The sequence below is a fragment of the Saccopteryx leptura genome, chromosome 2 (genome assembly GCF_036850995.1).
Source record: "Saccopteryx leptura isolate mSacLep1 chromosome 2, mSacLep1_pri_phased_curated, whole genome shotgun sequence".
In the NCBI taxonomy this organism is placed as follows: domain Eukaryota; kingdom Metazoa; phylum Chordata; class Mammalia; order Chiroptera; family Emballonuridae; genus Saccopteryx; species Saccopteryx leptura.
The window spans coordinates 280,563,439-280,634,506 of record NC_089504.1 but is presented as its reverse complement, the minus strand read 5'-3'; the positions used below and the strand labels follow the sequence as shown (position 1 = coordinate 280,634,506).

Here is a 71,068-nt window from a genome sequence, read left to right as displayed (position 1 = left end):
AAAAGAAGAATTTAGAGGCCATTGGGTTTGATTCATTTAACATATATGTAAGCCAGCCACTGAGATGTTGGTTAGAAGTTACCCCAGACATCTAGGAGTGCCAGGCCCTGAGAACAGTCTTGCATGCAGAAGAGGAAGATTCTGAGACTTCATTCTGTCCTCTGACGAGTCCGTGTTTATAAAAGCTTCAGTCCACAATAAGGAAGCACCAGGAGTGGGAAAGGAAGGGAGGACCAGAAAGAGGGAGTGGATGGGAAAGTGTGCAGTTGAGAACAGACCACTTATTCAAAACTTTTGGTATTTAAAGGAAAGCCAGGACTAAAGAAATAACAGAGGGGACAGAAAAGCCTTGCAAACTCCCTCCACACCACCCACCCACCCACCCACCGAATAGGTGAGACTCGGATATATCTAGGGAGACTCGGATATATCTAGGTGAGAGAAGGCATCGCTGTAGAAGAGCAGAACTTGTTGAGGGAAGGGAGATTATTGTGGAAGGAAACAGAGGCAGTTCCCATTTCCGAAGAGCCAAGAGGAACCCATTCTCACTAGTTAAGAAACATGGCAAAGTAGTAGAATGGTGACATTCTACCCAGCAGTTTAGGTGAGTGGTTTTGACAGTGTTTGTAAAATGTGGAACTCAGAAAAGGGGACCGCTTAGGAGAGATGGTATCAGCGAAGGCTTCTTGGAAGAGGTGGCTTTAACTTAAGTCTTGAAGAATGGGAGTAGATAAACGGTGAGTCCATTCCCAGCTTGGAGCGAAATGGGAGTCGTACTCCTTTGTTGCTCTCCTCCGGCCCCTGCAGGGCTCCCCTTTCTCCTCCCGCCTCCCACGGCCAGCCCGTCAGGATCAGGTTCCCAGCACTGCCGTCAGCGGGCAATGACCTCAGCACAGAGGAGGCGGCGGGGGTGGCGGGGAAAGCGCACAGGGAAGGGCGGGGCGGGCTCCGGCCCCTCCCCAAACCGCTGGAGACGACCAATGGGCGATGCCACCGGCTTCCCCCGCCTCTCCGCAGGGTATGAAAGGCGCATCCCCGGTGCACTCCCGGTAGAGCCCCAGCCGCGGCTGAGCGCGAGTACTCTGCGTGAGTGGTACGACCTCCAGACACCTCTCACTGCTCCCGGCTGCGTACCCTGAGCCGCGCACAGTATGAGCCAGGTCAGCTGGACCGGGAAGAGGACAAACATGCTCCCGGAGATCGCCGCCGCCGTAGGCTTCCTCTCCAGCCTCCTGAGGACCCGGGGCTGCGTGAGCGAGCAGAGACTGAAGGTGTTCAGCGGGGCTCTCCAGGAGGCACTAACAGGTGAGCCTACACCAGAGGTGGTTCCAGGCCCATCGCACCCGCCACCGGGGCTCAGCTCTACCTCCCTACCTGGGGCGACCTTCCTCTCCTCGGGCAGGGCTCCTCACTCGAGCAGCACTGGGACTCGGGTTTCCCTCCAGGCTGGAGGCGGCCCGCAGGTCCCCATCCCCTACCGGCCTGGCGCTGAGGTCTGGGTCCGTGGTGATTCTTGTAGTACGCAGAAGGCACAGACCCTTGTCCTGGAGTGAGATTACGACTCCCCTTTTGCCCTGAAAGAGGGGATACCTGCGGGTTTGAGTGCGGGCTCATTTCCCTCACTGGACTCTGAGACGCTCCGGAATGCTGCGGGTGACAAATCCCGATCCGGGAGAGGAGCTCTTCTGGAAGAGAAAGGCGCACTCGAGCCTTCTCAACGACTTGAGTCCCAGCTTAGTTCTTCCGGCTGTGCTCGTGGCGCTGTTCCTGGGCGGATTGTTGACTCGGCCCAAGTTGGAATCCGGCTCCGTTTATATTTTCTAATCTCCTTAGCCATCTGCCCCCTATTACGGTGCCGAGAGAGCCTTATAGATAGTAACTGCGTTCTGCAGGAGTGTGTGTTGGGGTCGGAGTTCCGTGCGAGACAGGGAGGTGAACAAGCTGGGGAGAGTCCTGTCTCTCAACTGTTTCTAGTCTCTTGGCCGGCGGTATTGGGCAACGACAGCCATCTCTGAATGTACCCACACAGGACCTGCCTTATGATGGAACAACATATGTTTCATTAAAGCTACCCGTTTTGACTCCATAGCCAGCCAGTTACTAAAGAGTCTTTGGCTTTTGAAGGAGGTAAACAGAACCTCTAGGGCACAGAATGGGATCCAACTGTGATAATTGCCTTCCTGGCTTTGAAACTGGAAGTCCTGACAAACACCTTGTTGACTTAAAAATCACTGGGTCCCTTCCTTTCTTTTGTCCTTCACCTCCCCCACCCCTTGCAGTAGTAGCACCCCTGATCCAGCTGCTCTAACCAAGATGTCTCCCCCTTATCCTGTCCGCACAGAGCACTACAAACACCACTGGTTTCCCGAGAAACCGTCCAAAGGCTCTGGCTACCGCTGCATCCGCATCAACCACAAGATGGACCCCATTATCAGCAAGGTAGCCAGCCAGATTGGACTCAGCCAGCCCCAGCTGCACCGGCTGCTGCCCCGAGAGCTCACCCTGTGGGTGGACCCCTACGAGGTATCCTACCGAATAGGTGAAGATGGCTCCATCTGTGTCCTGTATGAAGAGACCCCACTGGCCGCCTCCTATGGGCTCCTCACCTGCAAGAACCAAATGATGTTGGGCCGGAGCAGCCCTTCCAAGAACTATGTGATGGCCGTTTCCAGTTAGCTCCCCTGCCACCCCCCGCTGGCACTCTACTGTACTTTTATCCTGCCCGGACAGGCCACACCATACCTCAACCTGGGGGACTGTATTTTAAATGAAGAGCTATTTATATATATTATTTTTTTAAGAAAAGGGGAGAAAAAAGACCTAAAGATTTTTTTAAGAAAAATATCCTTGAAGGGTGCTGCTTGGAAGCAGCCTCCCCAGGTGCCTTTGGAGAGATCTGTTGGGCGCTTCAGTCTGGGAGCCAATGTCTGCTTATGGGAGGGAGGAGCAGTTAGGGGTGGGCCTGAGGAGCAGTTAGGGGTGGGCCTGAACAGGGTGAGCTGGAGAAGGTTGGCCAGCACCTCAAGAAGATGTAAGAGAGAAGGCATGGTTAGCAGCTGTGGATGAGACAGATCGTGATCTACCCTGGGGCTGGAGGGGAGGCTGATTCACACCTCTCACTGTCCCAACCAGGACACCTGCATCCCTGACCTCAGGGGCATTCAAACCTGGACTTAACTGTGTTGCCTAATCTTCACTTTTTTTTTAATTTTATTTCTGAAGATATCCTGGACAGAGAATGATTCCTTCTGTCCTAAGCAACTTTTCTTAAAAGTACCAGTTGTTTTCAATTCTATCCTCAGGGGCCTACAGATGTTGCTTCCCAACCAGGAGTCTTGAGCTTTTTGTTTCGTGGGGGTCAGGGGAGTAAAGCATGGGTTGGAAGTCACTGAGGCTGGGATAGAAGGGTGCTCTGCACATAACCTTTGCTTTGCGATGTGCTGCTGTGTTTTTAAGTGTGGTGAAAAACGGGGATGATTTGCAATGGAATTTTAGGACCCAAAGAGTATCCACTGAGGTTTTTAAAGGCTGAAGCCCTTCTTTTTGGAACCACATGAAAGTCTCACTGCTGCGGCCATTACCCCTTTGAGATGCGGCACAAAGGCTACAGGGAACTCCGGTCCTTTATCACTGCCTTCTTTCTGAAAGCACAACATCCTCTCTAACTTTTCCCAATTCCCTTCCCCTCAGTTTGGGGCATAGAGCTACCCAACTTTCTAGGATAAGAGTTCTCAGTCACTGTGCAATATGTCCTCCTAGTCCCAGGAAGTTGTGGAGAACTGGCCTTTAAGACCTCCTGGCTCTGGCAGGCTGAGAGAACCTCTTCTCCTTCCGTCCTTGGAACTGTGGCTGGCTGCTTAGCCTTGCAGGAATCCCTTGGCTAAAAGGGAGAAAGCCCCAATTTCTGTAGGATTACTTAGTATTCTTGTAGGGCTGACACTAAAAAAAATATTGAGCATTTTCTTTTCCTCCCTGATGCTTAGAGCACCTCTGGGAGAGGTTGCCGTCTCAGTGCATTCCAAATCTGTCTGTAGACTTGTGCAATATTTACTGTTCTAGGTTGGAGAAAAATGGAAAACTACCTTTAATTTCTCAGTGACATTAGTGAGGGGTCCTCAGAAGGCCTTGAGTTTCCCAAACCTGAATCACCTTAAAAAAGACATAGCTAGTACATCTGGTCAATCTAGCTGCCTTTCTGCTATTGCCCCTTGCTAAGGAACCTTCCCCCCCACCATCCCTAAACTCCTCTCCCCACTGCATCCCCCTTTCCTTGGTTTCTGACTCAGAGGTGCTATTTACCAAACACTCTCCCAACCCATTCCTGCCAATCTGCCTCCTTTCTCTCCAGATCCAAGCAGTTTTCCCAGACTGCTTCCCATCTTTATTGCTTTAAAGGTAACTTCTGGCCCCCGAACCCAAAAGCTTATTTTCTGGCCTGTGGGTTGAAACAAAGCTGTGAATCACTGGAGGTTGCGTTGTTGCATGTTGTCTGCAAACAGGTCCCGGCCTTTTTAGAAGCAGCCTCATGGTCTCGTGCTTAATCTTTTATCTTTTCTCTTCATTTTGATGTTCACTTTAAAAACAAAATGCCCAAAGCTGAACTGTTGAGCAGGTCTGTCTCTCCTATTAAGTAAAATAAATAGTCGTGCATTTGTAAGCTATTCTGAAAGAAAAGACAAAGGTTACTAATTGTATAATAGTGTTTTTATATGGATGAATGTAAAGCTTTATGGACAAATGTACACTTTTTTGTTACTTTAATAAAACTGTAGCAGATGCAGTTGTGTGGTGCAGAGAAGGTAAAATTTCCACATCACTAATTTGAGTGTCTTTCAGAGCCACATCCTTTCTCTGTCTCTTCAGTTGATTTCAGAAGACCTACAGCATGTGGCAAGATAAAATTCCAAGTTGTGTGGTGAGGGCATTCCCAAGCATCTCCTGTCCTAGGAACTAGCTCCTTATTTACTTCCTTTAATGCAGGGGTCCCCAAACTTTTTACACAGGGGGCCAGTTCACTGTCCCTCAGACTGTTGGAGGGCCGGACTATAAAGAAAACTATGAACAAATCCCTATGCACACTGCACATACCTTATTTTAAAGTAAAAATAACAGAACGGGAACAAATACAATATTTTAAATAAAGAAAAAGTAAATTTAAATCAACAAACTGACCAGTATTTCAATGGGAACTATGCTCCTCTCACTGACCACCAATGAAAGAGGTGCCCCTTCCGGAAGTGCAGTGGGGCCGGATAAATGGCCTCAGGGGGCCGCATGCGGCCCGCAGGCTGGGATGTAGTTTGGGGACCCCTGCTTTAATGCATAGTCTAACAGTTCCCTGTGAAAATGCTAGACATGACAGGATTCTTGTAGCTGAGCACTTCATTTAATAAGGACCCATTTTATGCATCCTGTCCTTGCTAGGCCTTAATTGTATTCACTTCTTTCATTCAGCAAGAATGTATTGTCAGTAAGTTCTGGGCACCGGAAATATTAAAGTTAATTAAGACACACAGCCTGTCTTCTCACAGAATGGGATAGTGAGCAGGGGACACCAGGCCCCTTCTCAGGTTGGGGCAGAATTATTAGAAATTCCTGGTAAAGGCTCACCTGTCCTCTCTGGAGCTACTGGCTGCTGCCTGCCATTCTTGTCTTGTTAGACCTCAGTAGTTTCCATTGAGGTCTCAAGTATATTTTTTGACGTAAGCCAGTTTTGTTTCTTGGCCGTAGGTGCTGTCTTTAAATTTTAAACATGTTGAACAATGGGATTCCCCACCACCACCCACCCACCCCCACACACACACACACGCTTCATTTCACACCTCCATGACCCTCATCAGCAACCATGTAGTTTGACCTAGGTATCCCAGAGGGCAGGTGGGCCCTGGAGGCCCCATGTGATGTGCTGCTGGGAAGATAGGTGCACCGGGATATGGGGATGGGGGAAGTTGCTCATCTGCATCTTAAATACCTTATGAGAAGAAACTTGTCAAGGAGCTGTTATTTAAAGGAATGGTCCCATTTTCATTTGTAGCTCCTAATACAAATATCTTAAGCACTCATTTATAAGGACCCACTCTTTTGGATGTAAGGACCCGGTGGTGGCTCAGCAGGTAGAGCCTCAACCTGGGACACTGAGGTCCCAGGTTCGAACCTCAAGGTTACTGGCTTGAGTGCAGGCTCACCAGTTTGTGTGTGGGGTCACCAGCTTGAGCATGGGATTACAGACATGATCCCATGGTCGCTGGCTTAAGCTCCACTCATGAAAGATATTTTATTTAGTAGAAAGCCTGAAATTCATAGAAACTTGTCTAGAGGTTAAGGAGACATCATCACGTACCCCTGTCTCCAAGCCAGGAAAACTACAGAATAGCAGATCCATCCTGGTGTTGCTCTTGGCTCTTGGCAGACTGATAGTTTCTCATTTTACATGAAGGGGTTCTGTGATCAAGTAATGTAGTCTTTGCTTTAGATCTGACCAAGTTCAGTAGGGGTGGAGAGTGCCACCCAACCAGCTGAGTATAGGGCTGTCGATGAGAACTGCCTACAGAGTTGCAGGTGATAGCTTTATATATCAGGGACTGAGCATTAATTAATTGATCACTCCACTCCTCCCAGCTGCCCCAGTTGGTAAACAGAGCCAGCCTGACTGAGCATGGGGAGAGCTGTGCTCAGTCAGCTGTTTCTAGATGATAATGTGCCTCCCCGAGAGTGTAGACAAGGCCCTGGGAGCTGCAGATTAAGAGCCCATCCTGGTTCCTGATAAGGAGGTTTAGGTGGGGGAGTCCATGATGCTGCAACAAGCAAGCCTCAGGAAGAAGAAACCCACTTCTCTGAGTCTGCTATCTGATCCTGTAGCAACCTTTGGTAAGGAAAGATAGGCCTCCTGGCTTCCAAGCTAGTGCCAGCACCCCCACCCAACAAAGCATGGTGCACTAGAGAGTTCTGAACTGGGAAGGAGACTATCTGAGTAGTAGTCAGGATTCTTCCTCCTAACCAGCTGTGTGAGTTTGGACAAGCCCCTCAATTTTCCTGTCTCAGAAATTAGGAGGTTGGATTCAACAACTTCTGTTCCTTTCTTCAGCTTTTGATTCTAAATCATCTCCACTGTCCTGGCAATCACTGAAGGGAAAATGAACACAATGATTATCATCATTTTCAATTAATTAAACTAAAGGGGTTTTGGGGCTGGGAATTGCAATATGTAATCATCTTCTCTTGTTTACATCACAAGCCTGCCTGATAAGGTTTCAGTTTCCAAGGTTAGTGAGGCAGCTGCCAAGAGGTGAGGTGCTCTGGCTCTGGCCAGAGGCTGCCTGAGGGGATCTCATCAGCTCTGCCACCTACCTACTGGCTGTGCAGCCTGGGCCAAGTACTTCACCAACCAGGCCTCCATTTCCCCATTTGCAAAAGCAGATTAAGAATAGAATTTGGCCCTGGCCGGTTGGCTCAGTGGTAGAGCGTTGGCCTGGCGTGCGGGAGTCCTGGGTTCGATTCCCGGCCAGGGCACACAGGAGAAGCGCCCATCTGCTTCTCCACCCCTCCCCCCTCCTTCCTCTCTGTCTCTCTCTTCCCCTCCCGCAGCCAAGGCTCCATTGGAGCAAAGATGGCCCAGGTGCTGAGGATGGCTCTGTGGCCTCTGCCTCAGGTGCTAGAATGGCTCTGGTTGCAACAGAGCGACGCCCCAGATGGGCAGAGCATCGCCCCCTGGTGGGTGTGCCGGGTGGATCCGGGTCGGGCACATGCGGGAGTCTGTCTGACTGTCTCTCCCCATTTCCAACTTCAGAAAAATACACACACAAAAAAAATAAATAAATAAAAACTAAAAAAAAAAAAAAAAAAGACTAAAATTTATCTCACAATCTTATTACTAGCATTAAATGAAATCTGTAAACTACTTAGAATTAGTACTTTTCATATTTAAATACTCAATAAATAAGAATTGTAGTTTTAAGTAGAAGTTAATCTCATCTCTGCAAGGGGCTCCGAATTGGTCCTGAGATGAATAAGAACACTCTGGCATTCTGATAACCTAAAGAAAACCGTTATTAAAGTAATAGTTTCTATTAGTGCTTCCAAAAATGGCTGTAGTTAGCAGCATCCAAGCAAGTCTATGTCCTCTCCCATAGAAAGATGACTTTCAATCCTTGGCTTAAAAATCTTCACAGTCCCAAAGCCCATCCCAGTGTCATACATAGCCCCCAATAGGCAGTAAAAGAATCTGCTGAATGAATGAATGAACTAACTCATGTCTGGCCTCTGTCATTCTTGCTAAAACGTGCAGTGTCCTTGCCAGACAGCCGATCTCATCGGCCACAGAGCAGCTTCAACCTGCTGGCTCCCTAGTTGGCCTGTAGGTTAATACCAAACTGGGATACGTGCTCATTCACACACAAAGGCAGAAAGGGGATTCTCCAAAACACCTTTGCTTACCTCCACTCTGCCCACTCTGGTGGAATGACACCCAAGTGCTTTCCCTTCCCAGAAGAGAGAGAAATGAGGAAGCTGAGAAGGGCAAGCCTGGTGAGTTTTGGAGAGTTCTGGCTTTCTCTCTACATCATTTTCTTCACAGAACTAGCAAGAAAAACATTTGAGATCAGTTTGAGAGGCTACCAGGGCCCTGGATAACAATATTATGCAAACAAGTGTACCCCAGATGTGCAGCCAGTGCTATCCCATGCTTAGATAGGAGCCTGGTTCTCTGACCCCATCAGCTCCAGGTCATTTTGTTCCCGGCTAACGCCTGGTTCTACCACTCCCCACCCCCAATCCCATAGACAAGGACAGGCCTTAATTCAACCCTTGTCCAGTAAACCTGACAGTCTGCCCAGAGCTTATCAGATAAGAGGGGTGTAGCTGGGTTGAAGTAAGAGTGACATTATTTACCACCAGCAGCAGGGAGGGGCTATTTAAAGTTCAGTGGGCACCTGGGGATAGAGGGTGGGGCCAAGAAATAAATGAGTGAGGATGGCTGGGCATAGGCTATGCTAAACTTGCAGAGCAAGCTCAAGCTGTATCTGCACCCCCATTCCACTCCTTAGCTCTAGTCCACCGTCATCCTGGGAAACTGGTGATACCAGATACTGTGATTTTTTTTTTCAAGAGAAACAAGAAATGCATTTTATTTGACATCTCCCTAAATTCTAATGATGGCAACCAATTTTTTGAAAAGTAAACACTTGTTTTTTAAAGTACAGATCGTCATAGGCCCCCCCATTTTGTGACCTATGCTGCACCTGGGGCCACCTGGGTGTGGGGATTTGAGGGTTTCCAACCTGCCCCCAACCCCTAGGAGTGAGGCTCCGTGTTAAGCGCATCAGTAGCAGGCTGTCACCATGGCCACAGTCTCAGGAAGGATCACCCAGCATGCCTCTGACAGAATCAAGGGCATACATGGGGCCTCCGCTTCCAGGGAAGGTTCCAACCCCTCCCCCGCCACCTTCACTCATCTGGTGTCCATTAACCTGTGCCTGCGACTGACTGCAGCCTCTGGGCCTTTGCTCAAGGAATGCCCGGCCTCCCTTCTGACCCCCACCCCCACCCCCACCCCCCTCCGCCCACGTTTGTCTATTTACTCAAGATTCAGACCACCTTTTCCAGGCACCTTTCCAGTGACATGTGGGCCCCCTTCCCCCATATGTGTTCCCATGATACTTACTCTTTCCTCTGTGTCCTAATAACTTTGAATCTTAGCTAGAATGTGGGCCCAGGACCTTGACAAGCAGTGTCTGGTGCTTTGTTGATGTTAGTATGAATATTGTTTAAATAAATGTCAAAGTTGCCAAGAATCAGAGGCTAATGGGTGATAGGGGATTTAGATCAGGTGGAAGAAAAAAAGAAATCAGGTCCATTCAGGATCAGTCAGGAAGGAGTCCCAGTTCAAAATACCAACTTGTGGATTGCACCTTCTTAAGAAAACAATCTTTTAAATCCTGAAGGCTCTTGGGTCTTTAAGCACCTGCTATTGAAATGTAAATATACTTTAGACATGGGTGGGCACACTTGCAATCATAATGTGGGAGAACTTTAATTATTAATAAACTTCCTAAGTAGGTTTACCTAGAAGGTAATCAAACGGAGAGGAAAAGGTTAGACTGCATCAAGAATGCAGGAAAAAGACTGCACAGCTCCCCAACGCTGATCCCGTTCACAGCAATTATCCTTTCCACTGACTACTTGGGAGGCTGCTGCAGGGTAGTGGAAACAGCTCTGGGTTTAGGAATTGGGGAATAGGGGGCCGAGCTTCAGGCCTGACAGTAACTAGTAATAGATGTCTTTGACATCCTGGACTAATAGTCCCTTTCACCGTGAGATTCTACCATTTTCTCATCTGTATAATAAGCCACTTGTGCTAAATCACTTTTCAATATTCCATTTTCAGTTCGAACAAGAAAATCTCTGATTTCTCTGTTCCATTTCTGCTCAGCTCAGAGTCCTGGTCATGCCTCTGTCACTCTCAAATAACACAACAGCCTTCTACCTGCCCCACTAGCCTGGGCAGCCAAGGACAGCCAAAACTCCATTTTCATTATGCCTTTCCCCTCCCTGATTTTTTTTCTTTGCCATCTGAAATCCCTAAGATGGGAGTACAGGCTCTTCCAATCTTTCCAACCCCAAACTAACCATGGCAGGACCCTTCACCTTGTTAATTCTCTCCTCCTTACCTTTCCTTATAGCTGTGCCCACATTTGCAAATTTCTCTACTCTGCCAATTTTCATGGCCCAAAACTACTTGTAACAGCAGTCTGACATACTTTTTTCTAGTATATGAGCACCTAGTGTGTGCTGAACACCCACTATCACCAGGCACTCTGCCTGGTGCCTTACACACAGACTCTGTCATGCACAGGAGCCCACTGTGAGGTATTGTTACCTCAAGCTCACACATGAGGAAGCAAAACACCATTAACTGGGGGGTGGGGGGGTGGACACAGGTTTACAACCTAGGTGTGTCTGTCTCCAGAGTTTATGCTTTTCCTTTTCCCTGCTGCCTCTTCAGGATGCCTTTCCTAAATAATTGAATTTGTTCTCTTTATAACCATTCTTACCTCAGAGCTCGTCAGCATGTATACTTGAGTCTGAAAACTGCTCACATGCTCACACTTTTATCATAGGTTTCTTACTCCAGTGTCTCTTAAAGATGTGTATGTATGGTTATTACTGATTACACTTTCAGAACCAATACAGTCAGCACATCTGTATGTACTGATTTCAGTTCATGTCTGGTGGTTTTGCAAGCTTGTGCCCCCTCTCCAGCTGTTACCACAGGAACCTCCAAAGTAGGAACAATGGATTCTATTTCTTTTTCTTGTCTTCTCTCTTTTTTTCTAAAAAATTTACTGATTTGAGAGAGAGAGGAAGGGAAAGAGAAAAATCAATTTGTTGTTCCACTTATTTATGCATTCATTGGTTGATTCTTGCATGTTTCCTGACTGGGGATCAAACCCGCAACCTTGGCATATCAAGACAACATTCTAACCAATTGAGCTACATGGCCAGGGAAGATTTTAGAATTTATTTATTGATTCTAGGGAGAGGAGAAAGAGAGAGAAACAGAGAGAAAAAGAAAGAGAGCAAGGCAGTGGTGTAGGGGGGAGGAGGAGCAGAAAGCATCAACTCATAGTTGCCTCTCATATGTATCTCAGCATTCCAGGTGGACGCTCTATCCACTGCGCCACAGCAGGCCAGGCAGACTCCCTTTCTTTTTATACCCCATGTTCTGTCCATGACTCAGCCCAGGGCAGCCTGGGTATACTAGCTGTTGAATGAAAAGATAAGGCTTAATTAAGTAAACTGTAGTGTGCCCACAGGTGTTCATGGGGTAAGTGTCCTCTCTCCACTGTCCCCTTCAGTCCTATGGCTACAGACAATAAAGGGAAAGTGTCCTCTTTGGAGTTTTCTAAAAAGTGTGAGGGAGACCTATGAGCTGAGCCTCCCTGCATACATCCACACTAGCAAGCATGTTCCTGCACGGATGCTGATCATAGGGCTTCCTTTGGTCTACTTGGTTAAGTCTGTTCCAATTCGAACCACAATAACCTAAAATGATAAGCAGAGTAGGCTGATATGGATGCAGATCAGGATAACTATATTGGGAAACAAATGGAGACTTATTTTTTTGAATAAGCTTTTATATAACATAGGCTTATGTATAGGCTAAGCATTCTGTCTCATGCCTGGACCATAGGTTTAAATTTACATGGTTTGAAGAAGATCACAATCTCTGGAGACAGTGAGGTAGGCCACAGAAAGAAGTCAGGGTGGGCAGAAGCAAAGTCCTCCAGGAGCCTTTCTTTTATGGGTATTCTTGTCCTGGCTCTCAGAAAGCTGGTGCTACAGGGAAATGATCACCTTACTGTGGGGGGTGGGGTGGGGGCCGTGGTAGGAGAGATGGTACATTTGAGCGACTCAGCTGTGAGTTCCCAGCAGGTGGTGGGTGCCAAGAGAAGTGCGAGTAAGTGCCTGAGCCCCTCCCCGCTCCTCACCAGCCCAACTACTCCCTGAAAACCCTTTCTTCTCAGGGGCAGAGTATCCCCTCACCAGCTGCCTGCTCCTCCAGGTGTTTCCTGTACTCTTTGTTTTCTGGCTGGGTGGTGAAGGGCAGGTAGAGGGAGTCTGTTTTGGCTTTCTGTGAGCCAATGGCAGCCAGTGTGAGGGAAGCAAGGCACTCCAGTATCTGGGGAGAACCAACCACAAACAGCAGCTGTCTCCTGACACCTGCGTTTCTGAGAGCACAGACACAGTGACCAGCCCAAGGAGGAAGACGCGTCCTCAGCAGAGCAGGACAGGGGCTTCTGCTGGGTCAGACCACAGGTGGTCATTTCACAAGTGAGATGTTCAGAAGCTTCTCACTCCAATTCCCCTTTCCAAGCAGAGAGGGATGGGGTCAGAACCTAAGGTGTGGGTCACTGCAGGGTCCTCAGGGTGAAGGCCTGGTTACCTTGGACTCTAATTTTTTTTTAAATTTATTTACTTTTTTAGATTTTATTTATTCATTTTTATTAGAGAGAGAGGGGAGAGAGAGAGAGAGAGGGAGAGAGAGCAGGAAGCATCAGCTCCCATGTGCCTTAACCAGGCAAGCCCAGGGTTTTGAACTGGCGACCTCAGCATTCCAGGTCGACGCTTTATCCACTGCGCCACCACAGGCCAGGCCTGGACTCTAATTTTTATGTGAAATGGCAGTTGCCTCTTGAGACAAAAGCCAAGAGTGGCCATCTTGGTAAAGCCTCCATGTCCTTACCTCAGACCTGACACTGCTGCCCTCCCCATCTCCTCCAAACCTCCCCAATGCTGGCCAATTGCTGCAAAGACAAACACTGTCTTAGGTTTCTCGCTAGTCATTCTTCCCAGGAGGGCAGGGAAGTCTTTCTGGTTCAAGTTTCTTCATTTCAGTTGAAACGATCCACTCATCTGTGTGATTCTTTCAGTCTCCTTGGTAGGCTGTTGGCTTGGGGGACTTGCGCTGTTTGTTTTGTTTTTGTTTTTAAAGATCTTAGTATTTTTTTAATACTTTATTGATTTTACAGAGACAGGAGAGAAAGGGGAGCATGAAATGGGAAGTAACAACTCATAGTTGCTTCATACTAGCTGTTCATTGCTTGCCTGCTGTATGTGCCTTGACCAGGGAAGCCCAGGGTTTCAAAGCGGCAACCTTGGCATTCCAGGCTGAAGATTTACCCACTGTGCCACCACAGGCCAGGTGTGGCGCTGTTTGTTTTAATGCTACATAATATCTCTGGTGCTTACATAGGGCCTGGCACAAAGTAGATTCTCAACAATATTGTGAATGAAAACATTACCTCTTTAATCCTTTTCTGTCTGTATGTTTGTGATGGGCAAAAGGAATAACAAAGTAAAACATAGTATTAGTGAGTACTCACCAAATACACAATCTCAATAAATTTTCAGAATAACTCTATGGGGTTGACAATATTACCCTTAGATGAGGATACTAAAGCCCCGGGAAGGTGATACAAATTACCTGTGGGCACACTGCTAGTAAGTGGCAGAGTCAGAGTCCAATCCAGGACTGGCCGAATAAACAGAGGAAAAAAATTAAGACAAAACTGGAACCAGGATTTCTTTAATTTCTCCTTTTCACCCTTAGCCGTTGGGTCTTCTGGATTCCAGGAACTTTCACACCAAGCCACAGTTCACATTAAATAGTCTGCAAAAGATAAGAAGTCTGGAATCTTAGTCTTACACATGTTTTATGCCCAAACTCAGATTGCCTCTCCTCTGTGAAGTCCTTGACATTTATCTAGACATAAGTGATTATATAAAAATCTTCAGAACTCATAAAAAGAAGTCACTGCTCCCATCCTCATTCATGTAGTTCATGTGTTTTGTGTGCAAATGTTTCTCATGGATTTCTTTTTTGTTTATATATCATATGTCAACTTAAAAATAAGGTTCTAGATATCACTCTGACACTCAGTGTCTGCCGTAGCATCTGAGTCTAAGACAATACTTAGGTATAGGTCTGACAGCAAAGAAAGCCTGGGTGACCTGGTGGTCCAGTCCAAGCACTTGAGTGAGCCCCTACCCCCTTGCCCTCTGCCTCTTTCCAGTTGGAGAATCCTGATCCAGTAGAGATGGAAGAGCCAGATGGATTGCTTTACCCTCAGCTGCTAATTTCCCAGCCCTGGTGCAAAACACAGGGACTCATTGTGTTCCTTGTGACCCACTTCCTTTCTTACTGCTCAGGGTGGAGGCTTCAGTCTCTGTGGCTTTTGTTTCTACAAAAGGAAAATAATCTCCCTGTCACAGTCACTGCTTAACCAATAAGCTTTCCCATGGCATCTCCCAGGTAGGAAAACAAAAAATGGAACACTAATTTTGTCCTGGGATGAGATTCAAAGATATCCTGGTGGGTGGAACAGGATGTAGAAGTACTTGTTAAGATTATAGTTTTATTTGAATATGAGGGATTGAAATGGATTAATGCTGGCCCTGGAGTCCAGGTCTGTATCTGGACTCTAGCACAGGGCCAGCTGCACGTAGCAGTGTGAAAGATACTTTGAGTTTTCAGCCTCTGCCTGCCCAGCAGACAATGGGTACCTTGGAGTAAGGGCCCTTTTAAGTCCTGAGACAGGTCCTTGTGAGATAGATATACAGGGTGGGAAGTAGGGCAGAGATAGGAAAACTAGGTTTTTGTCTTCAGGCTGTTGTCAGTCCAAAGGAGGTGATGGGGTAATTACATATGAGAGTACATAAAACACTGACAACATGGTATTAAATGCAATCTAATGGAATTACACAAATTGATACGTTATACATAAATGCTCAAAGCTGTTGCTAGACAAATGGAAATGATCTGAGATGGATGAGGTTAGCTTGAGCAAAAATTGGGAAAGAAAGATGTTTTGAGAAATGTCCATACTATGTTATGCCAGAGAGAAGAAACCTAACTCAGCTCCGAGCACCAGCACCTTGGCCAACACAAACTGGAGGCCAGTGGGTGGGAGGAAGAGCAGGGCATGAAGCCAAGTAGGAGGGAGCTGTGAGCTCTGTTTCCTGTGCTCCCTGGGCAGCCACTCCTTTTCTCTCTTCCCCCACTTTCTCACCCCAGCACCACCAGCTCAGACCTTCTGCAAAAAAAAGTAGGCTGGGGTGAGGGTGGGTCGTTTAGCCCAAACTAATATTAATGCTTACTTGTGGCCTCTGAATCAAAACTAGCATGTGGCATACCTTTTCACTGTTTTAAGACATAGGGAATGGTTCTTTCTTATTCTTAATTTATTGAGATCTCTTAGCACCTTAACCTAGAATTCCCACTAGTCCTCCTAAATTAGGCTGGGCTGATGTTGCAAGGCAGTGAGAGGAGGGAGAGAAAAATGGGAGATTCAGGAGACTGGGAGTTGGAGGGGAGAGGCAGGGAGACAAGGGGAGGGAAATCTCCACTCTTCCTCTTAAAAAAAGATCTTTGTATTTACCTAGACCTTACTGGTCTCAATTACCTCATGAAATAATAGATGTGAAGTACTTTGAAAAATGTTTAAAGTGCTATGCCCACTCTATCTCCTGGGAGGTATGGATGTTGGGAAATTGAGAGTGAGGCCATATATTTGCACAGCCTCTCCATTTATAGAGCACCAGGTCGTAGTAAGTTTACTGTCTACACGCTAAGAGTAGGTAGGTGATTTTATCCCCAATTTGCAGAAAGGAAACTGGGACTTAGCCTATGTGACTTGCCCAGAATTATACATCAAGCAGATGGTGAGCTGAAAGTGGAAGCTGGTCTTCTGATGCCCGGCCCACTCCTTTCCACCGAGCTTTTTAATGTTTGAGGACACAGGTGAATTATTTTGATGGAATCCCATTATTGAATGGCAGAGGGCCCAGATCTCACTCTTCTGCACCTGTCCCCAAGAACTGGGATTTTTCCATTTAACCCTATTTCTGAAGAGGTAAAACAATACCCAGTCAAGGGATTTTTGCCTAAGTAGAACCTCAAAGCACAAAGCCCCAAACTACGGCAGCATAGTATTATTGGTGCTCCAAATCAAGATCTCCCCTCCCAGCAGCCCTGGCTCTGAACAGAGCTGGCCACGAGCCCAGGAGGAGCATGGGGCAGAGCCTCCCCAAAGGAGGACAGATGGGCAGGCTGGCCCAAGCTCCAGGGCTTTGAACAAGCTTTTTGTTTTCCGGCCAAACATCCAGCGTCAGTTCCCCTCTCATCTCCCGCTGCTTGGCAGCCTCCCCCACCGCTTCTGTCTTCAGGCTGGCTCTGAGGAGCCAATGGGCTCTGGAGGGATGGGGCCACTCTCCTGTGTGACTGGGAAATGGATGAAAGGAGGCTTGCAACTAGTGTGGGGCAACTGTTGCCATCTGTCTGGTGGGACCTCACCAGGGAGGGTCTGGCCCATTCACTTCTTGTACCGCTGGGCTTGGGCCTTTTGTTTAGATGGCTGCGGAGGAGGGGGTGTTGCCTTAGGCAGTGGAGGGAGGCAGCGGGTGACAGAAGCAACTTCTTTGTGTCCGCACCAAACTTTCAGTGACTCACTGCCATAATTTGCATGAGGAAGCCGCCCAAGCCTGGAACCACTCAAGTGATTGACAACCTCCAGCCCTCTCCCCATTTCACACCGCACCCACCTCTTCCTTCAGCCAAACAGCTCCCAGGGTTAGCGAAAGTGGCCCCAGCTCCTCCACAGGGATGGGGACCAGGATAAGCTGCTCTGAACCTCTCTGTCCCCATCCCTTTCCCAGTTCAGGTGGGTCTAGGGTCTTCTGCCCTCCCCGCCCCCCCCCCCCCCCTCAATCCTTACAGCTCTTCTCTTTTTGTTTGGCTTCTGTGGTCTGGCAGGCACAGGGGCCAAAACAGGAGTAAAGGCCCATGAGCTGCCAGGCAGCTGTGCAGGAAAAGAAAGAAGCTAAATAGAGGTGGGGGGCTGGCAGTCCTCCAGCCCAGTTCCTGGTCTTCCACTAGCACCCCAGGCCAGGGGCTGGGGTCAGTGCGGGGGAGGCTTTGGGACATTTAATTATTTAAAGGTCTCAATAAGAGGAGCTAAGTCCCTGGGGCAGGGGGAGCAGAGGCAGATGGTGTGTCCAAGGAACTGGGAAATGGTTGCAGGGTGAGTGAAGATGGGGGTGGAGGCAATAGGGAGAGATGAACAAGAGAATGGGGGGTGGAAGTAAAACAGAGACTGCTCCCCCCCTCCCCAGATCCAAGCATGTCGTGCAGATGGCCTTTCCCTACACCAGCTGGTGACAGAGTGTCAGTTCACCACTCCCCAACTTCAACATTTGTGTCTGCCCTTTGTGAGATACATCTTGGAAAGAATAAAGCCATGATGGGGGGTGGGGGGGAATCACCCTTCACCTGTTTCTGGCACTTAGGGATGCTCTAGATTGGTCCACTGGTGATGAAGACTGGGCAGATGGGAGAATTTTCTCTGGTCTCATTTTTTTTTAATTGTGGTAAAACTACACAACATGAAATTCACCATTTTGTCTGGTTTCTTAATTGGAGGTCCTGCTCTTGGGGGCACATACTGTTTCAAAAGGTAGCCCATTCTAAGCCTTTTTCTCATACAGTATTTCAGGAAGGGTTACCTGTTGAAGAACAGATGGGATCCCTAGGTAGAAATCTACTACCTAGGTTCAAATTCAACTCTTCTACCACAGGTACCTTACTAAATTTCTCAATGCCTCAGTTTCTCATCTATCAAATGAGGATACAAATAGTTCCCACCCAGTACTGCGGAGCAGTTATGCACTCACATAAGTGAAGCACTTAAAAGAGTGCCTGGCTCTTAGTGAGTACACAATGCATGTTAATTAAATAGTATTACTATCAACATTACCAGATCTGGAGGCATTTATACAGACCACACAGTGGAAACTGAGAGAAACAGGGATTTGGAAATTGGGTATGAGGCAAAAGGAGGGTTTTACTGGGGGGAGGAGAAGAGGATAGGATTGAGGGGGTGAGTGTAGATTTGCTTCCATCCCTTCTCCCATTTGTAATGTGCTGTCACTGGAAACATGATCTTTACTGTTCCTAAAAGACTAGTCCTGTTCGGGTCACCTTTTCTACTGGCACCCGGTTCCAACCTTCATCAGGCAGACCCAACAGCTCCAGATCCTTGGGCTCAGACACCCTCAAGTCCAGACCCTTGCTCTGTGGCCCTTTGGGCGCTGTTGGTAACCGTCTTACAGATGGAATAACCAACTCAAATGGTCAAGGGGGCTTAAGATTCGATACCTCTGCTTTCTGGGCCTTTTCCCATTCTATTTAGCCCCTTCCAGGCCACAAGGTCACCCAGCATGAGGTGATCACTAGGTCACAGTGGGACACCCACTACAACACAGCATCTTCGTTAGCCTGTCTTCATTTCTTAGTCTGGTCTGCCCGATCGTGTGAGGAGAGTGGGTTTGTTTCCTTCCAAGGGAACCAGCTCTCCCCTTCTCAACAAGCCTGGGGACAACTGCGACGCCTTTCGGCCCGGGACAGCTGAGGATGAGGCCACTCCACCGCGGGCCGCCTGGAACCAGCCTTGCTCAGCGAGGGCGTGCCACCGGGTTAGGGCCGGTAGGTGCCCAGGGCCTCCCCTCCGGACGCGGTTCGGGGGAGGAGCCCTAGGCCACCGCCCACCTGCCACGTCAGTCAGTCCCAGCGGACCCCCGGGCCCGGACCTCCAAGGCCTCTTTCCTTCGCTCGGTCTCTGACAGGCGCCGAAGCTTGGCAACAAGCTGCTGATTGGCTAGTCGGGGGGCAAAGCGGACCAATGGACGGCCTCCCTGACGCTCCGGGAGCGGCGGAAGATCGAAACCCCGCGAAGGGAGGGGCGCGCGTGGTTGCGAAGCCGTGTGGCTCCGGGTTGTGGTCGGGAAGGAAGACGTTTCAGGAAGAGGGCGGGGGGCAGGTAGGGGGAGGGCCCGGGCGCGGTGGCGGCAGTAACCGCGGCCTCTCCCGCCCGCCACCTGCTGCTTGAGCGTCTCGGTCTCTAAGATTCTGTACCCTGTTTCTCAGCGCCCCTCCCCCGCCCCGCCGCCAGTGACTGACTAGAGCCCGGCCCAGCCATTCTGGAGCAATTCTGGAGGTCTGGGTTTCTGACCCTCCAACCTTACGAACTCTCTCTCCAAAATCTCTCTGAATTGGGGGTATTTATGTCTCCAAGTTTGTGACGTGGGCCCTATTCGTTTTCTTCTTGTCTTTGTGCACCCCGCCTCCGCCCAGCCCGCCGCGCCCCGTGCCAGGGTCGCATTACTGTTCACTTCACCTCTAGAAACCAGATGAACCATCTCCTCCATTATACTGACCCCTTCAGCGCCAGCCTCGCATTCTTTAATAGAGTACACATTTCCTGAGGACATAGATTTTAAGCTTTGTAAGAGAAAGTATCTTGAATAACTCCCCACCACCACCTTGCTGCACACAAACATACACATACATATAGGCTCAAAGAACCTAGCACACTGACAAAGAGAATAGGACTCTATCCACAGTGACCAAGGTTTCACTCCAGCCTCTGTCACTTACTGGCTGTGTACTCTTGAGCAGTTACTTAATCTCTCTGAACCTCAGGTTCTTCCTATGAAAAATGCTAATGATTATAGCACCTACTTCCTAGCATTACTGTGACAAAATGCCTGGCAAACAATGCTGATTGATAAATGATATTACTTTAGGTGTTAATAACAAAACAACGAATCTCCCCCCACACACACACACACATTTAATCTCAGTCCTCCATTCTTGGTTTTGTTGCTAGAAGTAACAGTTGATTCCAGGGACATTTAAAATTCCTATCAGTAAAGCTACATAGGACTCAGAATAAAATTTAGGTTTGTCTCCCAGTACCCAACCTTAGCACATGTCCTGCTTTTAGCTCTTGGTTTTTACCATGGAGAAATCTCTTGGTAAGACAGGATTCCTCTTTTCCTCAAGGACTTTTTTGCGAATTTCTTCCTCTCAAAAATTTTAGAACTGCAGCGTCTGAGAATTTATAATAAATTACATTTTAATAGGATTTAACATTCTCCTTTTTCCATGGACTTGTGGAGTGTCCAACCTAATCTCTTCATATACCTACATTAACACCATGATGGGATTGCAAGTTTTTCCCAAACTCCTGAAGTCCAGAGAGAGACTGTCTTTCTTGCTGTCCTTGCTATTCCCACTAATACTACACACTGGCACATAGATTTTCTTCTGTGAACACAGAAGCTGCCAAGTCAGTTCTCACAGACCCCTGGCGGCTACCCAGGAAGGTGACCTTAATTGATGTTTTGCATTGTTAAGAAAAAAGCAGTGATGTAGCTGAGGCCCTCCGTGGTGCCAGGGATGGGGAAAGAGAGGAGGGAAAGGAGCACAAAGCACTGGGGAATGGTTCAATGGGAAGCCAGTAGACCTGGGTTGAATCTATGCTTTTAGGGTCAAATCAGTCAAAAGTGGTAGGTCTCAGTTACCCGAACTGTAAAATGAGTGACTCATACCTGTCTCGTTACTCCTAAAAAAGATATTTTAGGAAAAGAAATGAGGTTATACAGTTGAGAGTATTTTGTATTTTTTGACAAAAAGAAAAAAGTGTGTGTGTGGTGGGGTGGATAATGAGCTATCAAATCCATTTCAGCCTGACCTGCGATAGTGCAGTGGATAAAGCATCGACCTGGAATGCTGAGGTTGCTGGTTCAAAACCTTGGGCTTGCCTGGTCAAGGCACATATGGGAGTCAATGCTTCCTGCTCCCCCCCCCCCTTCTCTCTCTCTCTCTTCTCTAAAATGAAATAAAAAAAAAATCTATTTCATGCCCGTATTTTCATTAGACCCAAAAGAATATGATCCAACAAGTGTTATTAAAAACTTATGAACCCAGCCCTGTGCTACTTGTTGCAGAGTATATGGAGGAATCATATGACATGATCTCTACCTTTAAAGAATTTACAGTTTGACCAGGTTGCTCGACTAACACATGAAACATTGATGTGTAGTACTGACTGTGGGTTTATAGCGATGGTTCACCCCATCCTACTCTATTCTACAAGGAAAGGATAATCTAGAGATGTGACACTGGGCCAATAGGCAGATGAGCCCCACTTTGACCAGTACAACTGCTGGCCTCTGACCTTTCTCTTTCCGACCTTGGAGGAGAACAGGGTCTTACAAAGTCCTCACTGCTGCCTTCACAAGCACTTGTGAGTCGTGGCCTGATGCCTTGCGCCTGGGTTTAGGGAGACGCCAGTGCATTCACTGGGGCCTCCTCTCCTGTTCACTTGGATGCTGCCTTTCACCTACAGTCATGTATGTACCTGTTCCTGACACGTTCTCACTTGCACTTGCCAACTGCCCTTGCTTACAAATGCCATCACAGCCATTGTAGCTGCAGCAACTGCTCTGGGGTGTATCCTAGTTGAGACACAGGGGCTGCTGTTGTCCCTACCATCCTGTTCTGGGCAGGAGAGGCCACCTCTCTTTCCCCCTTTCCACGAGAGGAAGAAGGGTGCTAGTGCACCCCTTCTAATTTCTGCATTTGCCCCCGCCTCAAGTAGACTAAAAATTTTGCAAGGTGTTCACCTTTTCCCACAGCACAGAGGTCTGTGCCCCATTCGGAGACTCCCCTGGCCTTTTTGATGGAGGGTCAGTTTCGTTGCTAAATCTTTGGCAGGTAGAGTCCAGACTCAGATCTCCAGTGTTGGGGTGGCAGATTTAGGTCCTCTACTTTTTGGGGGGATTGCCAAGGAAAGCTCTGCATAAATTCTGAGAAGGAATAGATCAGTACTATCTTTTAGAAAATAAGAGATGCAATGTGCCAATTAAAATGATCATCAAAACAAGTCTCACTCATCAGAACTTATTCAATTCTGAAGTAGTTGATATTGTGGGGACATGGGTATTCTCATGTACTATGAATATGAGTACATTTGTACAACTCCTTGGAGAGCAGTTTAACAGCAGCAGGTAAAGGTAAATTGTAAATTGTTCATACTTCACAACTCAGCAGCTCCCTCCTGGACATATATACCAGTGGCTCCTAACTGGTAGTGTTCTTTTTACTCCCCAGGACACACTGGCAACATTGGAGACATTTTTAATCTTGAATGAAGAGGGTGCAGATGTTACTAGCATCTAGTGGATTACAGCCAGGAATGCTGCTAAACTCAGTCTGCTCCATCTACTCCTGCTCAACAAAGAGTTATCCAGACCCAATACCAATGGTACCACTATTGAGGAATGCTGGCATATGCACTAGAAAGACTCAAATCCAAGCCCAAAGAGACAGGTAAAACAGTGTTTACTGAATTATTTATTTCTAACAGTAAAATGTGAAAATACCTATTTATTTTTTATTTATTTAATTTTTTGTGCAGGATCAACTTTAATAAAGGTTGACCTGTTATGGCCGCTGGGGAAGTTGTCTTTTTGTTTCTGTTGAGAGTGAAACCCCAGTGATACTGTGTAATTCCAGAATGAACTGTGAACGAGGGAAGTGAACTTTCTCCTCCCTGGCCTGCGCTTGGTGGGCACAGGTCCTGGGTCTCTGCAGGTTCCCAAGCCCCAGCCATAGATAAACAGGGACTCCTATCTCCAGGAACCGCAGCAGGGCCCACTGGCTGTCCTGTAGCATTCTTTTTCAGTGAGGCCCACAAATGACGAGGGGTGGTCAGGGCTCCTGGAGTCATCAACCCAGCAGGGACGCACCCCTCCCTTCCCTGTGCCTCCAAATGAAGACACAGAAGCATGGAGAGGCTTCTACCCCCAAATCTACATGGCAGCTGGGCATATGGGGAAGTCTGGACAAGGTAGTCTTAACTGAAGCCCCCACCAAGGCGTGGGAGCAACAGGAAGTGATAGGGAAGGGCAGGGCTAAGTTTGATGCCCCTTCCAGCAGAAGAGAGCAGCCTTCAGAGCCTCGTTGTGTTAGGGACAGGAAGTATGACCAGCACCAGGCATGTTAGGCTGGCTGTGATCTCATGGGAGCCACAGCCTCAGAAGCTGCATTTGGTCAAGGGTTTGAATGCTACCACTTAATCCAGAAATGAGAGCAAGACAGCAGCTCCTGACCTGGGGAAAGGCTCCATGGAGTCATCCTACCAGCCAGTCCTGTGTGCACCGCACCATCAGCACTGGTGGTCTTGCCCAGCACCAGTTCCTGGAAACTCTCATGGCCGACCACACACCGAAACTCTGTGAGCCCAAGTCCCTGGGGGCCCCTGCCAGTCCAGTGTGAAGAAGCTGAGTTAGGAGGCTGCCACCAGGCCTACCGGCCTCGGCCTAGCCTTCACAGGGACTTTCTCTGGTTTCTTTTGGGTAAGGGGCTCTGAATGAACCTCTGGGAACTTGATGTATTCCAGAGAGATGCATTCAGCTCCTCCAGGATGGATGTTCATCTTCTTGAGTGAACCTTCTTGCCAATAGCTCAGCTCCTTGCCGCTGGTGCTCCATGGCCTCTTGGGTCTTGTCCAGTATCCACTCTACCTCCTCTCTAGACATCATCTGATGCATCTTACTCAGATACTCACTTCCAAACTGCAGCCCACCGATCACCTTCATTTCAGTTTGGGTGAACTCAGGGCTCTGGACCGTGGACTCCAGGCTGGTGGTCTGGTTCTCTGTCCTGTCCAGCAGCCGCTCCTGGTATCACTTCTCCTTGAGCAGCAGCTGGGCCTGCTGCTTCCTGCCACCCTTCAGGAGCTGCTCCAGCTCGCACTCCAGCTGCTGCATGATCCTCTTCTTGTGCTACTTCAGCTTGGCCTGCTGCTGCTTCAGTTGCTGCTGAGAGCGGGTCTTGTGTGAACGCTGAGCAACGCTGTGCCTGACCCTCCGCCAGGATGCCCTAATTGCTGCTACTGGATGTGCACCCTCTGACTCCCTGGGAACACAGGTCAATTTCCGGAGGCATTCTTGGCTGTCAGAACTGGGGTGGAGGAGGCCAGCGATGCTGTTCAGCATCCTGAAATGCACACGGTGGCCCCCACCAGAGTCGGCTGGCCTTGTCCACAGTCCTACTCTGAAAGCCACCACTGCGTAGCACTGAATGCCATCTGCAAGGAGAGTAGGTGCTCTGGGGTCAGGTCAGGAGGTGCTGCAGTGCCTTGAAGGTTCAGGCAGTCACCCTCCCACCTGGGTAGCGCGCAGCCTCCAGCTTTACTCCTCTGTGGGCTCCAGCCACTTTCTTATTGTGTGTTTAACTTCCCTGCTCTTGTCACTTACCACATATCTGACTGGACAACAGACAGCACATTCAGGTGGAGTTCACGTGACCTGCGCAGCACCTTGGACCCCTGCGCACTGCCCCAGAAAGGATGCGTAGTCCCTCATGCGCTTGAGTTAATCCTTGCCTGTTTTAGGCATTCATGTTTCTTCCCAATGTTGTTGCTTCATGTGACTCTGTGAAGAGCTGATTTTGGGCATCTCACACTTGCAGAGCTGTGCTTTTCTGGTGGGTCAGGGAGATGCATGTCTTTAAGATTCAACATGGTAAGGAGTGATCCCCTGGAGTAGACACCCTCAGTTCTGTCTGCAGGAATGGGTTTCGTAGCTTCTTCTACCTGGCCTCTTCAGTGTCTGTCCCAGCACATCACACGGCCCGTGCTCGGGCTTGGAAATGGCTGCATGTCCTCTCCTTGCTACAGTGAGTGCTGCCTGTGCTTCCCAGCTTCACTGCCTTTCCTTCCTAAGATGTCGGGTGCCCACCCATTCCCTCTGGGGCATTATCCACGCTGGCAGGGTAGCCCAAGGGGGACAGGTGTGGTCGGTCTGCCTGCTTTGTAAAATAAGGGGTCTCAACAGAGGGTCACAGGACAGGTACTGGGCCTTGAAGTTTCTCAACTCTGCTTTTCATCCAGGATGGCCTTGTCCTGCTAGGTGACGCAGCTCTGCCAAACAGAGTGCCTGTGGCTCATAACCCATGCCCCAACAGCCAGCCAGCCAAGCCCTACTGCCTAAATTATTTTAGATTTTAGTCCCTCCAAAAAAGAATAGAGAAATAAATTTAGGTGTATGTGTACCGTAGTTAGAATGAATGACCTGGAACTACAAGAATCAATATGAAAAAATTAAAAAAAATTTTTTTTTATTGATTTTTAGAGAGAGAAACAGAAATATCAACCTGTTGTTCCACCCATTTATGCATTTATTGGTGCATTCATTGGTTGATTCTAGTATGTGCCCTGACTGTGGTGTAAACCCACCGTCTTGAAGCATCAGGGTGATGCTCCAAGCAACTGAGATACCTGTCTAGGGCTATATGAAAAAATCTTGAACAATAATAGGGAAAGAAGCAGAATGATCTGCATACAGTTTAGAGGCACAAACAACTCTCTACTTTGTTTATTGATACAAAAATAGGTAATAAAATTATAAAGCACACAGACCTCAGAGAGATTTTTATCTCTGGAGAGGAAGAGACAGGAATGGGAAGAAATAAAAGGTGACTTACAATGAATGCAATGTTTTATTTTCTTTAAAATTTTCCTAAAGCAAATATGACAGTGATAACACTTGTTAAAGCTGGATGGTAAATACATGGGTCTTTATTATGTTGCTTTTTAGGCTTTGTTGTAAGTTGGAAATATTTTATAATGAATTTTAAAAAGGAACAATATAGACTTTGGGATATACATAAATCATTTTCCATTTACACCTACCCAGAGAATGCCCTCCCTTCTTTCTCGCTCTTGTTTGGTTTGATGCAATGTGATACCTGTCTCCGTCTGTTTTTGCCATTGTCAGGATGTCATCCACCAGAAAGCAAGACACAAGTCTATGATGCTTGGCTGGTATTCCATACCTAAGACCCTGGAAACATCTGTCTGACATCCTAGATGAAGCTTTTTTAGTCTCCCTTAGGGAAGTACTCTTTAGATGGTATAATTGGACTAAACAGTGTCCCTCTAAATCAGTGGTTCTCAACCTTTCTAATGCCGTGACCCCGCAATACAGTTCCTCATGTTGCGGTGACCCCAAACCAAAAAATAATTTTGGTGGCTACTTCATAACTGTAATTTTGCTATAGTTATGATTCGGAATGTAAATACCTGATATGCATTATGTATTTTCCGATGGCTTTAGGCGACCCCGCTGGGGTCGCGACCCACAGGTTGAGAACCGCTGCTCTAAATTAATGTCCACTAAGACAGTTAAAATATGAGCTTATTTGGAAACAAGGGTCTTTGTACATGAAATTAGTTAAGGATCAAGATGAGATAATAATGAATTAGGATGGTTCCTAAATCCAATGACTAGTGCCCTTGTAAGGAAAGGAGAGGACATAGAGAGACAGAGAGAGAAGGCAGCCATGTGGAGATGGAGGTAGGCAGAGATTGGAGTGATGTGACCACAAGCCAAGGAATATCAGGAACCACCAGAAGCTGAGAAAAGCCAGGAAGGCTTCTTTCCTAAAGCCTTCAGAGGAATCATGGCCCTACTAGCACCTGAATTTTAGACTTCTGGCCTCCAGAACTGTGAGAGAATAGGTAAAGCTTAAAAACTGTTTTATGCCATCTACGTTGTAGTACTTTGTTAAAGCAACCCTACAAACCCTACAGATGGGTTCTGTAGACTTGGAACAAGACTCAGAGTAGTGTTAGCCAGATTGAAGTATCTATATTTCTAAATTAAGAGGAAGGAGGCATCTATATGCAGCACTCTTATTTTTTTTTTTCTTCTTTAAGCAAGAGAGAGACAGAGACAGAGACAGGAAGGGAGAGATATGAGACACATCAATTCATTGTTGCACACTTTAGTTGTTCATTGATTGCTTCTCATATATGCCTTGACTGGGAGGCTCTAACCAAGCCAGTGACCCCTTGCTCAAGCCAGTGACCTTGGGCTTCAAGCCAGTGACCGTGGGATCCTGTCAATGATTCCACACTCAAGCAGACAACTTCGGCATTTTGAACCTGGGACCGCAGCCTCCCAGGTTGATGCTCTATCGACTGCGCCACCACCGGTCAGGCAGCAGTCCAAATTTCTTTAAGGACACCCTATACTCCCAGGGATATCTGTTACTCAGCTCCACAGAGTTGCCATGGAAGCAGGTGTGGGGACCAATGCACTTCATAACCCTCCTTCTATAGATTTCTCAAAAGGAGACTCTGCCATTAGTTTGGCCACTCAGCTTCTGTGCCCTTATTTATTCTGGGTCATTCCCTACCACATGACACAGCCTGACTCCTACCACTGAAGATGACTATGTCAGTGCTCATTTTCCCAGGCTCACTTACCTCTAGAACACTAGTACATGACTCGGTTCTGTTAGTTTAACCTGGAATTAAAGTTAGTGGTATGCAAAAGAAGGGGTCTGTGGAACCCACTGTGGTGAGGCAGGGATGGCCACCACTGAGACAGATACATCCAGATTCTACAGGCAGGAACAGCCGTGCTTCTCGTGAAGCATCCATTACCCACCACTGGTGACATTGGTGGAGCCAGATCCCATGTCTGTGCCCTGGGAGTGTGGCCGTGAGTCTTTATGGACATGGTCTTAAGCATTGTTTCAGGGTGCATGCCTTTCAGACCTGGTTCAAGAGTCCTCCCTGAGAGTCTGAGAGCTACCTGATACGACATCCTTTCAATGGGGCAGCGAACAAATAAATTTCTTTTCTACTTAAATCATCTAAATTTAATTTCTGTTGCTAGAGAATTTAGACTGACACAACCTCTCCCTCTATCTGATGATCTGACTTACAAATAGTCCTTATCGATTGCATGTTTTAGACTTCCGAGGACACAAATCTTTGTAAATGTTCTATTTTAAAATCCCACACAGACATGCATATTTAATGAAATGTCATAGAGTTCTTGGTTCAAAAATGGGAGGAAAAAAACTGAGATGTTTTTCATACTTTTAAGGTACCACATGTGAGGATGGGCCAGGAAGCAGCATTTGCTCTGGGCTGAGGTCATCAGGGGTGCACTGAGCCTGCTCCCGTGTTGCCATAATGATACCCCTATCTGATCCTGACTCACCTTTCCTCCTGGGCTGGGAGCTGCTTGTGGCCTGACACCTGACCACATATATGTTGTTCTCCTTTGCGATTTGGGTTTTGTGGCTTCTTCCTTGGAACAGCTTTCCCCACGCCTTCTTGTGCAAACTGCAATTGTTGGCCCTAGTATCTGACTCCGATTTCCTTCTCTAGAAGTGCTCACTAAGCCTGGTACCAAGGGCATGCATATGTTGTTGTCTCAACCTGTCTTCAGAGTCTTATTTTGTCCAGAACCTTGGCTCTGTCTGACACTTATAGAGGAGGCGGGGAGACTGTTGGAGTCAGTAGAATGTTCTCTGCTGGTGGGGTGTAGGCGTGTTCAAGATTAACCCTACTGCTTTTCAATGCTTTTGCTTATGTAGGTGGGTCATCTTATCACGTCTTGGGACTCTGACCCATTTCCTGTTATTATTTCTTCAACTAGGTCAAGTGTAATTTGCTCTTCGAAGTGTAGCTGGCAACCCAGACACGTAGGTGGAAACAACATATCTGTGTTTACTGTTTGCAATTTTTTGTTGAGGCCCTGTATGATTGGGCAGGGTGTGCCTGGTTCTTTTGTCCATTTCAGCCATTCTATGCTAGTTTCCCCCCTTTTTCTGCTTCCTGGACCATATGGGGAAGCCAAGGACTCGGTCAGTCCTGCTCAAACCACATGCAGGCTCTGTCCCCAGGACGTGGCCTATATTCCAGGAAGGATCATGGCTCTGGAAACTCAGGCTGCTATGGGATTGAGCAATGTGTTTGCTTCCATTGGGCACGGCATGGTGGCCTGGGTCACCGAGAGGCTCAGCTGGTGGTGGGCACTTCCATGTCTGTTTAAGGCAGAGTACTTTCTGGGAGAATTTGAGGAAGTCTACACAGGATACTGAGTCTCCTGATGACTCACTTCATTTGTGGACCCTGTACCCTGAGTGCTCAGTCAAATGAATAGCTGAGCTAGCAAATAAAGGGCTGGTTTCCAGTCCCCCTCCCAGCCCCTCAGGGAGAGGGTGCTTGGAGCTGCTGTTGTAGCTTTGCTGGCCACCCCAGCCCTCATCATTCTTTCCTCTTCAAAGAATGAAGAGACATTTTGTCCATATATTTTCTTTGGCGCTGACATCAAACTGCCTCATGGGTTATAAATCAACTGCCTCTTTTAAATGACTAAAGCAAAATGCGTGCTAGTTATTCTCTTCACCAAACTACATAGAAAGTGCCTTGAGAACTCTATATTCATAATTTCATATTCTAAATGTACCAACTAGTAACGCATTGTTCTGGCTCAGGGTTTTGCATACAGTTAAATTTTGTTGAGTAACTGAGCTGTATTCAGAGAGAGAGAAAAGACCATGACTTGCCACCTCTTCTGGCCTTTTCTCTAGGATCCATGTTTCTGCCTGTCTTTCCATGGCTTAACTTAGAGAAGATTGTGAATTTAGATGCAAAGACACTATTTTTATTTTTGACACAATTAACTGAAATTTAGTATTCCTGTCGATGATGAAGGTAACAAACCACAGCAGTATTTGCAGTACCTGAGGTTTTGTCACCAACTGAAATCACAGATATTTTTATATCACGTTAGTTTTCCAAAATACTTAGAAAAGCCATCTATGCTCATCAGCACTTCAAAATGACTGTAGCTAATTAGTCTTGTTGCTAGATCTTGTTATTAGTGCATTAATAAAATATATATACTTTAATATTTATCTGTTTTATAACTTTAAATATAATTGTTTTTTTCTGTAAAACAATGTATTTTATTTTATGCCTTTAAAAACATTTTGAGAAGAAGTCCATAGGCTTCACCAGACTGCCAAAGGGATTAACTGCGCAAAAGGTCAAGATCCCTGGTTACACTGTGCCCTCTGGGGTCTTGATTTTTGTCGTTGTCCAATGGGTCTGGGCGCTCATCAGAGCAGGTTTGAGAGCACACGGGAGCAAACTGAATGAAGCCCTTTTTAAGTTTCAGAAAGCCTTTGATGGTGTGAAGATGCTGCCCACTAGTGGTTGAAAGGTAGAACTGTGAGACTGTGTACAGCACAGGCCGTTGGACAGCCAGTTGGGGATGTTGGTGAAGTTTGTTGGTACTCGTGTCTGAAATTAGACAGTACAGGCAATAGGTGATTTTACTCCTGCCTACAGCTTCAGCATCATTGCTTAAAAATTTCTTCCTTATTCTCTGTGCTGCCGCCAATTTCTCTGTCTTTCAGAGTCTTGAAGTTTCTTCCTGCATTAGAGTGTTAATACACGCCTTTATCTCTGGTGGACTGTCCCTCCCATCTTCTTCTCAGGGTAACTACACTCTCCCTCCATATCTGGGTCTCTACCCCTGCATCTCCAGTCTTGGCTGACTTCTTGATAATCCTCACATAGATGTGTGCTCAAAGCTTGTTCTCCTTGGGATGATTTCTTTTTCATTGTTTATCACTGTACTAGACTATAAAACTCTCAAATTTTACTGCAGTATCCCCAGTGCCTGCCCAAGGGCACTCACTAAACACGTTAATAAAGATTGTATTTGAATTGGAAAACCCATAAAGGGCTGTGGATGTGAACAGAATGAACTTAGGTCCATGAGAAATAAAGTCAGATGGCCTCCCTCTACTATGACATTCCGTTATTGCCAAGCCTCTGCACACTCCCAGAGGCCCTACTTACACCAGTAACACAGGGCTCTCCAGGATCGCACAGTAGAAACAGTGTGGCAAGACTGAGAGGATGGGGAGATAGATGGCCTGGGGTCAGATCCTGGCCTTGATGCTTCTTTCCTGGGTTACCTCAACACTTTTGTGTCTCAGTTTCCTCACCTGTAAAATAGTAAAAATAGTACCTCTGGCATAGAATGGTTAGCAATGCTAATGAGGTAACATAAAGAAAGCAGCTAGCACATCACAAGTACTGATCATCTGGTACATGAAGGAAAGGGCCAACCAAGTCTAAGGGGTCACCAAGTCTAAGTAAGTCCACTCTTGCTACACTCTTGAGAAGCACTGGATTTAGAAAGGACGGCAGCTTTGCAACAAGGCTGGGCCTGGCTCCTGTTCTTCCCCCTGCTCTCTCTTGGTTGGGATGTTCATGGATCCCTGCCTATGTGTCCATGTCTTCACCTCCCTCAGCAGGTGCTGAATGTGCTGTACTTGCAGAGAGGCCTGTGCTTAAAGTCATGATTTCCTTCTGATCTTTTGTATACTTAGATACCAGCCTAATTCTTTTTTTTTTTTTGATTAATTTTAATGGGGTGACATTGATAAAATTGTCTTCCGTCACCTTCTAACTGGTTTTCTTTGTGCCCCTCCTCTCCCCCAACCCCCTCCCTCTCCATCCCCCCACCCTGTAACCCCAACACTGTTGTCCATGTCTCTGAGTCTCCCAGCCTAATTCTTGTTTCATAGATATATAATACAGTTAGTTTACTCTGGCTTCAGATAAAGTAATAACATTTGTAACATACTTGGTACAGAATTTCACAGACTATATTAGTGTTCAATAAATATCAGTTATTTCTCTATCAGTTAATACAGTGTGTCTGTAAAGTCATGGTGCACTTTTGAATGGTCACAGGAAAGCAACAAAAGACAATAGAAATGTGAAATCTGCACCAAATAAAAGGAAAACCCTCCCAGTTTCTGTAGGATGATGTGGCAGCAAGTGCGCATGCACAGATGATGACATAACACTGTGTATACAGCGGAGCAGCCCATGGCCATGCCAGTCGAGATGTGGTCAGTACAGAGGAAAGTTCAGTGTGTTCTGTGGCTCGCTAAATTCGAATCTGTGACCAAAGTGTAACGTGAATATCAGCGTGTTTATAACAAAGCACCACCACATAGGAATAACATTACTCGGTGGGATAAGCCATTGAAGGAAACCGGCAGTTTGGTGGAGAAACCCTGTTCTGGTAGGTCGTCAGTCCGTGATGAGTCTGTAGAGGCTATACGGGATAGCTACCTAAGGAGTCCTAAAACATCTGTGCGTGAGCCCACATCGAACTGCACTGAATAGGTATGAAACTGGGAGAGTTTTCCTTTCATTTGGTGCAGATTTCACATTTCTATCATCTTTTGTTGCTTTCCTGTGACCGGTCAAAAGTGCACCATGAATTTACAGACACACTGTAGTGTATTGTCCTGGTCAGATAATTTGATTGGTTAAAAGGTGGTCCCAAAATGCAATGGTTGCAGGTTTGATGCCTGGTCAGGGCACATAGAGGAAGAGATCAATGTTTCTGTTTCTGTCTCTCTCCCTCTCCCGTCCTCTCTCTCTAAAATCAATAATTTTTTAAAAAATCTTTAAAAATGGAAAAAAATAGTGTATCATCCCAAAAGTTCAATCCTCCTAACTTCATAACATGTGCATCTAGCATAATATCTGGCACTTAGAGTCCCTCAAGAAATGTTTGTGAAGAGGATGAGTGAGAGAAGAAGCGGGGCTCTGGAAAGGCAGCTAGGTTGTTTAGGCATTGTCCTGACATGCCGAGGCTGCCTGTTCCATTGCGGCTGATGTTTCTCTCTCTCTCTCTTTCTATGTCCCCTCTCCCTTCCTCTCTAAAAATCATTTTTTAAGAAAGGAGAAAGAAAGGAGAAAGAACGGAAGGGCAGATGCATGCTTATTTTCTCTTCCAGGCCCAACGGGGCTTTGCAGTGCTTGACTGTCCCCAGTTCTGCAAAGTTGCCACTAGAGGGCAGGAGAGGTTAGGACAAAAATACAGGGTGTCCTCGGGTTACAACACAGTTCCGTTCCTACAATAGTGACATCACCTGAATTTTGGTGTAATTCGAAACACATTCTAGCCTAAGTCACTTACTTATCTTAACACATTTGTAAAGTCATAATCTAGACAATGTAAACACAACGAAGCCACAGGAAAAGGACATAAATATATGGTACTGTCCACTGCACTGCGTATTCTTCCACCACGCGCAGCCAAACTAGTTCGCCCACATAGTCTGTAAGTGCGATGCTAATGGCATAAGCCAAAACAATCACATCTCAATTTTTTTTAAAGTTTTTATGGGAGTGAGCGTTGTAAACTCAAAACATAGTGCGTTAAGACTGTTGTAACCTGAGGACCCCCAGTACTCAGGACCAGTGAGACCCCAGAATTATTGGATTGACTAAGATGAATGATGGAAGGAGGAGAATGTTAACATGATTGAAAAAAGCGAGTTGTTCTTAATCTGTCGGGGACAAAATGGAAGGAAATGTGTAGCTAGAGAGATTGAAGTTGGACTTTAAGAACTTCCACTGCACGAAGTTTGCTAACTAGAGATTTTATATAGGTGATTTTTTAAAACCCTTAGCTCAAATAGAATAGAGAGTCTTGTCTGAGGAATGTGAAACCACTAGGTCCCCTTAAAGTGTCTGCCTTCAGTAACTCAATTTTTTTAGATGCAATTGTAAAATACCTTTATTGGTCAGGTTAGCCACCACTCATGCTTTTCCCGTAATGAGGATCCTTTATAGAGGCATGATGGTGTTCACATGCAGATGCTTTCTGAAGAGCTCTGCGGTGGGGGGCAGCCTTGCCCCTCACATCAGAGCTCCTTTGTTGAAATGAGCTGGTTTGGCTTTTGTGGAGTTCAGGGTCTGGAGCCAAGGACATGTTGTCTAAGGATCCCCCCTTTGCTTCTTGAGGAAGCTGCTTTAAACTGAACACAGTATCAAGGACATAATGGCCTCTGGGTGGGGGCTAGGCTAAGGTTCTCTTCCAGCAGTCCCAGTCCCTGCCCCGGTCTGCCCACATGGCTCCATCCCTATGGTGCCATCCCAAAGAGAAAGAGGGTTAGGCCCTATGCATCATTACCTTTCAGACATGGGAAGAATTTAATGCTCTCCAGCCAAGCTATAAAGCAACAGGCATCTTCAGGAATGAGGGTGTAGCTCAGAGATGTGAAAGCAGGGTGGTTTATGTTCAGCACAGGCAAGAATTGCCTGCCTGGCTGGGCTTCACAGACCCACTGAGCGAGCATCTCCAGCTACAACTGGTACTACAGAACTGGGCCTTAGTACAAATCAATTAATACAGATGAACCACAGCCTCCTCCTGGGGCAAGTCCAGGGCTGTGGAGTCTATCTCTCCCATCAAGATGTGACCGTCCTGCTTGAATAAAAGAAGAGGGAAAACTACCTTTCTAATGCTTTGAGAACCACATGGTCTCCCCTTTGAGGATAAAGACCCAAGTAGGGAGCTTCCGGCACTGCAGAGGGTGCAGGGCAAGACGAAACTGCTGGGTAGCTTCCTCATGCCAGCTGATTCAGTGTGACCTTTCCGTTTTTGAAGTCTTATCTACCTTCAAAGAACTGCCCGGTTACTAAAGTATAGCCCCATCCATTTATCTAAGGTTATTGTCTCCTTCCACATCAGGCCTGAATATTGTCATCATACTGGTGACCTCAAGTCCGGTAGCTTTTAAGGAGTGAAGTTAGGGACACAGAAGTGACTCTTGGTATTCTTCCAGTTTCAGACACAGTGTGGGTTCTCTGACAGACAGATGCTCAAATGCCTTGGAATCTCCTGCCTCTGCTTAGGGCACACAAAAGCTGTCTGTGGAGGAAGATGAGTGGATGAGGTGGGGTTAGGAGGAGGCAATTGAACAAGAGGTATACGCTGAGGAGCAGCGAGCACCAGCCCAGAGGAACTGCATGACCAGCCCCGCATGTGGGCGAGCTAGCTGTCAAACGCTGCTCGCAGAGAGTCAGGGATTGTTAGAAAAGTAGGTTATAAACTATACGCAAGCAACTTCCAAAGTTCATGGCACCATATCATCAGGAAGAACTTAAGGATAGTGAGATTTCTGACGTTGGGACTGTCAGGGATTATTCTTTTTGCCACCACTTCTACCCTGGAAAAGAGAGTTTGGGCCGTGTAACTCAGCAGAAAGCTGCCTGTCCCCTTCTCCCTGCCTATTGGGAAGAAGACTACCGGGGGAAAGCCCATGGAGTTCTGTCACATGGTCTGTCCAAGACCTTCCAGCAAAAGCCAAACCAAACCATCAAGCCAAATGCAGTGGGACGTGAGGACTCTGGGTCCCGCGCCCCTTGCCAGGGCGCTCAGATCTCGATGAGGCTGGCCAGGCGCAGGCAGAGGGGCGCGTCCGCCGGCATCGCGTTGCGCTGGATCTCGTTACCATCCAGGCGTAGCACCTGCAGCTTTGAGAAGTTCACGACGTCCACCACGGTACAGAAGCTGCTGATGGAGAACTCTGTGGGACAAGAGGGGCGGAAGTGGGTGGGAGACGCCCGGATTAAAGACCCGGATCCACAGCGAGGCCAGAGAGCCTGTGAAGCTGGCTGGAACTTGGCTGGGTGATGCGAGTGTTTCCCAGAATTGGAGTCATACCCACTCGCACCACTAGGGGGCGAAACTACGGTCGGAGTGGGACCTCTGCTGTGTCTGTCGCTCCGCCTCCTCTCCACCCCCAGCCTAGACAGTCCTCTGCAGACCCTGGAATGTCCTTGAGTGTGTTCTTTCAACCAGGACCTGATCTCTACCCATCTGTGTACAGCAGGGGGAAGCAGAAGGAAATCAAAGACCAAACCTAGGAGCTTTGAAGTATGGATAGCTTTTTGAGAGAGGGCTTTGTTAAATTACTCTGAGATGAGAGGACTAGGGAAATGGAGAAACTTAAATCTGGAATATTTCCTGTCACTTTGCAGATGGAGAAAGTGGCAGGAAATTAAAGCTAGAATGCCTGGGCAGAGAGACAAGTGTCTGTGCGTGCCAGAGCTTTGAGGAGGTTGTACATCTCCATTCCCCGCAGCCTCAGAGGCGTGAGCAAGGCTCTGAGGCTCAAGGAGATAAAAATTCAGACAAATGAGGCTGCTATGAACGTCAAAGATCAAGTACATAAGTCCCCTGCCTCCTGCATTTTATATGATTATGGTTTATCTCTTTAAAAAAAAAAAACCTCAAGAATTTCTCTCTTTTGAAGCTTTCCCTGCAAACCACGTAATTCTAGTAGGTACAATAGTTCTGTTTGGTTTTAACAAATCCCTCTGCTGCCTTTCACCTCCTTCTCCCTCTGGCTGTACTCTTAGACAAATCAACCACTTCTGTCTAGACCAGGGGTCCCCAAACTACGGCCCGCGGGCCACATGCGGCCCCCTGAGGCCATTTATCCGGCCCCCGCCGCACTTCTGGAAGGGTACCTCTTTCATTGGTGGTCAGTGAGAGGAGCATAGTTCCCATTGAAATATTGGTCAGTTTGTTGATTTAAATTTACTTGTTCTTTATTTTAAATATTGTATTTGTTCCCGTTTTGTTTTTTTACTTTAAAATAAGATATGTGCAGTGTGCATAGGAATTTGTTCATAGTTTTTTTTATAGTCCGGCCCTCCAACGGTCTGAGGGACAGTGAACTGGCCCCCTGTGTAAAAAGTTTGGGGACCCCTGGTCTAGACTCTAGAGTCTACTGGGTTAGGAATTTGGGAGGAGAAAACTGAGAACTCAGTTAAAAATCCAGCAGGGACCACAAAAGCCACCACTGAAAAGCTCTGGGGCATCTTCAGCTCCTTCAGCATGATGTGTGAGAGCTTTAGGAAGATCCAGTCTGTGAATGACTGCCCCCATCCGGTCTTAAGGGTCAGACCCACAGGGACATCCTGAGGGCTGTAACATGCCGGCCCACCCAGCGAGTGGCTTGCCCTTGTGTCCACCAGAGGTGCTCCTCAGCTTGCCCTGGGGTCAGCAGCTGTGCTGGCCTGAAGCTCGGCAGCAGGAGTACAGAACACATTCCAGGGTCTGCAGAGGACTGTCTAGGCTGGGGGTGGAGAGGAGGCGGAGCGACAGACAGAGGAAGGCTTTCTGACACTCTTCCCAGGGGAGAAGTAAAGAGGCTCAGCTTAAATATCCTTTCCAATCCTATTGGAGACTGGGCTGGAGGTCCCAGGATAGGTTCACCATTCTTACCTGGAGTACTCTTACTTGAGATCATCTGTTCACGTCCTGAATCCCACTCTACATATATAAATATGGGGGTATTTGGGGGCTGTTCCATACACTCTGTAGATTCTATCCACCTCTTAGTCACTGTGAGTCCCACGTGTCTTCCCCAAGCTCATGAATAGGACAGGCTCTTCCGCATGGAGACTCTGAGGACACTTTACTGCCCAGATTAAAAACTGACATAAGTCTTTCCAAACTCCTCCCATTACACCCGCTCTGCTCCACCAGATCCCAAAGCTACTGAGTAACAGTCTGAGCTGTGTTCCCTTGCTGTTGCCAGGCTGGAAAAACTGAGGGAGATGCTAGTGGAAGAAGGAAGAAGAGGGAGAGGATGGGCCTTTCCCCCCTGCACCTCCTTTAGTTCCTGTCCTTTTAGAACCTCCCTGAGTGTTGCTCCAAGCTCACCTGCACCCCCACCCCTGGTCCCTGACTGCCTTTGCAGACAGATGTTTCTATCACTTGCCCTAGGAGAGGAGCTGAACTTGGGCAGCTGTCTTTCCTGCTGCTGGTCTGAATCCGAGTGATCCTCCTCACAACCTCAGCCAGAGACACCCGTCTCCAGGTCTTTGGACAATGAAAACAGGGTTTCAGGGTGCTATATTATATAGTTTGGGTGGCCTGGAGAGACTACTTTTTATTCTCTGTGTCTCAGTTTCCCCATCTTTGCAATGCAAAAAATAAAACAAAACTATGCCTTTTGACTTCAAAGTGGCAATAAGAAGAAAAGCATGGTTTTTTCAATTATATGCCAGGTCCTGGACCAAGCATATTCAATGTATTAATTCACTAATTAAGAAAAATAAGAAATTGGTGTTATTTTGCCTAAAGAGAAGACTAGGAGAGAGACTGATAACTAGACAAAGAGGATTTGGCTTAATTGTACAAGAAGGGATTTGGGGTAGATACTGAAAATTTTTAGATTGTTTGACTTAAGGAGGATCTTTCTTAAAAGACATTGGGACACTTTATTAAAGTAATTTTATCTTTGTTACGGCTTTTAGAAAGGGTTGACCAGCTAATATTGGAGCAGCAGATGTGGTTCTGTGTGAGGGTGAGGTGGTGACAGATACCATGATAGAGCCATTTCCACCCCACATTTCTCTGGGGTATAGTTCTGATTGTATAGTTAGGCAATAACTAATGGGTTGTCTTCCATGACAGCTGCTCTTTGCTGTCACATTTTAGGGTCAGACTCTGATGAAGCACAGCATACAATATGACATTTCTGATGTAACAATCCTCATGGATTCATAATGGGTAGCGGATAAGTTGTGGTGACTTCTGGGTGGGATGATGGAGAGCTAATGGAATGGACAGCCACAGGTGAATGTCAAGCCCTTTGTGGCATGCAATATCATAGAGATGTCTTAAAGATCCCACCCCCACCCCATGAAATGAAAAAACCCCAAAGAAAGAGAGACTTTAAAGACAAACAGTTTGCAGTGCATATAATGGTGTCTTGCACTTCAAACTAAAAGACCAGACACCTCATCACCTTTCTAGCTCCACTGTCAACCTCTGGAACTGGTGCCTCTGTCACTCAGAGGGCTTGCTAGCTCATTAACATCTTGCAAAATGACTATTCTATTTGCTGAGCACAGGGAGAAAAAGGATCAATAGAAACAGGGTGAAGACTCAGTCCCTATCTGTGCTGCGATATTCACACTCAGCAGGCTCTACTTCAACGCCCTCTACTAGTGGTCATTAATGAGTCTTTCTTTTCCCAGGGAGAGGGGGGCTGTGCTGACAGAGGTAAGGAGGTTTAATGCTGGCTTAGGAGCTTCCAGCTGGAATTAAGACATCAGAGGCCCCGTAGTAATGTTAGCACATCCAGAACACAAGATTCTGAGCAGGAGCTGAAAAGCAAGTAGATAATGCAATCTGAAATGAATATTTTAGTTCTTAGATGCAGAGAGGCCTCTTTAGGTTCCTTTATGCAGCTACAGGGCTGTGCTTGGAAAACAAGAAGCCTAGTGTCTTTGCCCACCATTCCAGGACTTTGTGGTGGTCAGGCTCATGTTAACCTAGGGGGACTTCTGCTCTGCCTCCAGGGGCTCCTCGAACTCCAGGGAGAACTAACCAGAACAAGTACTACATTCAGGTCTGAGAGGCTGCACATCCCTGTCCACCAGCTGTTATGTTTGAAAAACAAATAACCACCCAAACACAAGACCAGGTTGTGGAAGCAGGAGTAGATCATGTGGAAACAGAACTCATCCTCTTCTGGGTCAGTGAGTAGGTACAGATGCCATGATTTTGTAGCCCATCTTTCTCCCAGATTGGATCCTAGAAGTTCAACTTAAATTTTTTCTCTTTATGAACTGCCACTCCCACATCTTTCCAAACTTATATCTCACTGCTCCTCAATATATGACCCCTTCTTCTCAGACATGAAATTTCTGGCTGTCCCCGTACAGGTGACCTGTTCAGTGATTGGTTCTTTTGTTAGTGGCAATTCATCGTCCCAGAATGGTTTTGTCCTGAGTTTCTCTAGCCCATGCCCACTTATCTCTCAAGACCTAGATTGAAACTTACCTCTTCTGGGAAGTCTTTTTACCAACCCACTCTCCACTGAATTTTATTAATACCTCTGTTTAGTCTAAGTGTAAGGCGCAGTTTTCAGGTTGCTTCATTTGTGCTCTCTAGTAATCCTACTGCTATTTCTTTTGTGTTGTCACTAGCACTCAGAATAGGGTCTTCCCAATGAAATAGAGAGCCACTGCCCACGCCCCCTTGCCAGCATCTCACCATTGATCCTGTTGCCTTGGAGGTAGAGATTCTCCAGATTGGTGTTGACTGGGGGGATCTTCTGCAGCTGGTTGTAGGAAAGGTCAAGCTCAAGGAGGCTGGTGGAGTTGAAGGTGTTGGAGGCCAGGCCATTGTTGGTGAGACTGTTGTGGGACAACCGTACATACAACAGTTTGGGTGACCCACGAAAGTAGCTATCGGGGACAGAGTAGACATTATTGTGCTCCAGATACAGCTGCTCAAGGGCTGAGGGCAGTCCATCAGGTACCCTCCGAAGGTGGTTGTAGCTCAGGTCCAGCAAGATCAATGACCGGAGGCCCCTCATTGCACTGCCCACCTCCTGGATCTCATTGTGTTGAAGATACAGGGCTGTGAGATTCTCCAGCCCCTCCAGGGCATTGTTGGGGACACGTGAGATCTGGTTATGGTCGAGATGGAGTTCCCTCAGGGATCGAGGCAGCGGGCCAGGCATCCGGGTCAGATTGTTGTGGTCCAGATACAGCCTCTCCAGGTGCCTCAGCTTAGAGAAGACCTTCTTGCCCACCTTATCGCTGGTGATCTGGTTGCCATGGAGAGCAATCCAGAGCAGCCCAGTGGCATTGTCAAAGACGCTCTCTTGAATGGAGGAGATCTGGTTGTTCTGGAAGTAGACATACTTCATGCGGGAGGGAACGAAGGGCAGGTACTTGAGGTTGCGGTTGTCACAGTACATGGCTGTGGGGAAGTTGGGTGGGCAGTCACACTCTTGGGGGCAGTCTCGGGGATCTGGTGGGGGTAGAGAGCCGTAGGCATAGGCTGGACCTTCCTCCACCCCATAGGGGTAAGGCTCATAGGGCTCATAAGGGTAAGGGTCATAGGGATCGTAGTAGGTAGACTGCTGGCTGCGGAGGTAGTGGAACCACCAGTGGGGGTCTTCATCATACTGGGCCCAGGAAAGGGAGCAGAGCCCTGCCAGAAGCAGGACAGAGGCCCACTGCATTTTGTCTCTCTGCAAGAAGGGAGAGAGAACAGAGTAAGCAGGCATGAGTGAGACTCTAGGGGAGCAGAGTGGGTGAGCCTTAGGCTTTGAGAAGATCGGACTTTGTGCCAACACCTGAGAACAGGAGCCTTACTCTCACTTTCTCTATGCTTCCTTTGAGGTCTGGCTCTGAGCGCTTGGTCCAGCTAGGCTTTAGCTATCTTATGGGATTTAGGTGCATTTTCCCTTGGGCTTAGAGCCACAGAAGCAGAGTCTGTGAGATTAGAAGAAACTTGAATTGGAGAAGCTGCATTTTTGGAAGGGCAGGTCCATTGTAACCTGAAGGTTTTGTTGGGGCAGCTGGAGAGCCCACAGCAATCCCTGTGGGTTGGGGTAGGGGTGGGATGCTCTTCAGGCCTGTGTCTAACTTGGGTTCCCCTGGAAAATAATATTTTCCAAGAATCCAAGAAACAAGCCCTGTGGCTTTTTCCATGTCTCTGAGAAACCTCCAGAAGTGGCTGGAGACCTCAAAGGGGAAGATCTGAACTACCTCTGAAAGATCTTTTGGTCTCTTGAGGGTTTCTGGTTTGGGACCTTCGGGAAAGGGTATGGACCCACTGTAGTCACCACGAAGCTAGGGTACCCTCCAAAGTGCCAGTGTCTAGAACAGTCTGCTGGGTGAGAAAACTTCAGGTTAGCAGTTTGTGGCTACATGTGCAACCTGGCAGGCACAGAGTTTTCATATAACAGTTATAGGTCCCCTTAAGCCTGGGGTCACTGTGCCCAGCCAGGAATGGCACTTGTCTTCGAGAGTGGTTGAGTGCGTGGAGTCTGAGTCAGTCAACTTGGCTGTCCTCTGTGATATCTAGTAAAGTGTTAGTACTCTTCATGCCTCACCATGATCATTATGTAAGAACCATGTGGGGCCAAGAGAAATGAACTGAGGAACAGCAAAAAAGGAAATAGGAATTGAGGACTTTCATGTGTGCCCAAGAGAACATGGCTTTGGAATGGGATTCTGGCATTCTATTCTCCCGCCCATCTCAAGCTCCTTGAGTGGTGACAGCTGGATAACCAGGCTCCATATCAAGGCCCCCACACTGGCATCAGCCTTTTAGCTTATATGCTAGTGAGATGAGAACAGGCAGGCCTGGAGAGAAATGTGGGCCTGGTGTCATCTGAGTGGGAAGCTGAAGGTATGGAAGATGAGAGGCCAGGGGGTGAATGATCAAGCCTGAACACCCTGCTCTGAATACCTATAGCCACAGTACTTCATACCCCCTGTGAACAATGGGCACCTTCCAGAGGTGTGACTTTCACCCTTGAATGGGGGAATCTTAGACTCTTTCTTAGTCTTGGAAAAATCAAATATATTTTTCATGTTGCTGTTGGGCCTTGCTGGGGTTGGCAGTTGTAGACAGGAGAAAAAAAGAAGTCTAAAAACCAGAATCAAATCCAGTGTACTGATGGGAAGGACCCTGACTGTGACGATATAGTCACTTTGTGGCTACCACCCGACCCAGACCTCTCTGTCCTGAAAGCAGTTCCCTTGGGCCTGCTTCATCCCATCAGCCTCTGGGCTGCAGAGGAGAGGCACCCTGGATCATTCTCAAGCAGCCCAGGCCCTCAGACAAAGAGCCCACAGTGTTCTGAGAAGCCACCCCAATTTCCCACTGCCTGGGCATGCTGGCTGGGCACCGGCTCTGGCCAGGAGAGAAGACTGATGAAGCGGCCCCCTGCCAACTGTGCATTTTTCCATGCACAGCTCTGGACTGCTGCAGACCTAGGTGGCTGTCTGGAGGCTGGCACAGTGAATCTCTGTCTCCATTCCTCCTTCCAGACTGGGTACCTTGGCAGACAAGAGCCACTTTCCTCTTTAAGACTCAGCTTTCCAGGGGAGTGCAACCTGCCCGCTTTGGCCTCTCCTTAGGAGCCCTGACTGCTGACAGGGTTTGGTGGGGACCTTATTCCTCTTCTTGCCCCACCCCCATCTCTTAGCAACGCTGCTCCGGGGTTGTGTACCCTTAAATTACCCTTCATGTTAGATACCGTCCTGTGCTCAGGGTTTGGTGCTAGGACTGGCACTCTGTGAGTTGGGGGAGCTTGGGAGTTACTGCTGTTCTTTCATTTCTCCACTCTAGAGAACCATTTCTCTCTCTTATTGAAATGAAGGAGGCCAAACTAGAAGGCCACCCCCTCCCTGGACAGGACCCCCACTTCACAGCTCCCTAGCCATGGCCAATTCTCAACACTTCTCTTTCTCTCCCTTTCATCCCAGCAACACGCGCACACATGCACACACACATTTGGACACAATACACAAAACTGCCCTCCTCCCATAGCAGCATTTAAGTCCCACAGCCCTCTATATGAGAGACCACAGGGACACGGGGCTAGGATGGTGGCATTTGTGGCTAGTAGTAGGGCAGGGCTGGCTTCCCTCTGCTTTTTTAAGCTTCAGAACTGGAGGTCCCTCCAACAGTCGGAAAGGAGCTACAAGACAAAGTTAGTGTGTTTTGGGACTCCTTCTTCTCACTTCCAGTCTGTTCTCTCCAGCATCCTGGGGCCGTGGCCCAGAGAGGGAGAGGGAGGAATGCTTCCTTCCTGCTGCCCTCTCCCCACTCTCCAGCCCCTTTCCTTTATTTTCTTTGTGAAACGACAGCACACAAAAACAAGCAAAATGACTACACTTACCTGGAGTTGAACCTTTCAGAGAGTGACCACGTCCCTCTGTCTGTGGACTCCTTGGGTTGGAAAAAAGTGTGTGTGAAAGAGAGAAGAACTGAGAGTGTCTTCTGAGAGTGTCCGTGTCTGTGCCAGGTCAGGGTCCCGCCCCCAAATTCCTAATCAAATATTGTGAAGAGAGGGGCTGAGGAGCCAGATCCTGGCTTTTTCAGCTCTGCAGCAGGGGCGGAGCTCACATTCAACCACGCAAATCCTGTCCGCCTGACGCTATAAAAACCACCTTCTTTCTACTTACTATCTTCCCTGAAGCATTGGCAGCTCTGGGTCTCTTTCTGCTGAATGACTTAGTAGTGCTTAGAAGTTATTTGTACAGGCTCTTACGAAGTGTCTGGGTTTTTCATTAAACCCACAAGGGCAGATGCTGGGATGGGGAAAGTCGGGATTTGGAAAGAGACATCCTAATTAACTCTTTCAGCAACCCATGTCTTCCAGAGCTAGTACTCACCCGTCTGGGCTCAATCTTGCTGTGTACTAGCATCACATTTTTATTTACTTTTTCTTTTCTTGTGACAGAGACAGAGAAAGAGTCAGAGAGAGGGACAGACAGACAGGAAGGGAGAGAGATGAGAAGCATCAGTTCTTCGTTGCAGCTCCTTTATTGTTCAGTGATTGCTTTCTCATATGTGCCTTAAGGGGGAGGGGGGGTTACAGCAGACCAAGTGACCTTGGACTCAAGCTGGTGAGCCGTGCTCAAACCAGATGAGCCCGCACTCAAGCTGGCGACCTCGGGGTCTTGAACCTGGGTCCTCCGCGTCCCAGTCCAATGCTCTATCCACTGCACCACCACCTGGTCAGGCACATTTTTATTTACTCTTAAGGTTCCTAACACGTAACATGTTGGGTTGAAGCAGGATGATATGAGATGCTGTGTGTGAGGTGCCTGGCCTAGCACACAGCTGATGCTCACTGTGGAAAAGATGACTGCAGCTGTACCCATTTGACAGGTATGAACACCCTAAGCAAGGAGAAGACGAGGTCAGAGAAGCAAGCAGGAGCAAGACCAGGAAGGGAATTTTAGGCCCTGGAATGGATTTGGTTTTTATTTCAAATAAGACATTGTTTTTAAAACTACTCAGAAGAAACAACAGGATCTGATTTATATTTCTAAAGGCACATGGGAGAGACTGCTGTGTGGGAAAAGGGAGGCGAAGATGGAAGCAGCGTGGCCTCATAGAGAGGTGATGGCAAATTGGCCTAGTGCAGTGGAAGAAGGCTAATGTTTTTTGTGGTTTTGTTTTGTTTTGTTTTATTTTAAGAGAGAGGCAGGGAGAGTGAGACAGACAGGAACATTGAGCTGTTCCTGTGCCCTGACCCAGGATCAAAGAGGGCTAATGTATTTTTAGACAGGTAACTGATGAGTCCTGAAGATGAACCTGATATGGGGAGTTAAGGAAGTCAAGAATGAGTCCCAGATTTTCAGTTTGAGTAACTGGGTGGGTGGTATTTCCATTTTCTAATATTTAAAAGATGGGGAGGAAAAGACTTGGGTGAAAAACCAAAGTATGCTTGTAATATGCTAAGTTAGAGATGTCTGGTATGCATTCCAGTGGAGATGTACAGACAGATAGATGAGTCAGAATTTGGGGTTTGGGAGTTGGAAGAAAACATTTGGGAACTTCAGAATTTAGATCACATATCCTAAATGTGCTGTCAACTAATGGCCTCAAGTCAACCGCTAAGAAACACCCCTTGTTTTTTTCTATTTTTAATTGTGGTAAATTATGTATGACATAAAATTTACCCTCTCAACCATTTTTAAGTGTACAGTTCAGATTACCTAAGTACGTTTACATTGCTGTGCCACCAGTCTCCAGAACTCATCAATTTTTCAAAACCAAAAGTCTGTATTCACTGAACAAAAATTCCCCTTTCCACACTCACCCACCCACACCCAGGCCCTGGCAACCACCGTTCCACTTTCTGTTTCTATGAATTTCCCTCCCCCAGATACCTCCTATAGGTTCAATCATACAGGATTGATCTCTTTGTGCCTGCTATACTTCACTTACTTCTGTGTTGTTGCATGTGTCAGAATTCTATTCCTACACTATCCTATTGGATAAATAAACCACATTTTTTTTTTATTCCTTTATCCATTGATGGACATCTGAGTTGCTTTCATCTCTTTGCTATTGTGAATAGTGCTTCAATGAACATGGATGTGCAGGTATCTCTAAGAGACTCTGCTTTTAATTATTTTGGATATATGCTCAGAAGTGGAAATGCTGGATCATGTGGCAATTTTATTTTTAATTTTTTAAGCCATCATACTGTTTTCCATAGTAGATGCACCGTTTTACATTTCTACCAACAGTATACAAGCTTAGTGCAAATTTAAAACACTACTTTTTTTAAAAAATAATTTTATTTTTAATGGGCGACATCAATAAATCAGGATACATATATTCAAAGATAACAAGTCCAGGTTATCTTGTCATTCACTTATGTTGCATACCCATCACCCAAAGTCAGATTGTCCTCCGTCACCTTCTATCTAGTTTTCTTTGTGCCCCTCACCCTCACCCTTTCCCTCTCCCTCTCCCCCCTCCCCCCCGTAACCACCACACTCTTATCAATGCCTCTTAATCTCACTTTTATGTCCCACCTACGTATGGAATAATGCAGTTCCTGGTTTTTTCTGATTTACTTATTTCACTTCGTATAATGTTATCAAGATCCCACCATTTTCCTGTAAATGATCCGATGTCATCATTTCTTATGGCTGAGCAGTATTCCATAGTGTATATGTGCCACATCTTCTTTATCCAGTCATCTATAGATGGGCTTTTTGGTTGTTTTCATGTCCTGGCCACTGTGAACAATGCTGCAATGAACATGGGGCTGCATGTGTCTTTACGTATCAATGTTTCTGAGTTTTTGGGGTATATACCCAGTAGAGGGATTGCTGGGTCATAAGGTAATTCTATTTTCAGTTTTTTGAAGAACCACCATACTTTCTTCCATAATGGTTGTACTACTTTACATTCCCACCAACAGTGTATGAGGGTTCCTTTTTCTCCACAGCCTCTCCAACATTTGCTGTTACCTGTCTTGTTAATAATAGCTAATCTAACAGGTGTGAGGTGGTATCTCATTGCAGTTTTGATTTGCATTTCTCTAATAACTAAAGAAGATGAGCATCTTTTCATATATCTGTTAGCTATTTGTATTTCTTCCTGGGAGAAGTGTCTGTTCATGTCCTCTTCCCATTTTTTTATTGGATTGTTTGTTTGTTTGTTGTTGAGTTTTATGAGTACTTTGTATATTTTGGATATTAGGCCCTTATCTGAGCTGTTGTTTGAAAATATCATTTCCCATTTAGTTGGCTGTCTGTTTATTTTGTTGTCAGTTTCTCTTGCTGAGCAAAAACTTCTTAGTCTGATGTAGTCCCATTCATTAAGTTTTGCCTTCACTTCTCTTGCCTGTGGAGTCAAATTCATAAAATGCTCTTTAAAACACAGGTCCATGAGTTTAGTACCTATGTCTTCTTCTATATACTTAATTGTTTCAGGTCTTATGTTTAGATCTTTGATCCATTTTGAGTTAATTTTAGTACAGGGGGACAAACTGTAGTCCAGTTTCATTCTTTTGCATGTGGCTTTCCAGTTTTCCCAGCACCATTTATTGAAGAGGCTTTCTTTTCTCCATTGTGTGTTGTTGGCCCCTTTATCAAAAATTATTTGACTATATATATGTGGTTTTATTTCTGGGTTTTCTATTCTGTTCCATTGGTCTGAGTGTCTATTTTTCTGCCAGTACCATGCTGTTTTGATTGTCGTGGCCCTATAATATAGTTTGAAATCAGGTATTGTAATGCCCCCAGCTTCATTCTTTTTCTTTAGGATTGCTTTGGCTATTCGGGGTTTTTTATAGTTCCATATAAATCTGATGATTTTTTGCTCCATTTCTTTAAAAAATGTCATTGGAATTTTGATGGGAATTGCATTAAATTTGTATATTGCTTTGGATAATATGGCCATCTTGATTATATTTATTCTTCCTAACCAAGAACAAGGTATATTCTTCCATCTCATTATATCTTTTTCGATTTCCCTTAACAATGATTTATAGTTTTCATTATATAAGTCCTTTACATTCTTTGTTATGTTTATTCCTAAGTATTTTATTTTTTTTGTTGCAATCGTGAAGGGGATTATTCTTTTGAGTTCGTTCTCAATTGTTTCATTGTTGGCATATAGAAAGGCTATTGACTACTGTATGTTAATTTTGTATCCTGCGACCTTACTGTATTGGCTTATTGTTTCTAGTAGTCTTTTTGTGGATTCTTTGGGGTTTTCCATGTATAGGATCATATCATCTGCAAAAAGTGATACCTTTACTTCTTCTTTTCTGATATGGATGCCTTTATTTCTTTGTCTCGTCTGATTGCTCTGGCTAGAACCTCTAGTACCACATTAAATAAGATTGGAGAGAGTGGACAACCCTGTCTTGTTCCTGATTTAAGGGGGAAAGCCTTCAGTTTAGTGCCATTTAATATGATGTTAGCTGATGGTTTATCATATATGGCCTTTATCATGTTGAGATATTTTCCTTCTATACCCATTTTGTTGACAGTCTTAAACATAAAATTGTGTTGTATTTTATCGAAAACCTTTTCTGCGTCTATTGATAAGATCATGTGGTCTTTGTTCTTTGTTTTGTTGATATGGTGTATTACGTTAACCGTTTTACGTATGTTGAACCATCCTTGAGATTCTGGGATGAATCCCACTTGATCATAATGTATTATTTTTTTAATATGTTGTTGTATTCGATTTGCTAGTATTTTTTTAGTATTTTAGCATCTGTATTCATTAGAGATATTGGACTGTAGTTTTCTTTTTTTGTGCCATCCTTGCCTGGTTTTGGTATGAGGGTTATGTTGGCCTCATAAAATGTGTTTGGAAGTACTGCTTCTTCTTCAATTTTTTGGAAGACTTTCAGTAGAATAGGAACCAAGTCTTCTTTGAATGTTTGATAAAATTCGCTGGTATAGCCGTCAGGTCCTGGACTTTTATTTTTGGGGAGGTTTTTAATGGTTTTTTCTATTTCTTCTCTATTAATAGGTCTGTTTAGGCTTTCTGCTTCTTCTTGACTCAGTCTAGGAAGGTTGTATTGTTCTAGGAATTTATCCATTTCTTCTAGATTGTTGAATTTAGTGGCATAAAGTTTTTCATAGTATTCTACAATAATTTTTTGTATATCTATGGTGTCTGTAGTGATTTCTCCTCTTTCATTTTGGATTTTGTTTATATGAGTTCTTTCTCTTTTTTCCTTGGTAAGTCTTGCCAGGGGTTTGTCAATTTTGTTGATCTTTTCAAAGAACCAGCTCCTTGTTCTATTAATTTTTTCTATAGTTTTTCTGTTCTGTATTTCATTTATTTCTGCTCTGATTTTTATTATCTCCTTTCTTCAGCTGGTTTTGGGTTGTCTTTGTTCTTCTTTTTCTAGTTCCTTGAGGTGTGAAGTTAAGTGGTTCACTTGGGCTCTCTCTTGTTTGTTCATATATGCCTGAAGTGATATGAACTTCCCTCTTATCACTGCTTTTGCTGCATCCCATAGATTCTGATATGTTGTATTGTCATTTTCATTAGTCTGTATATATCTTTTCATCTCTGCACTTATTTCTTCTTTGACCCATTCTTTTTTTTAAAATATGTTGTTTAGTTTTCACATTTTTGTGGGATTTTTTTCCTCTTTTTTGCAGTTGAATTCTAGTTTCAAGGCTTTATGATCAGAAAATATGCTTGGTACAACTTCGATTTTTCTGAATTTGCTGATGTTGTTTTTGTGGCCCAACATATGGTCAATTCTTGAGAATGATCCATGTACACTGGAGAAAAATGTATACTCAGTCACTTTGGGATGAAATATCCTGTAGATGTCTATCATATCTAGGTGCTCTAGTGTTTTGTTTAAGGCCACTATATCTTTGTTGATTCTCTGTTTGGATGACCGATCTAGAGCCATCAGCGGTGTATTGAGGTCTCCAAGTATGATTGTATTTTTGTCAGTTTTTGTTTTAAGATCAATAAGTAGCTGTCTTATATATTTTGGTGCTCCTTGGTTTGGTGCATATATATTAAGAATTGTTATGTCTTCTTGATTCAGTGTCCCCTTAGCCATTATGAAATGGCCATTTTTGTCTCTGAGTACTTTTACTGTCTTGTAGTCAGCATTGTCAGATATGAGTATTGCTATGCCTGCTTTGTTTTGGATGTTGTTTGCTTGGAGTATTGTTTTCCAGCCTTTCACTTTGAATTTGTTTTTATCCTTGTTACTTAGATGAGTTTCCTGTAGGCAGCATACAGTTGGATTTTCTTTTTTAATCCATTCTGCTACTCTGTGCCTTTTTATTGCTGAGTTTAATCCGTTTACATTTAGTGTAATTATTGACACTTGTGAGTTCCCTATTGCCATTTTATAGATTGCTTTCTGTAAGTTTTGTGTCTTGTTTGATCCTTCTCTTTCGTTTTTCTATCTTTTGTTTTTATTTGGTTGTAATCCATACATCTTTCCTCTGTTGCTATCTTTTTTATCTCATGTGCTTCTGTGGTCGTTTTTTCAATGGTGGTTACCTTTAAGTAATGAAAAGGGTTCCTACCCTGTTCATTGTAGAGCACTATTTTGTGAGTACTTTTGCACTCCATCGTCCTTTGCTACTGTTAATCTCCATCCTCTCCCCCCCTTTCTTTTTGTTGTTGTCACAGTTTAAATTTGGTTTTATTGTGTTCTTCTTGGAGCTTTTACTTGTGGCTTTGTTTTTTTGTTTTTTGTTCTTTGTATCTGATTGGAGAACCCACTTTAGTAATTCCTGGAGTGGGGGTTTTCTGATGATAAATTCCCTCATTTTTTCTGTATCTGTCAATGTTTTTATTTCTCCTTCATATTTGAAGGATAGCTTTCATGGGTATAGTATTCGTGGCTGAAAGTTCTTCTCTTTCAGGACTTTAAATATTGACGTCCACTCTCTTCTAGCTTGTAGAGTTTCTGTTGAGAAATCTGATGATAATCTAATGGGCCTTCCTTTATATGTTGTATTCTTCTTTTCCCTGGCTGCCTTGAGAATTTTTTCTTTGCCGTTGGTTTGTGCCAATTTCATTATGATATGCCTTGGAGTAGGTTTGTTGGGGTTAAGAAAACTTGGAGTTCTGTTTGCTTCTTGAATTTGAGGCTTTAGTTCTTTCCACAGGCTTGGAAAGTTCTCATCTATTATTTGTTTGAGTATGTTCTCCATTCCATTTTCTCTCTCTTCTCCCTCTGATATACCTATTATTCTTATGTTATTCTTTTTGATGGAGTCAGATAATTCTTGTAGGGCTATCTCATTTTTTTTAAATTCTTGAGTCTCTTTCTTCTTCTCTCTGTTTTGCCTCAAGTTGCTTGTCTTCTATTTCATTAATCCTGTCTTCTATCTGGCGTGTTCTATAAGCTAAGCTTGTTACCTCGTTTTTCAGCTCATGAATTGAGTTTTTCATCTCTGTTTGATTTGTTTTTATAGTTTCAATTTCCTTGGAAATATATTCTTTGTGTTCGTCGAGTTGTTTTCTGAGCTCCCTAAATTGCCTTTCTGTGTTTTCTTGTATATCTCGGAGGATTTTTAGGATTTCTATCTTAAATTCTTTGTCATTTAGCTCCAAGGTTTCCAATATATTAAATTTTTTCTCCATAGATTTTTCTTCATCTAGCTGTGTTACCTCTCTTTCTTTTGTATCCATGATATTTGATTTTCTCTTCCTTAATGGCATCTGAGGGTGGTTTTGTTGATAGTATTAATGAGATTTAATAAAGAATAAAAAGTTAAAAAAATCAAAAATCAAAAAGAGTTGTTTTTTTTAAAATAAATTAATAATGAAATAAAGAAAAATAAAATAAAATAAATTTTTTTTTTAAAAAAGGAAATCATTCCCTCCCTTCCTTTTTTCCTCTCCTCTCCTCTCCCCTCTTTCTTGAGAAAATCTTGTGGTGAACTGTGAATTATATTGTACTAAATAGAACAAACAATGCCTGTAATGGAGGGCCTGAATTGGGGAGAAGTAATAAAGGGGGGAAAAAAAGAAAAGAAAAATAAAAGGGTGTATGGACTCACAAAAAGCAAATAAGGAAAAAATTTGGGTCAAGAATAAAATGATTTGCTTTTACGTTTTGATTGGCTAAGAATTATGATGAGAGGAATAGAGGGAAACAGGAAAATGGGGGGACAAATTAAAAAATTACTATTGTATTTAGTGGAACAAGAACTAGATAAAATGGAGAGCCAGGGATGGGAGCACTGCTAGTGTGTTAAAAAGGTGAAGTAAATACCCCCCAAAATGCCACAAATATAAGTTTGAGTCCCAGATAAGATATTGTTCGTTATTGAGATTTGAATGAGAGGAGATGTAAAGGAGAAAGGAAGAAACTAATATACAGGGAGAAAAGAAAGAGAGAGAGAGAGAGAAAAAAGAGGGAACCACTAAAAGAAGAAAAAAGAAAAAAAAAGGGAGAGAGAGAGAGAGTTAAGGGTTTTGGAGTGCAACCCTCATAGAGAGAAAGGAAGAGGAAAGAAAAGATAATGGGAGATGTAACACTTATGGGTAGTGTAGTTCAAGGAGAGGAGAAAGTAAGGCTGACGGAGAGTTAAATGACCAAATTGGAGGAGGAAAAAAAAAATCAAGACTGAAGATAAGAGAAACAAATGAACAAATATAATAAAATGGGATAAGTTATAAAGTCTGCAGATTATTGTTGATTTTGAGAGGTTATCTTCTTGCTTTTTTTTTTTCTCTCCCTCTTCCTGGTCGGTGACTCTGTACCCCAGGTTCTGCCCCTTTGGCACACTCAGGTAGAGGTTTGCAGTTGATAAGTCTCTATGGTGATGTCATGTATTGTGCTTCTGTCTCGTTGGCAGTCGAGGCTCATTAGCATTTATAGGCTCTGCCAGTGAGAGAGTCCGTGTTCCTGGAGCCTTTCTCCTAGTCTTTCCTTCCTCCATTAGTAGCCTGATAATCCAGCTATGGCGTTGCTGCTGCCTCTGCCTGGATAGTAAGAGGCTTAAAGAGCTGGCAACTCCTCACTCTATTCCCACTCAGCACAGGGCTCTGAGTGATGCTCAGTCAGTCAGAGCTGCTAGCATAATCAGGCGGGGCTTCTGCTCACTCAAAGACCTCTGGCTCTGCCCCTCTGTGGGATAACATGGGCGGGCACTGCCGAGGCACTCGGAGGAATCTCTCACTCACTATCTGCGCACGCAGACCAGGATATCAGGCTGGCCGCCTCACCCTCTGAGTGAAACCCCCACCCGCACGGAAAAGTTCTGGCGTTGGAATTGGCTCTTGCTCCGTCCCTGTGCGCGACTTTCCCAGGGCGCTGGGGCGGTCCGGAGATTCCACCTTCGGCCCACACAAAGGCCTCTGACTCTGCCCCTCTGTGGGATAACATGGCCGCCCACTCCTGAGGTGCTGGGAGGAATCTCTCGCTCACTCTTTGTGCGCGCTGACCAGGATATCAGGCCGGCCGCCTCACCCTCTGAGTGAATCCCCCTCTCGCATGGAAAAGTTGCAGCGTTGCAATTGGCTCTCACTCCCTCCCCATGCACGGCTCACTCAAGGCACTGGGGCAGCTCAGAGATTCCACTTTCGGCCCACACAAAGGCCTCTGACTCTGCCTCTCTGTGGGATAACACGGGCGCCCACTCCCGGGGCTCTGGAAGGAATCTCTCGCCCACTATCTGCACGCGCCAACCTGGAGATTGGGGAAAATGGCTGCCTGCTTGTCTTTCTTTGTTTGGGTTTGGCGTGAGTGTTAGCTTGTGTTGCCCGGGTTGTAACAGGAACAGTTTTTCCTCGGCTTGGTCTCTGTGCCACAGCCTGGTTCGGCCGTTTGTGCCGCAGCCTGGATCTATTCACCCCCTTTGCCCGCCTTAGTTTCTATATTCTCAGTTCCCAGTGAAAGCCGCCCTGTTTAGGTTAGTGAGGAAGGCGGAGCATTTCTTACTCCCTATTTCCTTCAGGGTTTGATTATATATTTAGCCAATTTTTTGCTCGACCATACCTTCGGGTGTATTGCGAAACATCTGGAGGCTCCAAGGATAGGTTTTTCTGTTTCTGGCTGAAGATCTTGTTGAGTTTTGGGGGAGATTTATTGGTATCGCTTCCTACTGCACCATTACTCTGACATCATCTCCCTACTTTTTTTTTTAATTGAGAAAGCCTCAGATTTAAATTAGAAGAATTTAAAGGTGTCAGGTTTGACTGTGTGGGCTGTTAGAAAAGTCTGTCAGGGACCCAATCTTCTCAGGACTTTGAAAGAGTTTTTAAAGAGATTAAACTTAATGAATGGGCCTTTGCTGATCACTTACTATAAACTAGTTGGTTCACTTATGTTATCTCAGTTAATGACCGCAGTAGGTAATTTGCATTGGAAATAAGGGCTCAGAGATGTAAAGCAGCTAGCTACAAAGTGGTAACCAAGAATCTGAACCAGACTCCATATCCCATGCACTTTCCCACAACAAAAGTCCAGAGGACTGGTGAAGAGGAGGGGCTGGTGACCACCTTGCTGTCAGTGCTGGACTAACTAATATGGGGCCAATCTGCTTGAAAGTGAGGACAGGGGAGAGTACAAATGAAAAAGGGGTGGATACAGGGCTTCTCTTCCTGACCTCACACAAATTCTGTTTCAGTTTAATAAATATAAGTGTCTACACTACCTAGCATGGTCCTAAGTGTTAGAGACACAAGGAAGGCTTCAAAATAATGCCTGCTTAAAATAAAACATGTAAATGCAGCGGACTGTGATCCCATCAGTGAGGCAGTTACCTTCACATGAAAATGATTGTAAATAATGCATAAATAACTTTCTCATCATTTTTGAGTCCAGAAAGAAGTTAATTCTTACAGAAAACATCAGTTCTGGCTACTAGATCTGCTAAACACTTCTTAGATGGGCCTAGATAGCTTGGCAGATCCACCCATTTGGTACAGATGCTTATTTTTTTTTTAATTCCAGCATGCTGGCTTTCCCTGGTCAGGTGCTCAATGGGTAAAGCATCATCCCAGAGCAGTAGGGTCATGGGTTTGATCCCCAGTCAGGGCACATATGAGAAGTAATCAATGAGTACACAACTAAATGGAGCATCTAGGTAGAATGAGTTGATGCCTCTCATTTTCTCTCTCTCTCTTCCCCCTCCCTTCAAATTAATGGGAAATTTTTTAAAAATAAAAATTCCAGCAGGCTGAATAATATTACATTTACTAGCAATGAAATTCAGTAGTCTGGAGACCAAACATTGACTGGGATTCTTTCCAACTAAGCTTCACCAAAAGAGACAGTATCTCTATGTAGCTTGTTGACCATTTCTACTAAATCAGTGAGATTTGCACCAGGTATTTGGTCATCTGTACTATTTTAAGGTAGGCTTTGGAGTAAGAAAAAAAAGAGGAAATGATCCACTGTTGAAAAGTTCTTCAATTTTTTTTATTTCTTTTTTTTAATTGATTTAAATTTATTGTGTTTACAGAGATTCAAGTGTCCCTCCGAATACATCCTCCCCCATCCCCGAATTTCTCTCAACAACCCCCTTGTCCCCTCCCCCAAATGCCCTCCCCCCTTCCCACCAGGATTTACTTTTCTGCTCTCTATAACGCTGTGTTATGTGTATATAATTTCACCGATCTCTTTTCCTTCTCTAATCTCATCCTCTCATCCCCTTTCCCTCTATCTGCTTTCCCACTGGTCCCTTTGATCCCACCTCTGCCTCTATTCCGTTTCTCAGTTCACATTGTTCATTGGATTCCTCATGAGTGAAGTATATGATATTTTTATTTCTTGCCTGGCTTATTTCACTTAACATAATAGTTTCCAGGTCTATCCATGTTGTTGCAAAAGGTAGTATTTCCTTCTTTTTCATGGCCCCATAGTATTCCATTTTGTATATGTACTACAGCTTTTTAATCCACTCATCCACTGACAGACACTTGGGCTGTTTCCAGATCTTGGCTATTGTAAACAATGCTGCCATAAACATGGGGGTGCATTTCTTCTTTTGAATCAGTGATTTGGAGGTCTTAGGATATATTCCTAAAAGTGGGATGGCTGGGTCAAAAGGCAGTTCCATTTTTAATTTTTTGAGGAATCTCCATACCATTTTCCACAGTGGTTGCACCAGTCTGCATTCCCACCAGCAGTGCAGGAGTGTTCCCTTTTCTCCACATCCTCGCCAGCACTTATTCTGTGTTGTTTTGTTGATGAGCGACATTCTGTCTGGTGTGAGGAGATATCTCATTGTGGTTTTAATTTGCATTTCTCTAATGATTAGTGATGTTGAACATTTTTTCTTTTGCCTATTGGCCATCTGTATGTCCTCTTTGAAGTGTCTTTTCATTTCTTTTGCCAATTTTTTGATTGGATTATGTTCCTGGTGTTGAGTTTTACATGTTTTTTTTTTTTAATAAATTTTGGTTATTAAGCTCTTATCAGACATATTGTCGAATATGTTCTCCCATTGTGTGGTTTGCCTTTTTATTTTGTTCATATTGTCTTTAGCTGTGCAAAAGGTTTTTAGTTTGATATAGTCCCATTTGTTCATCCTTTTATTTCACTTGCCCGTTGAGATAAATCAGCAAATATATTGTTGCAAGAGATGTCAGAGAGCTTACTGCCTATGTTTTCTTCTAAGATGCTTATGGTTTCACGACTTACATTTAAGCCTTTTATCATTTTGAGTTTATTTTTGTGAATGGTGTAAGTTGGTGGTCTACTTTTATTTTTTTACAGGTAGCTGTCCAATTTTCCCAACAACACTTGTTAAAGAGACTGTCTTTACTCTATGGTATGCTCTTACCTCCTTTTTCAAATATCAATTGTCCATAAAGGTGTGGGTTTATTTCTGAGTTCTCTGTTCTGTTCCATTGATCTGTATGCCTATTCTTATGCCAGTACCAAGCTGTTTTAAGTACAATGGCCTTGTAGTATAACTTGATATCAGGAAGTGTGATACCTCTAACTTTATTCTTCTTCTTCAAGATTGCTGAGGCTATTTGTGTTCTTTTTGGTTTCCTATAAATTTTTGGAATATGTGTTCTATATCTTTGAAGTATGTCATTGGTATTTTGATGGGAATTGCATTGAATTTATAAGTTGCTTTGGGTAATATAGACATTTTAATGTGTTTATTCTTCTTATCCTTGAACACAGTATATGCTTCCACTTGTTTGTATCTTCCTTGATTTCTCTTATCAATGTTTTATAATTTTCTGAGTACAAGTCTTTAACCTCCTTTGTTAAATTTACTCCTAGGTACTTTCTTTGTTGTTGTTGCAGTAGTGAAGGGCATTATTTTCTTAATTTCCCTTTCAGACAGTTCATTGTTGGTGTATAAAAATGCCACTGATTTATGAATATTAATTTTATATCCTGCCACCTTGCTGAATTCATTTATCAGGTCCAGTAGTTTTTTGACTGAGACTTTAAGGTTTTCTATGTACAGTATCATATCATCAGCAAATAATGTTAGTTTTACTTCTTCTTTTTCAATTTGGATGCATTTCTTACATTTTAAATCTACATTCCTCTTTTACTAGATCCCCCCCCCCCCCCCGTTGTTCTTTTTACAACAGGATGCTTAACATTTCTTACCTCATTAGTTTGGTTGTAATAAATTTTTTGAGGATTTTTTATTTTATTATTTTTTTTGGTATGGGAAGCCTTTTATTTCTCCTTCTATTTTAAATGATAGCCTTGCTTGATAAAGAAGTCTTGGTTGTAGGCTCTTGTTCTGCATTAATTTGAATATTTCTTGCCATTCCCTTCTTGCCTCATGTGTTTTTTTTTTTTGTTTTTTTGTTTTGTTTTGTTTTTTTTTTTTTGTTTTTTTTGTTTTTTTTTTTTTTTTTTTGTTTTTTTTTTTTAGAGAGGAGAGGGAGAGACAGAGAGCGAGAGAGAAGGTAGGGAGGGGCTGGAAAGCATCAACTCCCATATGTGCCTTGACCAGGCAAGCCCAGGGTTTCGAACCGGCGACCTCAGCATTTCCAGGTCGACACTTTATCCACTGCGCCACCACAGGTCAGGCGCCTCATGTGTTTTTGTTGAGAAGTCAGATGTCATCCTTTTGGGGTCTCCTTTGTAGGTGATTGACTGCTTTTCTCTTGCAGCTTTTAGTATTCTTTGTTTATTTTTTAGCTTTGGTATTTTAATTATGATGTGTCTTTGTGTAGGTTTATTTGGGTTCCTTTTTAATGGTATTCTCTGTGCTTCTTGAACTTGTGTGACTTTTTCCTGCATCAATTTTGGGACATTTTCAGCTATGATTTCTTCAATCAGGTTCTCTATCCCTTGTTATTTCTCTTCTCTTTCAGGAACTCCTATGAAGCAGATGTTGTTTCTCTTCCTATTGTCACAGAGCTCTCTTAGAGTTTTCTCAGACATTTTGATCCTCCTTTTTTTTTTTTTTGCTGTTCTGCTTCTTGTCCTCTAAATCACTGATTCGATTCTCTCTTTCATCCCACCTGCTTTTCATTTCTTCTTAGTGTAGTCTTCATTTCTGATATTGTGTTTGTCATTTCTGTCTGATTCCTTTTTATGAGTTCAATGTCCTTTTTGATGCCAGATATCTCTTTGTTTAGGTGCTCATGTTGTCTATCTATGGTTGCTCTAAGATCCTTGAGCATCCTAACAATCATTATTCTAAACTCTGCATCCGGCATCTTAGTTATTTCCATTTCATTCAATTCTTTTTCTGGGGATTTCTCTTGTTGATTCATTTGAATTGCACTTCTCTGTCTTCCCATTTTGTCTCTATATAGACTGCTCCTTCAAATATGTTGTTTGTGTAGCTATCTGAGTATAGGGTTGGTGTTGTCTGACTCCAGCTTTCAGTTGTGTAATTTTTAAATCTTCTTGGGATGGCTTCAGCTGTTTGTAATTCGCTGTAGGCTACTTGTCTGCTACTACTACTCTTTTTGCTGTTTGTGACAACATTTTCTATTCCTTAGCAGGGTCAGGTGTGAGGAGCTTTTCCTTAAGATACCACTCTAACTATGGTTGTTAGGTCTTGAGCTGATGCTCTCTGTATCTGGCCACGGGATGTACTGGCCCTGGACCTCCCTGGCCGGAGACTGCTGAAGACCAGTGGGAGTCACCACTTTTGACTGGCCTTCAGCAACTTTCTTGGAGCTACAGGCAATCCAGAATCATCTTCTCCTCATCCGACACCCGATCCTGCAAGTCAGCCATCTTGGGCTGCTCTCAAGTTCTTCAATTTTGACTACTGTTGCTCTCTTTGCCTGCTTCCTGAATCTAGGCCCTCAGAGCTTGGTTTAGATATGGGATACCAAGTAGGGGATACTGATGTCTTCCAGGTTGCCAAAGAAGTCCACATATTAAGGAGGTTTATTTTGGACACTAGTGCTTTCTGGAAGGTGTCAAGCAAGGTCTAGCAAGTCATTAGACTGCAAGCAAATTGAAGAGAAAGGTTATGTTATGTTATTCATATCTGGAGCCTCTATCCCCACCTGTGCATATAATTCTTGGTACTTAGTGGGTAATCAGTAAAGAGTTATCAAATGAATGGTATTTTTGGCTCTCTGCAAAGTATGCTTGTATCATTATCCAATGCTGGGTAGAACCACCATCAGCCAAACGAGGAAAACTCCCCAAATTTTAGGCCAATTAGACTTTCCAGGGGTTCTGGCCACTGCTGTTTTCTTCCCACACAGAAAAGTACTAAACAAAGCTGATCATCTCTGACATTGGACCCATCCTGTCTGGAAACAGTGAAGTGCCTTCTGATTCCAATTTCCAACCAGCACAGACACAGCAATGCTCCTGTGACACCAATCTTTCCTTTCCATCCTCCATAATATCCAATAGCTCCTGTTTTTATATCACAGACTCTGATCTCAAGCAACCAAGGGATGGAGGGTAAGGATAAAAAATCCAGCCAAACAGATTTCTTGATTGAATATAAAGATGTCAGTGGAAAGATGATCATAGTGATAGAATCCAGGCCTCACTGCTGGCCTATCCTGAAAACTCTTGATGACAGAGAAGGAATTTTTACTAGTCTGATGTTTCAATGGAAAGTCTTAGCTACACTGGCACCCAACAATGGTGTCCCAAATTTTCCAAGGGAGATGCTTTTCTTATTCCCTTGGCATGGAGGGGTCATGAGAAGTCCTCACCATAAATATTATAGTTTCTGCTTTCCAGAAGGATGATGAGGCAAAAATATTGGAGCTGGAGTGAAGACTTGTTTTCTTTCAAATGCAATAGGAGAAAGATCTCAAGTTCCAACTTCTGAGAGATGCTGTAAAGCCAGTAGCTACAGTAGCCATCATAGCCGCCTGACCCGTGCAGGTTCGCATTTGATTTGGACAAATGGTAATGAAACAATGGAGCCAAGGACTGGTGGGCCATTAGTTTTACTCCTAGTTTGCACCTGGCCCACAAGAAATACACACAGTGGGAAAACACTTCCCTTTCCATTCAGGGCTCCCAAAGCCACTGACTTATTCGAGGTTCCTAGAATCAAAGGTTTCTACCTATCTCATCAGTCTCATTTACCTCTGTTCCCCATCTCCTTCTCTCTGCACAAACTGGCTTCTCCTTCAGCACTCTGCCATCTTGCCTGCTTCTCCTCTCTTCCACATGGCCTTTCTCTGCTCTCATCCAGCATGGGCTCCTCTGCCCCATTTTATAGTGTAGAAATCAAAACCTTTAATCCAATATACAAGGAAGTCTCTAATACAAAGTTACTTAGGGTGGAAAAGGCTTAGTTTTAAAACTAAGCCTTAGGTTATAACGACCCTGCCTGCTTACAGCCTGTCCCCCACACCCAATGCAAACTACAAGCAAGCAAACATATATATTATATTTATAAACTTATTTGACCAACATATGCTCAAATCCCAGCTCTACCGCTGTTGACTATAAGCTAATAGTTTAAGCATCAGTGAGATTCAGCATCCTTATTTGCAAAATGAGAGCAAGAACTCTGACCTCACAGGACATTGGGAGGAGTAAATGAGATTAAAAAAAATAGAGACTGCTACATAGTGGCTATTCAATAAATGGCAGCCACCTTTGGTTATTTATGAGTGTAAGCTTCCGGAGGAGAGAGGTGGTGCCTTTGTGCCTCCATTAGTTAGCACATTGCTGGCTGAGTGCTTAGCATGCATTAAGCTTTTTCTAAACATCACTTGAATAAATGAAAGGTGAAGAAGCTAATGTTACTAAAGGGTAGTAAATTACTTTAACCAATCAGAAATAAGCTAGTTGAGGGTAGAGGTGAGAATTTCATTGGCTAGAATTTTCAAATCCCCCCAGGGAAGTGAAAGAGAAGTCACTGCAAGGTCAATATTGAATCCTGTAGTCATGTAAATTATCTTTGGTGAATAGATAAGGAAATATCTTATTTACCCAGGAGAGTCATGGAAAAAGGTCAGGATCTAAGAGCCAAGTACAGAGCAACCCACAAAGGGAGATACCCCCACTTCTTGTCAGACAGGGTTGGGCAGAGGGTAAAAAAAGATGACCAGCCTACTCATAGCACCATTCTAAGTCTTCCTGGGTTGAAGAGAGAGGTTATCTCCTATCTGGGGATGGTCAGGATTGGTTCCTCAAAGAAGAAACTAGTGGCATGCTCCATAGGCCAGCCAAAGGCAAGGACTTGGATCAAGTTTAGGTAGAGTTTGGGGAAGACCAGGGATAGAACCCAGTGATGTGTGAGGTGTTATGAATTCAAGTTCATGCTGTTGTCTATTCAGTTTGGTGTTGTTGGGCAGATAAAATGTATTATGCTCACCTTGTTAAAGATAACATGAGGAGGCCATCGCCCAGGTGATATTAATGTGTGTTGAGGTGGGCTAAAGGCAAGCAGAATCCTTGTAGCCTGGGGCTTGGTTTTGGGATTGGGCCTTTCCTACCCTTTTTGATGTGGGGCGGCACAATCCAATCATGCCTCAGAGAAGTGACTCTACTAGAGACATCCCTATTTTGTATATTGGATTAGAGGTTGTGAAGCTACAATATAAAATGGGGGCAGAGCAGAGTTTGTGCTCTTGGTTCCTGAGGTTAGCATGAGAGAGCAGAGAGAGTAGAGCCAGCAACGGAAGGAGGCCACGTGGAGGAGGCCAGGAAAAGCAGCCAAGATGGTGGAGTGCTGAGTGAGATGCCAGTTTGTACAGTTTGTATCTGGGATAAGGAAGGAGATGGGGAACTGAGGAGAATAAGGCTGGTGAGCTAGAAACCTTTGATTCTAGGAAACTTGGATAAGTCAGTGGCTTTGTGAGCACTGAATGTGAGTGGGTTTTGGAGCCCAGTGTGTGTTTTTACTTGCCCGCTGGGTGCAAGCTAGGATTAAAGACTATGGCCCACCAGTTTGTGGCTCCGTTGTTTCTTTACCGACTGTCCGAATCCAATGTGAACCTGCATGGGCCAGGCGGCTGCTTTGATAGTGACAGCCATGGCCCTGGCCCTGCCTACTGGCTTTACAGGTGTGGTTTATGTAGTTTAACAATTAAATAAAAAATAAATAAGAAGAAAACCTTAAAAGGTGTGGGGGATGGGTTAGAAAAGGCAATGTGTGGTCATTGATGACCTGGAAAGGGCCTGAATAGCTTTAAATTCCAGAAATCCAGAGTATGTTTCTTTATTACTTTGGTCCTCAGATTTCTTATCTATAGGGTGGGATGGTTAGAAAAGGCAATGTGTGGTCCTCAGATTTCTTATCTATAGGGTGGGATGGTTAACAACTAGTTTACTGGGTGACTTCAAAGCGTTTATAAGTATCTAACGTAACGCCTGGCACATGAGAGACTCTCATAAATGTCACTTGCTTTCCTCACCTTGGGTGTTTGTTCAAGAACTGGTTGGTAGGGTAGAAGGGAGGACCATATGTCGTAATCTATGGGAAGGTCAGAGGGAAGATGATTTTAGTAGGAATGTGGGTGGTGGCAGCTTGGAAGAAAACAGACTAACTGACATTCATAAGAAAAAATATAGCCCTCCATCTAAGAAGAGTGTTTCTCAGCCCCGGTTGCACAATCAACCCCCTGAGAAGGCCTTGGAAAACACCCAGGTGCATGCCTCACACCAGATAAATTAAATAAAACCTCTGCCCATGGGGCCTAACATCTTTATATTGATTGATTAATGATTTCAGTGTGTAGCCAGGTGTAGGAGAATGGCTGGAGATTAGAAAGCTGCCCTGAGACAAGTCTTTGGTGCGAACTTTGAAACGCCAAGTCCTGTGGGGGCAGAATGCTGCCCCGCAAGCACTGATAAGATTGTTTAAAGGAAGCAGCTGATCCCTATAGCCTTTTCCTGCATACCTGAAAGATATTAGTTAATCATCTTTCTCTGCACCTGAACCCATGCTCTGCTAATTTAACCCATGCTCTGCTAATTGGCTTGATGAGTAAAGATTCAAATAAATACGATGAGGCTGCAGAGATCTGGGCTCTCAGTCCTAGAGGCTGGGAATCCTCTGTACCCATCTTTCTCTATTCTGTGTCTTGTGTGTTTTCTCTTAAGTCCTGCAGTGCCTTCCTTTCATGCACACCCATTGCCAAGCCTGTCTCAGCAGCCAGGTTTGAGAGTGTTATCTGAAGGCAGGGAAATGGATGTGATGACCTTTAAAATAGAGATCATCACTTAAACAGCTAGCTCCAAAAAGAGGAGGGGCTTTTCAAACTTTTTAAATAAATTATCCAAAAAAGGAGAGAAGAATAAAAGTGTATCCTTTAAGGATCAAGGAGCAGAATCCAAAGAAGCCCACCCAAGCTTAAATTTCACATTTGATATTAAAATATTATGTGAATTTTGCATTTTGTTCCATAATACATTCATATTTATTTCAGTAGAAATCCCCCTGCTTCCTTCCTTTCACCCTAATAAAAAGGCTCTTTGGGTAACATTGGTGCCCCAGATGTACCACACTTCTTTGAAGGCTTTGTGAACCCTTGCAATCTCAACTTGAACAGAACAGTTGTAAGCCATTCACTTTGGCTGGGAAACCCCATGTATGGCCAGTAGCCATGGCCACCATCACAGCCACCTGGCCCATGCAGGGTCGAATTTGATTCGGACAGATGGTAATGAAACAACAGAGCCAAAAACTGGTGGGCCATTAGTTTTAATCCTAGCTTGCACCTGGCGGGCAAGAAATACACACAGTGGGAAAACACTTCCCTTTCTATTCAGGGCTCCCAAAGCCACTGACTTATCTGAGTTTCCTAGAATCAAAGTTTTCTACCTCATCAGCCTTATTCACCTCTGTTCCCCATCTCCTTCTCTCTGTACAAACTCTGCACAAACTGGCTTCTCCTTCAGCACTCTGCCATCTTGCCTGCTTCTCCTCTCCTCCACATGGCCTTTCTTTGCTCTCCTCCAGCATGGGCTTCTCTTCCCTCTTTTATAGTATAAAAATCAAAACCTTTAAGCCAATATACAAATAAGGAAGTCTCTGATACAAAGCCACTTATCTGAGGCATAATGGGATTCTTCATAAGAGTGCACCACCCCACATCATGCAACAGTCAAGGGTGTGGGGAAAAGCTTAATCTTAAAACTAAGCCTTAGGCTATAACAACCCTGCCTGCTTATAGCCTGTCCCCCACACCCAATGAAAACTATAAGCAAGCAAACATATACATCATTTTTACAAACGTATTTGACCAACATTCCATCCCTTTTGCTCACTTACAATCTAAAGCACAGGTATTCCTGCACAAGGAAATTAGGCACATTACACAAATTATAACAACATGACAAATCATACAGTTTCAACAATTACAAAGGTACACTTCACCAGTCTTTGAGCACTTTGCCAAAAGAGCAAAATGTCCTCTTTCTAGCTATGGGAAAAGCTTCCCGGGGCAGGGGGAAGGCCTCCAGAAAGCCACCCCCTATCCCCATCAGGGTATTTCACATTGTCCAAAATCCATAAGTCCATCCAACAAAGGATCCAGTGCCCACTCAGGCCGTAGTCCAGGAATCAGTCCACACACATGGGGCCTCAGCCACCCCCCTCATCCCTGCTGTCCTGGCAGGTCTTACACTGTCCCAAAGAGGAGCATGTGGCAATGGCAGTCAGCATTTCCATCTCTGCTCCGGAGAGCATGATGGCAACCGCCCCTATGTCCCAAAATTGCAGACCTACCAGGGGCATAGTAGGTACTCCCTGCTGCTGAGCTGTCACAGTCTGGAGACTGTGGATCACAACTTCAGATTGATTCTCCTCATCCTCCAAAAAGGAACTGAAAACATCAGCTCCCACTACGAGGCTTGAGCCTCAGGCTGCTGCCGCTTTCTGTTCCGTGGGCCTTGCAGCCCCGGCTCTGGCCTCAGCCCCGGCCTTCTGCCACTGCTGGCTCTCCACAATGTCCAGGGAAATCTGCAACTCACGAACCTGTGATCCTTCTCCAGCACTTGCTCCATTTCCAAGTGAATCTCACAAACCTGGTTGGCCTCCTCTGGTGCTTGCTCCAGCTCCAGAGTCAGCATCTCTTTCTCCCACGTTTGCTCCAGCTCCTTCCACTGCTCGGTTTGCAGGTCATGGGCAGCCTCTTCCATAGAGCTCTTGGTTTCCTCATGCATGGCTGTAAAAGTCAGCCAGCCTACGGCCCCCAAAAGGACAGCCATGGAAAACCATAACAGCAGCCAGTCCTCTACTCCACCGCTCAAAGGTGGTGGTGGCTCCATACTGAACTCCGTCCAAATCCTGCCAGAGACTACGCCAAATGTATGGCCAGTAGCCATGCCACCATCACAGCCACCTGGCTTGTGCAGGTTCAAATTTGATTCGAACAGATGGTAATGAAACAACAGAGCCAAGAACTGGTGGGCCATTAGCTTTAATCCTAGCTTGTACCCAGTGTGGGAAAGAAATACACACAGTGGGGAAACACTTCCCTTTCCATTCAGGGCTACCAAAGCCACTGACTTATTCGAGTTTCCTAGAATCAAAGTGTAAGGCCAGGCCCTGGCCGGTTGGCTCAGTGGTAGAGCATCGGCCTGGCGTGCAGGAGTCCCGGGTTCGATTCCTGGCCAGAGCACACAGGAGAGGCACCCATCTGCCTCTCCACCCCTCCCCCTCTCCTTCCTCTCCGTCTCCCTCTCTTCCCTTCCCACAGCCGAAGCTCCATTGGAGCAAAAGATGGCCCGGGCGCTGGGGATGGCTCCTTGGCCTCTGCCCCAGGCGCTAGAGTGGCTCTTGTCACAACAGAGCGACGCCCCAGATGGGCAGAGCATCGCCCCCTGGTGGGCGTGCCGGGTGGATCCCGGTCGGGCGCATGCGGGAGTCTGTCTGACTGCCTCCCCGTTTCCAGCTTCAGAAAAGTACCAAAAAAAAAAAGTGTAAGGCCAGTAGCCACGGCCACCATCACAGCCACCTGGCCTATGCAGGTTCGCATTGGATTCGGACAGTGGGTAAAGAAACAACGGAGCCAAAAACTGATGGGCCATCATCTTTAATTCTAGCTTGCACCCAGCGGGCAAGTAAAAACACACACTGGGCTCCAAAACCCACTCACATTCAGTGCTCACAAAGCTACTGACTTATCCGAGTTTCCTAGAATCAAAGGTTTCTAGCTCACCAGACTTATTCACCTCTGTTCCCCATCTCCTTCTCCCTGCACAAACTCTGCACAAACTGGCCTCTCACTCAATACTCTGCCATCTTGGCTGCTTCTCCTGGCTTCCTGCACGTGGCCTTTCTCTGCTCTCTGCTCTCTGCTGTCTCCTCTAATGCTAATCTCAGGAACTAAGAGAGCAAGCTCCTGTTCTGCCCCCATTTTATAGTGTAGAAATCAAAACCTTCAATCCAATATACAAAATAAGGAAGTCTCTGATACAAAGTCACTTATCTGAGGCATAATTGGATTGTACCACCCCACATCAAAAAGGGTGGGAAAGGCTTAGTCCTAAAACCAAGCCCCAGGCTACAAGGATCCTGCCTGCCCACAGCCCGCCCCCAACACACATTAATATCACCTGGGTGACAGGCTTCCATGTGGGCAGTGCCATCTTTAACAAAGTGAGCATAATATCTGCCCAACACAAAGGTTTCTACCTCACCAGACTTATTCACCTCTGTTCCCCATCTCCTTCTCTCTGTACAAACTCTGCACAAACTGGCTTCTCCTTCAGCACTCTGCCATCTTGCTTGCTTCTCCTCTCCTCCATGTGGCCTTTCTCTGCTCTCCTCCAGCATGGGCTTCTCTGCCCCCTTTTATAGTGTAAAAATCAAAACCTTTAAGCCAATATACAAATAAGGAAGTCTCTGATACAAAGCCACTTATCTGAGGCATAATGGGATTCCTCATGAGAGTGCACTACCCCCAATCATGCAACAGTGAAGGGTATGGGAAAAAGCTTAGTCTTAAAACTAAGCCTTAGGGCCTGACCTATGGTGGCTGTAAGGCCAGGAGCCGCCATCGTGGCCATTCACATGCAGGTTCCCATTGGATTCGGGCAGACGATAAAGAAATGGCGGAGTCAGAGGACGGGGGGCCATCCTATTTATTGGTGTCTCACCAAGACAGGCAAACCACAAAAGAAGACAAGGGAAAAGCAGAAAACCAGCTCTTCCCATGAAGGGCAAGGGATCAGGGAAGCCCCTGCAATTGTGATAGCAGGAACTGTGTGTCCAAGCTCCTGGTCTGTCCCACTTTATAGTGTAGAAAACCAAAATCCCTTAATCCAATATACAAACAAGGAAGTCTCCGATACAAAGTCACCCATCCAAGGCATAATTGGATTCCTCATGAGAGTGCACCACCCAGATAATACAATCATTCAAGGGTGTGGGGAAAAGCTTAGTTCCAAAACCAAACCCCAGGCTACAACGACCTGGCCTGCTTATAGCCTGTCCCCCACACCCAATATAAGTCACAAGCGAGCAAACATATATATCACATTTACAAACTTATTTGACCAACAGTGGCGCAGTGGATAAAGCGTAGACCTGGAAATGCTGAGGTCACTGGTTCGAAACCCTGGGCTTGCCTGGTCAAGGCACATATGGGAGTTGATGCTTCCAGCTCCTCCCCCCTGTCTCTCTCTCCTCTCTGTCTCTCTCTCCTCTCTAAAATGAATAAATAAAGATAAAAAATAAAAAAAGACCTGGGAATTTAAAAAACAAAACAAAAAAAAAACCCTAAGCCTTAGGCTAAAACAACCCTGACTGCTTATAGCCTGTCCCTCACACCCAATGCAAACTATAAGTGAGTAAACATATAAATCATATTTACAAACTTGTTTGACCAACACCCCTTGTTAAGCCAGGAGCCAAGGCCAGGGCCAACATCAGAGCAACCCGGCCCATGCAGGTTCGCATTGGATTCGGACAGTCGGTAAAGAAACAACGGAGCCAAAAACTGATGGGCCATAGTCTTTAATTCTAGCTTGCACCCGGCGGGCAAGTAAAAACACACACTGGGCTCCAAAACCCAGTCACATTCAGTGCTCACAAAGCCACTGACTTATCCAAGTTTCCTAGAATCAAAGGTTTCTAGCTCACCAGACTTATTCACCTCTGTTCCCCATCTCCTTCCTTATCCCAAATACAAACTCTACACAAACTGGCATCTCACTCAGCACTCCACCATCTTGGCTGCTTCTCCTGACCTCCTCCACGTGGCCTTTCTCTGCTCTCCTCTGCTCTCTCTTCTAATGATAATCTCAGGAACCAAGAGCGCAAATTCCCGTTCTACCCCTATTTTATAGTGTAGCTTTACAACCTTTAATCCAATATACAAAATAGGGAAGTCTCTAATACAAAGTCACTTTCTGAGGCATTATAGGATTGTACTGCCCTACATCAAAAAGGGTGGGAAAAGCTTAATCCCAAAACCAAGCCCCAGGCTACAATGATCCTGCCTGCCCCCAACACACATTAATATCACCTGGGCGACGGCATCTTTAACAAAGTGAGCATAATACATTTTATCCGCCCAACACCCCTCTGTCAGGGGAGAGACATCTAGGGAGCCACCCCTGTGCATCACAGGATGTACCCTCACACCTTTGCTATGGGGTCAGCAGGTCAAGAACAGGCAGATCCAGTCCCCTATGCTTGTTGCTGTAGCATTGTGTGTGTGTGTGTGTATGTGGGGGGGGGGGGGGGACCGTTGCTTCTTCTACAACTTTCCTCTTGGAGAAAACTATCGAATGGCTCCCAGCCAGGCTGCTTAGTGAGCTTTATGAAAAACAAACTCTTTCCAATTCCCATGTGGCTGTATTTCTAAGGGGATTTTCAGGAATAGAAATTGGTTTGATCTCCAATCAAGATACAAAATGATTCATTCCCCCCCTACTTCCCTCTTCTTAGATCCCCAACATTTTAAGAAACATCATTCTGTGACAGTTTGCTTCCTTCCCACCTCCCTGACAGCAATGAGACTCATAAGAAGTTCACAACTTTCACTCCTGAGGCATTTCTGTCTGGCTACATTCAGACATGCCCCCTTTCCTAATCCACTGCCCCATCTTTCTCCAGCTCTCCATTTCACCAACTTAAAAAAAAAAATAGCACCTTCCAAGAACAAATGTGCTCTGTCTGGTTTGAAGGGACAGCTGGGCTGTTGGGCATAAGATTAGAAGTGCGGGGGGGGGGGGGGGGGGCTTCTTTATGGATAATTGGAAGAACAAAGCAGAAGGGAATTAACATTTGTGGCATTCCGAGCTAGGTCCTCCCTAGATATCATTTCATTTAACCTTCATAAAACCTGAAACACAGATAAAATTATCTTCATTTAACACAAGATAAACTGAGGCTTAAAGAGATAAACTAAATTTTAGGCCCTGGCTGGCTGGCTCAGTGGTAGAGAGCATCAGCCTAATGTATGGACATCCCGGATTTGATTCCCAGTCAAGGCACATAGGAGAAGTGACCATCGGCTTCTCCATCCTTCCCCCTCCCCTTCTCTCTCTCCCTCTCTCTCTTTCCTTCCTGCAGGCATGGCTTAATTTGTTCGAGCATATGGGCCCTGGCACTGAGGATGGCTCCATGAAGCCTCTGCCTCAGATGCTAAAAATGGCTCGGTTGCGAGCATGGCCCCTGATGGGCAGAGCATTGGCCCCAGACAGGGGTTTCTGGGTGGATCCTGGTCAGGGAGCATGAAGGAGTCTGTCTCTCTATCTCCTCTCCTCTCACTTGGAAAAGAAGAAGAAGAAAAGAGGTAAACTCAACTTTAAACACAAGTCTGCATCTGACATACAATATGAATGGAAGAATCGACGGACAGACGGACAGATGGATGGATAAATGAAGTGAACTGGAACCAAAGTCAGGGCTGTCAGTGATTTTCTTTAGGGAAATATGGTTGTTGGGCAGATAAAATGTATTATGCTCACTTTGTTAAAGAGGCCGTTGCCCAGGTGATATTAATGTGTGTTGAGAATTGTTGTAGCCTGAGGCTTGGTTTTGGGATTAAGCCTGTCCCACCCTTTTTGGTGTGAGGTGGTACAATCCTATCATGCCTCAGAGAAGTGACTTTGTATTAGAGACTTCCCTATTATGTTTATTGGATTAAGGGCTTGGATTTCTACACTATAAAATGGGGGAAAAACGAGAGTTTGCGCTCTTGGTTCCTGAGATTATCATTAGAAGAGAGAGCAGAGGAGAGCAGAGAAAGGCCACGTGGAGGAGGCCAGGAGAAGCAGCCAAGATGGTGGAGTGCTGAGTGAGATGCCAGTATGTATAGATTTTGTATCTGGGATAAGGAAGGAGATGGGGAACTGAGGAGAATAAGGCTGGTGAGCTAGAAACCTTTGATTCTAGGAAACTCTGATAAGTCAGTGGCTTTGTGAGCACTGAGTGTGACTGGGTTTTGGAGCCCAGTGTATATTTTTACTTGCCCGCCGAGTGCAAGCTAGGATTAAAGGCTATGGCCCACCAGTTTTTGGCTCCATGGTTTCTTTACCGACTGTCCGAATCCAATGCGAACCTGCATAGGCCAGAAGGTTGCTGTGATAGTGGCCTTGGCCCTGCCTACTGGCTTTACAATGGTGAACGAGGCTTCCCAAGCTTTTTACAAGCAGTACTAATGCCTCATCATTCATGTTTCTCTTGCTGCTGAGGCTCCTTCCTCATCAGCAGCAGATGAAGGTAGCACCAAAAGCACCCAGCATTTGCTCTGAGACCTATATTATACCCCACACCTGTCCAAAGGAGTCACCTGGGAATGTTATTTGGAAAAAAGCTCTCCCAGAAAACCCCAATGTAGAAAATCTGCTTTTGAGTCTCCACCAGGAGTCTGGGATTGTGGGATATTACCT

At 45.3% G+C, this 71,068-nt stretch overlaps 2 protein-coding genes and 1 pseudogene across 2 annotated transcripts; 1 reads left to right on the top strand and 2 right to left on the bottom strand.

The window, feature by feature from the left end:
* The first annotated feature begins 1,052 nt into the window (after positions 1–1,052).
* BTG2 (BTG anti-proliferation factor 2) lies at positions 1,053–4,780 on the top strand. The gene is made up of 2 exons (XM_066362025.1): positions 1,053–1,305; positions 2,342–4,780. Exons 1-2 carry the CDS (start codon positions 1,152–1,154, stop codon positions 2,674–2,676), a joined length of 489 nt encoding a protein of 162 aa, XP_066218122.1. The 5' UTR covers positions 1,053–1,151; the 3' UTR covers positions 2,677–4,780.
* Positions 4,781–23,684: 18,904 nt separating this feature from the next.
* LOC136392037 (charged multivesicular body protein 6 pseudogene) lies at positions 23,685–24,396 on the bottom strand (annotated as a pseudogene).
* A 9,408-nt stretch (positions 24,397–33,804) lies between these two features.
* Positions 33,805–43,940, bottom strand: FMOD (fibromodulin). Its single transcript, XM_066362024.1, has 3 exons — positions 43,760–43,940; positions 40,108–41,095; positions 33,805–35,617 (listed from the first exon to the last, which is right to left on the bottom strand). The coding sequence occupies exons 2-3, from the start codon at positions 41,084–41,086 to the stop codon at positions 35,466–35,468; spliced, it is 1,131 nt and encodes a 376-aa protein (XP_066218121.1). The 5' UTR covers positions 41,087–41,095; positions 43,760–43,940; the 3' UTR covers positions 33,805–35,465.
* Positions 43,941–71,068: the final 27,128 nt, after the last annotated feature.

What these genes read in the sequence shown, in the direction of transcription:
- BTG2 (XM_066362025.1), top strand. Translation starts at nt 1,152, where the DNA reads ATGAGCCAGGTCAGCTGGACCGGGAAGAGGACAAACATGCTCCCGGAG. An exon ending in TCTCCAGGAGGCACTAACAG is followed by an intron (nt 1,306 to 2,341) that starts GTGAGCCTACAC and finishes CTGTCCGCACAG; the next exon opens with AGCACTACAAACACCACTGG.
- FMOD (XM_066362024.1), bottom strand. Translation starts at nt 41,086, where the DNA reads ATGCAGTGGGCCTCTGTCCTGCTTCTGGCAGGGCTCTGCTCCCTTTCC. An exon ending in CCAAGGCAACAGGATCAATG is followed by an intron (nt 35,618 to 40,107) that starts GTGAGATGCTGG and finishes CTTGTCCCACAG; the next exon opens with AGTTCTCCATCAGCAGCTTC.